This window comes from Homalodisca vitripennis, chromosome 3 (genome assembly GCF_021130785.1).
Source record: "Homalodisca vitripennis isolate AUS2020 chromosome 3, UT_GWSS_2.1, whole genome shotgun sequence".
In the NCBI taxonomy this organism is placed as follows: domain Eukaryota; kingdom Metazoa; phylum Arthropoda; class Insecta; order Hemiptera; family Cicadellidae; genus Homalodisca; species Homalodisca vitripennis.
In genome coordinates this window covers 115335767-115407855 of record NC_060209.1, presented here as the reverse complement: position 1 = coordinate 115407855, position 72089 = coordinate 115335767, and the positions used below count along the sequence as shown (strand labels likewise).

Sequence of the window (72089 nt, the reverse complement as noted above, 5' to 3'; positions counted from 1 at the left end):
TGAATTGAGTCAGTAATGCTTTAACACTGTGTTAACCAGAAAACTATAATGGTAATGGTATTCTGCCAGTACTTGGCTCTACTAAAGCAGGTGAATGACTTAGTATAAGTATGATAAATACTCCTGGCCATCAGTTGCACCTTTGGTAGGTTTGTTTAGCCAACTACACTCAGACATGAAGAGAATTCTTATATGATTTAAATCGCCAGACTTTTAAAGTTATGCTTTTACATAATACCAATATAATGACGCCAAAAGAAAATTGTCTTCCAACATTATCATCTATGAATAATTTTTCATTTTTTTTTCATTTGATCATATAATTTCATAAATGTAACTGACACACATTTCTGTCAGTTTCTTCAGTTCTGACATCATCATCATCATCATCTGACGTTTCCGTTATCACGGGTCGTCGTACACAGCCTCCTCCACTTTTGTCTATCATTCCAGGACATACACTTACAAAATTTTACATTAATTTGTTAATGCTAAATGAACCACACTTATCACAAATGAACCTATTTGCAACTGAATAAAAAATTACACTTATCATAGGAAAAATATGAAGATTAACATATAATGTAATGAATACTGGCCATCAATACGAAATATGTATCACAGTATTTGGCTGATGGAGACTTTCAAAAGTGGCCTACACTCATTATTCGATTGTTATTACCAAACGGTTCGTTATATTATCCTACTTCGATATTGTATAATAATCGTACGTTACAAGAATTATAATACAATAACAACAAGAACAATACATTATAGGTTTTAATTGATAACTTGAACAATAGCATCAAAACATAACAAAACCAACTTTGCCATAGACCTAAATGCCAGAAAAACTACAATAATTGCAGATTGCACGGAATGAAGTAGACAACTGCTTGTATGAAAATGAAGTTAAGGATGGGTTTTACTAGGTGCTAAATCCACATCTTGAAGCCACTTGAACAAATCTCATCACTTTTAAAAGATATCTCATATAACTTCCTCATATTTATCATCATTTTCAAGTTCTCCAAAAATTAGTTATTTAATGTCGTTTATTTAAAAAATTATTGTAATTAATAAGTTGAATCATATGTTGTGTTAAATAAATTGTAATATCAAATTATTCATTGGATAAAATCAATTGTTTTATTTAAAACAACCGAATTACAAGTGTAGGCTGCTGATTAAAATCTACCCTTTGGTTGCAATTTAGTAAACGGCCACCACCATAATCGAATCAGGGTAAAAAATTGTGTTTCAAATTAATTCAAACAAAGTAAAATCATTTGAATGGTATTTGAGTAATCGCCGCATGTACAATAGCAGCGATGTGCATGTTTTGTTTGTGTCACAAGCTGTCATGATACATTTATCCTTTAAAATAGTAAATAGTAACTAAATGTTATATACTGTTAATTGTATGTTATATTATAAATACACATATCAGGGTAGTTTTTACTCATCATTAAACTATTACTTGTTTAGATATAAAAACAGTTAAACTATACTGTTATTTTAAATTTAATTATAATGTAGCCTAATTCGGTTTCGATGGTTTAGATAATCATGAGTATTGATGATTCGATTGTGGTGGTGGCCACTTTTCGTACTAAATTCCACAAGATAATTATAATAAAAAATATTTTGTATAAACTACAGTAAAATAATTAAGTTAAAACTTAAAAACATATTTTCAGAAAATTTCAATAGCATGAAAGTAAATTTATTAATAATGTACAGTAAACGTAACTTATATTTTTACATATTATTTGATGTGACATTGAATCATCACAATGAATCCAGTAGCCTAGTATAAAATAGCCTTATGACTTACATTAAAAATTGTATCTAGTACTCTTGTTAAAAGCGAACTTCAAAACATAAACTATTAATTGTAGATCACAAAAAATTCATGAGTCATTCTTTATTAAGAGCTCACAAAGAGTTTGTCCTAGAGACGGAGTAAATAAATCAGATGACATTAACCCATGAAAAATATTTGGAAAAAATAAACCCAATGTTGAAGTAAGTGGGCTAGGTCTTATAATTAAAACCTGTGTAAAGGTTTAAAATATTGTTTTAAGTAAGGTAAATAACATTTATATTTGTTAACTAAGGGTCAGTTGCAAAAGGCTGTGTTTTTTTTGTAAAAATCGGTACTTTGGGATTATACCGACCACACCCAGACATGAATCGTTATTTCACATTTCGTTTCTACTGATTACTAGATTAGCGTAGAACAATATTTCGTCAATATAAAACAGGAATTGTCTTATCGCAAACCCCTCCCCATCCTCAGACAGAGGTCAAAGTCGAGCGTCTAGTAGATAACGTGATTGCAGAGTCTCGCCGCCCGTTCAGCTGGTGCATCGCTTTGTTGTACTTCCGTGTTTTACCTCTACATTTCTCCAAACACAAAAATTCAACAAAAACAAACATTTACCAAACTAAACTCTTTATTAAAAAAACACTCAAAACTTGTTTTTATTCTTGATCACATTCCGCCACCCAAAATGCGAGTGCCTCCGGCCATCAGCGCGGGCTTCGGCAGCACCTTCGGTGCTGCCCCGCGCTGATGTCGACAAAAGAAAAAACATCCCTCGAGATAGTACCTATCAGTAAAATATCAAATTCTAGAGGGGCTAATCAGAAATATAAATTGAATTGTAATGGAAAGGTAATTATGTACCGTGCAAATCACGTGATGCCGCGCGGCCTGCCGTAATCAGGATTCTCGAGAAAGATAAGATAACAGCGACAACAATACCGATCACAATACCTGGAAATGCTTGTAAGTTTGTAATTTTGTAATTGAAGAGTTGTTTTTTCGTTCTATCATGTTTGTTTCTATAAATTTCTATTTTTGTGTTCTTCATACTGGTGTGGTCGGTATAATCCCCAAAGTACAAATAGTGTTTTAAGTTAAGTAAATAACATTTACATTTGTTAACTAAGGGTCAGTTGCAAAAGGCTGTGTTTTTTTTTGTAAAAATCATCTATAACTCTTTTATATTTAGGGCCTATTTATTTATTTTTGTGTTAAAAACTAAACTGTTCACACATAGCAAAATGTACTTTGATTTTTGATAGGGTGTGTTGCCAGTAATTGATCAGTCTGCTATGTTTTAGGGTATAACATTTTGGGAATAATGAGCAGCCGCAAAGCATCACGTGAATATTCGGTGCCATTTTCTATTCTCCAGTACAAGGTAAAGGGAAAAACTCCTGAACATAGGAAAATGGGACCTTCAACTGTACTATCAACTGAAGAAGAAGACATTTTAGCTCGATATATTGTAGCAAATGCTAAAAAGGGGTTTCCTCTAAATAAACGAACCTTAATTGAGACAGTTCAAAATATTGTCACTGAAGACCATAGATCCAACCCATTTACCAACAACAAACCAGGATACTCATGGATAACTGGGTTCCTCAAAAGGCACCCTGGTCTGACTCAATGTCATGCTGAGGTAATAAATAGAGGCAGAGCACATGTTACTGAGGAAAAGTTAAGAGGCTGGGCAAATGATCTCAGAGTGTTTTTAGACGATGAGAAAGCCGATGATATTCTTAACGAGCCAAAGAGAATTTTTAATCTAGATGAATCAGGTTTCAGGACTAATCCTGAATCAGGGTTAGTCCTAGGACCCGTTAATTATAAGAATTTTTACATCGTGAAAGACGGCTCGGAAAAAGAGAGTATTACAACTCTAGTTACGGTCAATGCAGCAGGTGACATACTTCCTCCTATGGTAGTATTCCCATATGTTAGGATACCATTGGAGATTGCAAGGAATTGCAACCCTGAATGGGCACTTGGGAGATCTCCATCAGGATGGATGACTGGTCAGACTTTGTTTTGTTTCATTGGCAACACTTTTATCCCATGGATAAAATCAAACAATATTAAGTTGCCTGTATTACTCCTCATTGATAGCCACAAAAGTCATTTAACATTAAATGTTTGCAGGTTGTGCAAGGCCAATGGCATTATTTTATATGAGCTCTTACCAAATGCAACACACATTATCCAGCCTTTAGATGTTTCTGTTTTCAGACCTCTAAAGGCAGGATGGTCAACTGTTGTTGAAGACTGGAAGAGAAAATCAAACAACAAAGTTGTGACAAGAGCCAAATTTCTTTGGCTTTTTGAAGTTGTATTGGAAGAGAAAGCAACTCCTACAGTGATTCAAAACGGATTTAGGAAATGTGGATTGTATCCCTTTAACCCAGACAATATTGATTTTGCTAAATGTATATCTGACGAGTCTAGAATAAGTGAAGCAGGTCTAACTCCAAACTTTATTTCTGCTAAGCCATGTGATTTTGGCATCCCGCAATTATTGTATGTGGAGTAATGTATGGGTGAAAGAGCAGAAGAGTTCCGTGAAAAAGAAAGTACTGGCTGGGATGGTGACGAGAGTGCTCGGGAAATGTTTGAGCTTTGGAAAAAACTCAGAAAAAGATGTATTAAGTTAATACAAGAAGTGGACAAGAACAAGAAGTAGGAAATGAAGGAAGAGAACCTGAAGATTCTCAAAATGAAGATGAAATGAAAGGGGACAGAAAACAAAAATCAGGCCAAACACTGTGATGAACAGAAGAAAGAGAAAGGTAAGACAAATAAAGAACAAGATGAAAAACGCAATGATCCAGATGAAAACAAAGAACAAAATGTAGAAAAAAATGTCTACAATCTCGAGTGTCTCTGTTTGGCAAAACACTTAATGGTCATTATGTATAGAAAATCAGAAAACAGGTGGTTCTAAAAAGAATATAATACATTAAATATTTAACTAAGCTACTGAATTTCAATTTTTGTAAAGCTTTAAGTTTTTTTAAGGTTATGTAATGACATGATAGGTCAGAATTATGACAACAGTGGAAGAGGTTGTTCTATCAATTGACTGTTACATTAAAATACAAACAGGCCTATAAATTAAAGTAATAAATTGAAAACTTTAGAAGATTCTGTCAGGATGAACTAATACTAATATCTTCCAAATGAAGACTGACATAAGAGGACTTTCTTTTTCTCCATGGATCTATTCCATTACTTTCAATCCAAAACTAACCTAAAAACTCAATGAACATTAATTGTAGTACAAAGGACACACAGTTTCAGTATAAATTGATATAAAGAGTCAAATCATACATCCAAAAATGTTTAACCATCTACAAGACCAGTTTATTGACATTAGTCATATGTTTATTTGAAAGTAAACGAAAAGAACATAGGCTAGGCTAACTTTACTTAAACATATCAATTTAGCTTACATTTTAAAATATTTAAATTAACGCATACATACAGCAATACAGTCATTTTTAAATCACAACGGACAACAACAATTACGTTTTCTAGAACACTAAGTACAATTCAAATTAAATTAACCACTCGTTATCACAATTTATTCACAGAATGCTTTGACAGCCTTGAATACTGGCAGACACCAGACAGGGGACGGGACAATTCAACATTCTGAAAAATCTGAACCTGAAACCACAACTTTACCTACTAGTGAAGTGGTAAATAGCAAGTTTCTTACCATATGTGAAACAGCTGTCAGCTAAGAAATTCAATACAGAGCAAACGCAAATTTCCTATTTTATAAGGCGCTAGGGCCAGGGCCATCTGTTTCATCGCCATCACTGATTTAGCTACGCCTACGTGATATAAGTGATATGGTGTATATAACATTTACCATGTATGAAATTAAAACATTTAGCGTATATAAGTTATTATTTACGCATTTAAACGTATTGTGTGTAGATGCTACGTTAATATATTATATTAACAAAAAATATGAATACTAAGGCCATACATAAGCAAAATATGTGTAAATGCTATTATGTTATATGTATATGTTATGTACCTAATATATTAATATTTTATTTTAACAAGAAATAAAAAATATTTCAAGCCAAATACAAACAAAATAAGTCCATTTCTGTTGAAGAAGCGTGGTTTTCTTAGTGTAGGATTATCCAAAAGGCAGGATATTGACAGTTTCACTATCCAACTGAAGAATGTGAACACAGAAAGAGCGGTCATATAGACATACATATATTTTTTACTCTTCGAGAATCGATTTGTGGTAGTTTTTTTTTTCCAGAAAACTCACATTTGATGGCCATGTGAAGTGGAGGATCAGTAAAGGAATGCTAACAAGCTGCTTTCATTATAAGAACGACACAATATGATCTAAATGGTGTTCTTAAACCCCCTTAACTTTGTTCTTAGTATTGCTCTTTTATACAATAAAATCTTGGAATACTATATGACCCCTGTTTTATCTTCATATCAATAAGGACATAATTGACAGACTGAATCCATTCAAAGGAAGGTTTTAAGACTCGTTGGTTTGAGACGGGCAGGGCCGTATTAAGTTTTGGTGAGCCCCGTAAAAGATATTCGGCCGGGCAACGTCATGTCCCGCTACTGCGCTGTCCGTTGACACGGTCCCTTTTTGAATTGATATCTCAAGAATAAAATTAGCGATACATTTGAAATTTTGCATGTAACCTCAGAAAGCTGTTACGACAAGTGGAGTGGCATTCTTCTACTGTGTTTTTACTGGTTTGTTTTAATTTTAGCAGGTTTTATATTTGAATTAGTAGTACATCATATTTCATATCCTATAATTTTGAATTTAGATGAATATTTTCAATGTCTAGCAACCTAATCGACTAGAAAATACGCTATATTATCGGAGAACTTGTCAATTTTGTAATTTTATGTTAACCACTCATTCCATCAAGTTAACGATAGGGTTGATATCGGTTAGAATCCAAGTACTATTCAAATTTTCAGAACTCAGACATTCTTTATTGACGGACAAAATAAAACTTCAAAATAGCGTCTACAATAATATGTAATAGTTAATTGCATTAGGTGAGTCAAAATGACCTAATTAAGTTAAATATAAAAACAAAGTCAGATTAATAAAAAAACGCTAAAGTTTTTGTTAATGCTAAAATAAACTGAAGCTTATACAGGTAGCCTTTCATCTGAAATTAAACTAGTCTGCCCAGAGCACTCGACAGTCCCTGAACTGTAATAAGCCCGCTTCACCAAGTGCCGCTTGACCTCCCTCTCAAAAAGAACTTGTTTTGTTTTAATAGAGTCTGGGATAGTTTAATGCTGCTGACTAATAATTGTCTTTCGAAACCATCTGTGTTCAATTTCCTCTCGACATTGGACTTAATGCTACTTCCAAAATGAGTTATATGAATCTGTATCAAGCACGGCAAAACATACACTGATATCACTGTAATCAGCTGTTGCAATTATTCAAATCCCAATCTCTGCACTCTTTCATTTCGCTTCTTCTATATAGAGCATAATATTGTTGCCTCACGTTATATTTCGTGTTTCCTGGTGTACTGTCAAATGAAAACCTAAGATAAAGAGGAAAATACATACAGTATAATACCTGACTTACCTGAGTATACGCTCTACCATTCTGACAAAAGGATTTGAATCTGCCTCATAGTAGGATATTTTTGAGTTATTACAAATATATTGATTATTAATATTATTATTATTAATATATTGATATTAATTATTAGATCTTTGTATAAGCATATACTTTTTTTGAAATTTTAATTTCGAATCAACTTAAACCATAGGTCAGGTATGAAGTTTTTATATTACTTAAGCGCTTCTTAAAATAAAAACTTGAATGTTAATAAGCAAATTAAACTTATTCGAGTGTAGATTGGAGTGTCATAAACTTAAAACTTCAGATGGTTTGCTGAAAAGTTCCAAAGTTGAGGTACAATCAGGCAAACATGAGAAGCCTGCAAGCGCTATTCAACGCCCTATCATGTGGTGCGCAAGACGGCTACTGCAGGAAACTTTTTAGAGAGTTTAGTTTAGCTACTGGCTACCTGTTATGTTACATCATCTTTTGTTTTGTTTAAATACTTGAAAGTTGACATTAATTTATGGTATCAAGTCCCACAACGATACTGTAGACTTAAAAAAATACGATTTGTGTATATAGGCTATGAATTTATTAATAAATGTTTATTGTTTTTATAGAAGAAAAAAGTGTGAAAGAGAGGCGTGATTTAAATTGGATGGAAGTTGGTCATACTCAAGTCCATTGTATAATATGACCGCTTTAATTGAGTGATTATGCCTGGGTTATTTGTTGACTCTGGGCTTGTGCTTATTAACTTGTGGAGATTATAACGTAAACAGAATTATTTCTCCCCATAATGCCAAAGACTTTTATAACTTACTCAGGAGTTTCGAATATTTTACAGCGCTGTATGCGAACCAACACGAGGAGAATCTGCTTTAGATTCTTTTCTCACTAATATCGATAAGTGCAACTATACAGTAACTAATATGATGAGCTGACCATCATCATATAATTCTGAATGCTCTGTGTTGGTATGCAAGAAATCAGAAGGTGGATATGCCAATCCAAAACCATTTATGTAAGATCATTTAACGACAAAGCAATATTAAGTTACTGTGAAGCTCTGCAAAATCATGGCGTGGTTTGATTACATTATTTTTAAACACAAGCTTGTCAGATGGTATCTTTCCAGATGTGCTTAAAGTTGCCCGTATTGTACCTGTGAATGAAAAAGGCCCATCAAGCAATGTTTCTATATTTAGGCCTATTTCTATAAAACCTGTACTGTCTAAGATATTTGAGTCTCTTATGTTCAAACAAATTTACTTGTAATTTGAGATACACCAGCTTCTTGTGCCGACCTGGTTTGGTTTTAGAAAGAATCTTTCCACAGTTGCTGCAGTGGAAACTCTTGCCGTAAGCATATTGTTTTCTTTCGAAACGAGACAATTAACAACAGTCATGCTCTGCGACTTGTCTCATGCTTTTGACTGCATTCCCCATAAAACTTTTGTAGCCAAACTGCAACTGTATGGCCTTGAAGATGTTGCTCTCAAACCTATCTCTCTGGTAGGCAACAGGTGGTTAGCTGGAATTGTAAGGATTTTAACGCAATCGCTGTAAACACGGGGTTCCTCGAGGCCCTCTGTAGTTTCTGGTTGCAATTGATGATATCTGCTACGAGTGCTACGGAGTATCAGATAACATTCTTATTTTCGCAGATGATACCACTCTGTTTTCAACCCACAATGATATATTATCTAAAGTTAAATCGAGCCTGTTGGAGGTTTTTAATTTAGTGTAATAGTGGTTCGTTTTGAACAGACTGGCTCTTAATGTGACCAAGACAAACTAACCTTAGGCCTTGGGAAAGATGTCCTGAGGGGAGAGCCAGGCAAGTTTTTGGGGTTTACCTTTGATTCCAGGCTTGTGTGGGATGCTCATATAGGTGCCCTATGTTATATGTTAAACCGAGTCTTGTACTTATTAAGAAGGGCATCCATTCCTTATGCCAGGCATACTGTGCGTTCTTCCACTCCCTCCTATCCTATGGTATTAGATTATGGGATAATGCTCCTAACGTATATAATGTTCTGTTAATACATAAAAAAGGTGTTAAGGGTTATGTCTAAGGCACTCTACTTGGTCCACTGCTAGCCTTTGTTCGTATAGAATTCTACTTTGAATGTAGTAAATTAATATAATTATCAGTGCCTTGTGATTATGAAGGCCAGACAGGAGTCCTTCTCTCTGAACAATAATGCTCATGAGCACGACACTAGGTATAATGACAACCTAATCATTCTTATCAATCCTTAGTAGACTACAGAAGTCAAACAGTTGTTTTCCTGTTGCAGGCATCATGTTTTTTTAACCTAATTCCTATCTCTGTCCAGAATCTTCAACCTTAAACATTTTCAAGAATTGCCAAAAATTGGCTCTTAGCTAATTCCATTTACAAGTCAGTTTTATGAAGCTAATCACAATAACATTACAACTTGTGTAGCATTAATTGATTAACATCAATATCGTAGACCAGTGTATGCCTACACTGCCTGCTAACCCAGGTATGTAACTTCTCACTCGTTTGAGTTTGTTTTTGGCTGGTTTTTTGGTTTGTTTAAATGGACTCGAGCATGGACTCTTGTTTTACCTGATTTGCTTAAATGGACCTTTAATTTATTTGTACATGTTTATTTGTTTGTATATTATTTGGCCTGGCCTATTGTACATATTGTACGTATGATTTATGAGCGCAAGTGATTTGTGACCCGTAATGTACGTTTAACTGACATTCCTATATCCATTTTTAATTTCTATTCTACAGTATAATTTTACTAACTAAAATATTCCTTTCCTGTGTCGACGGAAAAAAAGTAAAGTAGTTATCATTTAAAAATATTAAACTGATGATGATAATGTATTATTTGTTTAAAAGGTTAATTCTGACAATATGTAACATGCTGACTCGTTAATGGGTGGCACTTTAACATAGTCTACTGTAAAACTTTCAAAATCTAAACTCATTTGTATAATTTTCAGACTTTACATGATTAAAAGAGTTACAGCATATTGGGTTTTGAATAGATTTAATAGAAATATGCCTATTCTAATCAAAATCATACCTGTATTTTCGGAAATGCTTTGCACTTTCTTCATAATATATCATCACTACAACATCTATTACAATATTCTAGATTTTTAAGGCATAACCCTCTACCTCTGTATTGTATTTAACAAATGTGTTGCATTAATATTTGTTCTTGTGGCTTCTTAAAATCCAGGCCCGTACTCAGACCGAGTTTTCGGACAATTTTACTGGGGTCTGGGCCCTTATGCATTCCCCTGTCTGCTTTGGGTGGAGATGATGGAACAGAACCGACATTCATTTCTTTCAAGGTGACTAAGATATAGTCTGTCCGTTATCCCTCACCAAACCCCAACCTTAATAATCCTGAATATCCTGTGACTCCGGAAACAGGCGCAAAGGTCTTTTTAGGACTTAGTGCAGTCATCTATGTTTATTGTTGCAATTTTTCTTAACCGTAATTATAGTAGTTATGCAGTCAGCCATTGATTCTATTAAAGTGAGCTAATTATCAAAAAAATGCACCTGATCACAGGAAGAATTTGGTAATAACTCGTAAAACTACGTGCTTAATTTATTGTTATGAAAATTGAAGCTGCAGATCAAGAAAAATAAAGTAACTTATTATAATTCTTCTTATTCTCATAGATTCCAAGCAGATATTTTTTTTAACATATAAGCAATGCTATTTAAAAATGAATACAATCTTCATAACGAATTGCAATTCCTCAACATAAATATCTTGTGAAGAGCCTTATAGATCTTTTTTTCAAAATCATCACGAATATGGCAATGTACAGTATATTGTCTAGAATAAACTTAGAAATTACATAGTGTTGCAATTGAGTTTATGCAAAGGAAATTACTTTTCGGAGCCGATTGAAGAATTATCTACAAGTAAAAGAATTGTGGGCTGTTTTCTTCTTTGAGAGTCCTATTTATTTCCCTCTTCGGAGCTATGGCCCAGCAATACAATTACAGAAACATGAATATAGCTTTTGAACTACCATTTGCTTGTTATAATAAATCCTAATCAGCTTGTTTTAGGGTCATGTCTTCAGTGGTGATTTGCTAAGGTAAAATACTAAATTACATAAATCAAGAAGTTATTCTTGTAATCAAACAAAATCAATCGTTTTAAGCCATTTCTACTTAATCCTACGCGTTAATATTCAGTTCATTAAAGATATTTGCTGCCGAAACTGTGAATTTAATAAGCAAGACTTCAGTTGTATGATCCAAGATTTGGAAAATAACTAACAAAATATTGCAAATTTTACTACTCATTTATATTCAAACACAATTTTTTAAATGAAATTTCAAATATCACTTCAGATTTCAGCGCTTCTCGCACATGTAGAAGTGCGAACGTAGAAGAATGTATAATTTTGGTGTTCGTCACTGCAGATTTTAGCACTTCTCTCAGATGTAGAAGTGCGGACGTAGAAATGTGGATGTTTTGGATGTTCGTTACTGTAGATTTCACCACTTTTCACATAGGTAGAAGTGTGGACGTAGAAGTGTGGATACTTTTGATGTTCTTCGCTAAATATTTTAGCACGTCTGACTTCTTAAAAGCACGGGTGGTTTATTCAAATTTCAGTTTCAACGAGGACAGAATATGTGTTATCTGACTCAATTTTGAATTTAGAATGAAATTTTAAATGCGTATTACTATAGTAACACCATTGTTCAATTATTGAAAATATTGATTTGGACATTAATTTTCTCTGGTCAATATTTTTGCACTGATCACCAAGAATGAAGTATCATTTCGTATATATCTTGCTAGGTATTAGATAAACAATCATAACAAAATATCTATATAGTAATTACAGTAATTAATATAAACTCTGACACAATATCATCTAACTTAAATGTGATGATTTAAATAGAGCTGTAAGATATTAATATTAATATAATATACATACTGTATATTAATATTAACATTACTATATTAATAATAATAATTATTATTAATATATTAATATTTTTATATAACAATTTATAAGAACAAATAACATAACTGTATTTGTGGCCAAAGTATATTTTCAAAATACGTTTTGTAGAATTCATAAGTGAAAATATAAAAAGATTTCCAAAATTATTTCAGGCAGCCACAGAATAGTGGCCATAGACATATTTCCCCTAATACATACAATCTTTCAGAAATTATTTTTAAGGAGTTTTAAATGCCACATAATTATACGTCATGTAACATTTCAGAGAAAACACAGGGTTTTTATTATTTTAATAATTTTGTACTAATCTTTTAATGTTTTACTGTGTAAGGGTCATTCAGTTGTGAGCTACATTCCGTTGCCTACTATTTAGTTCAACAATTTTCCTAAAACCGCATTAAAATTTCCCCCGATTTATATGTGTACGAGACGAACTTAGCCGAGACATTTATAAGACCATTTTTTGTACCAAGTTTTAAATGTTGTGTTCTTTTTGGGTGGGGACAGTTATTCTTCCACAAGTCGCGTTGTATATCATAATGGGGTTGGTTTTGGGATCTGGGGACCATGTCAGTGAACTTGTGTGGAAAAGAATTACAAGAGTATAATGCAATTTGGAGGAATCACAATAGTGCCTGCACTCTTTATTATATCGATACTCCAGTACACATATTCCACATGAAACCTAACGTAGGAGTAATTCCAAAACAAAAATGAATCTGTGACAATGAAAGTGTGTCCACAAAGTCATGGAGTATAGCTACTTTATTATTGGCCGCAGGTATATGAATCAGGTGTAACTTAAAACAGAAGTTTATAACATTTGTCAATTTTCATTAGTTTATTATTATTGTCATCTAGTAGTAATGTGTGGCTAACATTTCTTAAGTAAAGAGTCATGACAACTTTTCAAATAAAATTAAGTTCATATACGTAAAAAAGTAAATTAAATTAATAATATTTAGGAATTATATTTTCGGTGAAATCAAAATAAAGAAAGAAAATGAGAAAATAACGTGACAAAACAAAATGATGAAAAACAATTTATTCAAAAAGTGTAATATGAGTTACCTACTTTATGTTCTAGAGGGTAAAAAATTAAATATTAGAAGGCATTACATAATATGTCATTTATCTGAGATGAGTTTTAAACAGTGGACCTCATTAAATACTCGTAGTCGTGCATTTTATGAAGGACGGAGTAATCCAATGGAATGAAGTACTACTATATTCAATTGAAAATTTAGAAACATTTTATATTTATAGTTATGTAAACAGTCTACTCAGAAATACGGTTTGTAACTCATAATACATTAGGAAATGCTACTCTCACAATTTAAAAGGGATTAGTGAAATCCAGATATTTTCTTAACAACTTTATACTTATTCCACAAATTGTATACCTACTTATGACACATCTAATTATAGTAAATTTATAATGGCCCGGAATATGTGAAAGATTTAAAATAAGGTAGAATCGTCATCTACCCAATGTTAGCCTATCTCTCGAAGAGCGCTTCGGTGTCTCGTTATCACTAATGATTGTCGAAGTTATTTCATTCTGGGAAATCCGTTTGAAGTCATAACGCTGTTTGATTTAGTTTGTAATATTGCCACACGAGAAAAAAAACATTAGTTTTTACCAAGAAAAGGTTTATAAACTGTGAAAAGTTGAACTGGCTGACACTAATGGTTGCGGTAGCACCAGAGACCTACCAACCAAAATATATCAAAATTATAGAGTCTATATTTTCATTTTGAAAAACAAGTAATGTGAATGCGGTGGTAGTGAATTAACGAAGAAAAGGTTCAATATGTTTCTTATGAGTCAACGGTGGGTACTATAATGCTGGTTTCATCAATTTGTTGCAACATGATAGGGGTAAGCGTTATTTTTGTTTGTTTGAAGTTTGTTTATGAGGATGGAAGGATTGTGAAGAAAACACAATTTATATCCGGAATTTTCCATCGTACTGTGATACAAAAAGTCAGCAACACTACGTTTCAAGATCTACAATCTGATCTCTTCTTCAGGTAAATAACTAACCTAACACACAATTACAAACTAGGTTAAAATAAATAAATCATACCAGAGCGTTGTGACACGCCTAAGTCAGGAATCACAACCATTATGTTGTGTGTAAACTTCACCAACTCTAAACCATGCACTAAAAAAACACAACACTAATTTATAAGTCTGAACTATAAAATAAAGGGTCACAATATGTCTGCATTTGCCGACCAACCACATACGACTGACGAAAGGCCAATAGTAAATAGCAATCGTCAGAAACAATTTGGCAATAAAAAATGAGGGGAAAAGGAGTGAACCTTTATAATTATTGGTTAATGCCAGATGAACTTTTGAATGCCAGACAACTATACCGAGACTCCGCATTGGTTTATTGCAAATATCTAATCTGTTTGATACTTTGGTTTTCTTTTTAGTTCATTTTTCAGAATTGGCAACCAAAGCGGCGTAATCTCGACTGATGATTGACTGATTAGTTGGTCTGTCAGTTTAATGTATGTGTCCTCGATTAATTTCCTTTTAAAGAAATGGGGTTCCAGATGTATTATGTTGACTTTATCCCAATTCATATGATGGTCTTCGGACCAACAATGGTGTGCAATTTTTGACTTTTCTGTTATACCCTTTCTTGTATTTTCTTTTGTTCTTTATCCTTACGTTTAATAACATTTTTGTTTCCCCTATGTATTTCCTATTTCAACTACATCTTATAGTGTAAACACAGTTTTGGGGATCCTGTGTGCCATTTTTTAGTTTAGTTTTTACAAGACTTTGTCTAAGAGTATTGTGTGTTTTAAACGCGGATCTAATGTTGTACTTTCTACCTACTCTTCTAATTGCTTCGATAATCCCGGCACATAAGGGATTGACATAAAGGTAAATGTATCACTATTCTGTTTTTCTGACTCAGGAATGATTATTCTGGTTCGTTTGTACTTATGTATTACTAATTGGGGGGTATCCATTGCGTCTAAGATCCGATTCAACTTTCCGCATCATTAATAACTGGATGCATGTTTAGTCAAACAGAAATATACCTTGTAATGACAAAACAATTGGTAGACTGATAAAACGCCATTTATAATCTCAATCCTGTATAGTTAAATTTACATTGAACTACAATTTTAAGTCTAAATGCACGTAGAAACCTTCCTTGTGTTGAAAATGAATAAGCATTACAGTATTTAATATTCTTCTCGCAATTTTGTACATCTTAGTTAAGTTCCTGGACATGCCGGTTTTAGGGACAATGAACTCGCTGACGAACTGGCCACAAATGGCCTAAAGAAGCACTTTCATGGGGCTGAACCTGTTTGTGGTATAATCAAGGCAACTGATTACCAAGGCAAAGAAATGGTTCAGTACTGTCATCGGTTGCAGAGATTTTTTTTTGACAACCATTGGCAAGAAATTCATTAGAGCCACTAATGTCAAGTTCTCGAACTGCCTGGTAAAGCTAAACAAAGACCTTTTGACAGTAAATTCAGGAAATACTTCCACACCTAATGCCTCACTACTGAAAAGATCGTAGGTGTAGACTGTGTAACCAGTCGGAGGAGACTTCTAAAAACATTATTTACGATTGTGAGAGGCTTTAGGTTAAAAAGAACCCTGTTTGGAAAGTCATAGACAGGTGATGAATTCTCGACGCCATCACTGAGCTAAAACTCTTGGATCTTGTTGAATATTACAGATGTAGGCAAGCTTTACTAGCGGATCTTGAGGTGCACAGTAATCTTAGATAGAAGCTTTAAGAACTAAGATTCCTTTATTCTTCTTTTTAATCTAATGTAATATAATTTAATATTCTTAGTGATATTACACAAAGACCTTGAATTGAATGAGAACCACGAGAATAGTGATTGTACTCTCCATAATCTGCAACAGTCACAGACTACAGTTACATCGCATTATTCTGAAAGGTTTCTAAAAATAAAAAACTTTAAGTCTAAGAAGACAACATACATAGATATCCTTGTCTTTCACAAACCCAAAGCTAGTGAGTTAAACAATTTAATGTATTTTAAATTCGAGTTAAAAATAATCCCAAGTTAAATGTGATTTGGAATGTAAAAGCAGATAATATATAGAATATGGTATAATTTAGAAATTGTATAAAAATTATAATAATCGACCATACTTCAAATTATAGCTGTAAATATTGCGTCTGTTGTCTAATAAATATGCCAGTTAAAAAATCTACATTTTCAATAAGTTGAAGTTTTCTATGAAGTGGAAAATAAAATTTTGTTTTCAATATTCATAGTTTATTGCAGTTACAGCTGTGCGAATTCTGTTACAGAATCTTCAACACTTTTCTAATTATCCTGTAAAATCTGTATTAAGAGTCATTATTAAGTTAAATCTAGTTTGATGATAATTCCACGAGAAATTTAAGGATTTATCGCAGAGTTTAGATACATCTTGTAATGAGGCCCATAAAAACGGATGAAAGTAACTTACGACATTTTGACATTATGTATAAAAAGACCACTGAAGGAAACAACGCAGTCTCTTTAAGTAAGGTTTGATCTAATTTTTAAATTATATTTAATTAAAATATTTCATTTACTTAAGCCATAAAACCATTTAAGAACATGTCACTCAATGTATTGTGTAACATGCAATGTGCAATGTGTGTAGGTGTCCATGCAGTATTCATACAGTAAAAAATGATAATGTTTTTGGGCCCATTTTTTACAAAATTGGGAATTAGTCTTACTTAAATTCCTTAAAGAATTATCAATAATTTTTCCTAATTTCGTTGTCTTTGGAGAAGTTACCTTATATTCTGGCTAAAATGTAAAAATACTAATCAAAGAAAACCCCGATTGCGCCACCTATCACATTTAACCAAGATCAAATTTTACAACACTAACTCTATTTGCAATATGATATTTGATCTAATAAAAGACTTAAAAATAAAACTAAAGAGCTAAAGTAATTTTTGTACTTCATACATTGAAATAACCAAGTGTATATTTTGCTTACTATTTTATACAAATTTTGAATTATGTTTTAATTCTATAATTTATATTTAACATCAACATAGATACTATTGTAAGACAACTGTGAATTGAACATTGTTACAAATGGAATGTTCAGTTTTACTAAAAGTGGAGTTACAGTATAGTGTGCAATATGAATACACATTTAAAAACAATTAATTATTTCGTGAAAGCTGGTGAACATCGTTCACGTCATTTATCCAAAATAAATCTGCTCGGACCGAGATTTTATCTAAAACTTATTATTTGAAGTATAAAAGGTTTTTCAGTAACAAGAGTCTACTTACAGTTACTAACAAGGGGCGTTTAAAATCTATCATTCCCTTGAGCAAGAACCGGTTGCTGGAGGTTTCTATTGCCAGAAGTAGAAGCTCTACCTGAAAGTCAACAATGAAGAACTATTGTTGACATGTTAACAATATATGCAACATGTTAAATAAATGACAGTTATTCACATGAAATATATAATATTTAATCAGATTTGTGTGAGTATAGAAGTGCTGTAGAGAAGTGAGTTCCAACTTAGTGATACATTTTTGTGTAACAATATATGCAACATGTTAAATACATGACAGTTATTCACATGAAATATATAATATTTAATCACATTATTTGTGTGAGTATAGAAGTGCTGTAGAGAAGTGAGTTCCAACTTAGTAATATGTTTTTGTGTAAGACATGTATCTAGTTTTAATTAACCAAAACATGGAAAAGTTTGAAAAGATTCGATATTTAGTAGTTTTTACACTTGTGTGCTGTCATGATTATATGATAATATATTTATAGATCAAAAGAATTACTAACGTTATTTATCGCTATCAAACGACAGACAATAGATACCACATTAATCAGAAGCTAAGTTTCATATTCCATTATCTCAGAATGATAAGATTTAAAGTACGTATAAAACAATATTAACAGGCGTATTGGTTCTGTCCCGCATCGCGCGAAACTGTAGGGTGGCAACAAGGTTGGTCTCCAACAACTGACTTTACCAACAAACAATACATGCTCAGTGGACTGATTACGTCACTAGTGGAATCCTTTCATTATTTATAGAAAGCATGAATTAAAAAAAACGTCACTGGAGTGGACCATAAAGAGTGTTCCCAAGTGTATTACAAACTGTATTTCAATTGTAGTACTAAAATTATTATATTACCCCTAGTAAACACATTACCTCATTCAGTTGCTCATCCGAGAACTTCTGAAAGCGGCATGATAATATTCCTAGTGCGAATCCACGTCCAACCTGTAAATATAAATCGTATGAGTTAAAAATGTTGCTAGTTATAGCTGTTCATGTACAACAATAATTTATGTGTAACAGTAAATATGCTACCTGTTGTGTCTGGAACAAAGTAGTTGTGACAATAAAATCATTTCACTAAAGTTACGACAGTTAGGTGCTATGAGAGACACCCTGTATTTATACAGGGTGTTTGAAAAGTATGGGTATGGCTTAATATTTTAAAAACCATAGGAGATAACATCTATAAACTTTGCACAGTGTTATATGGCTATGTAAACTATTTTTCCTTGCTATTACCATGACATTGCCAACCATGGGGGGACGGCCCACAGAGGAAAACATGGAAATCTTAAATTGAAGCATGGGTCGAGTGATACCTCATTTGAAAGAGCTCACTTAGTAGAGTTGAATTCCGCAAACCGCATCTCAAAAGGTTTATCCAATCAGAAATGGGGGGTTGTTTTAGGTACACATTGTGAAGTACACTATGCGCTGCCATTTCTGACTGGATCGTCGTATTCTGATGCGGTTGGCGGCGTTTCACTCTACTAACCAATGTGTCTGCACTGAATTTTTTTAATTAGCAAATTATGTCGTAAATTTATAACACAATAAATAAAACACAATAAATACCGATGTTTTTAGTTTTATTTATTGTGTTATAAATTTATGACATAATTTGCTAATTAAAAAAAGTCAGTGCAAACACATTGGTTAGTAGAGTGAAACGCCGCCAACCGCATCAGAATACGACGATCCAGTCAGAAATGGCAGCGCATAATGTACTTCACAATGTGTACCTAAAACAACCCCCCATTTCTGATTGGATAAACCTTTTGAGATGCGGTTTGCGGAATTCAACTCTACTAAGTGAGCTCTTTCAAATGAGGTATCACTCGACCCATGCTTCAATTTAAGATTTCCATGTTTTCCTCTGTGGGCCGTTCCCCCATGGTTGGTATGTCATGGTAATACCAAGAAAAAATAGTTTACATAGCCATATGACACTGTGCAAAGTTTATAGATGTTATCTCCTATGGTTTTTAAAATATTAAGCCGTACCCATACTTTTCAAACACCCTGTATATATTTAAATATATATATATATATATATATATATATATATATATATATATATATATATATATTACAGCTTAATCAACCCTCAACTTCTAACTTGGGAAAGATAAACTTTATAATAAGTCTAAATCAGACGTGTTCAGGTATAGAGAGTCGGATTTCCGGAAAATAAATTTCTCCCATTCGCCTCGTGGATGAAGCCTATCAAAAGTCATTCAAACATGTGATAAGCGTCGTCCATTGTTTGGAGTGTTGAGCGTGTGTAGATGATAAGTTGAGTAGTGTGTGCGGGGAGAAAGTTTCACTATCTCTCTACCGCGTCGTATGCAACCGTTTACTGTGATACAATGATACAAATATTGTAACTTCAAACACTTTGGTAATGGTTGTTATGTATATTGTAATAGAATTATTTTCTGTGTAAATAAAAAGTACAATGACGTTCGTGACCTGCGATAATATACCATTCGTTCAGTCTTTGTACTAATTATGTGCTGTCTATACAGTGGAAGGTGCTAAAATGGAAAATTTGTATAACAATTTGGTAGGTCAATTCAATTAGATTGAATTAGTTTCGATTAGAATTTCATAATTCCGGTCGGGTTTTGGAACTCGAAAAGAGAAGTTCAGTCGTTCTTGTGACCAACAGTGATATTTGTGGGCTTGTGCCACTTTCACCGACCGGAATTTTGTTAAGTTAAATATTGAGGTTTCGTTGTACGTTACAGAAGCAAAAGCATAAGTAGCAAAAAATTAAAGCACTTTTTATTAATACGTTGTTTATTAAGAAAATAATACAATTAAATGTCTATAATTGAAAGAAGAAAACAAACGATAGAATCTTAAAGAGTACATAAGGCATTTGGATTTAAAAATAAAATTGGTGAAGAGAAAAAAGGTTTATTGCCATATTAGTGATAGATTTCAATAGAAACCACCTGTCCGATTAATTAATTTCACCATTTATTCCAGAGGCTAGTTGTGCAAAGAGGAAATAAATTGTGAAGCGACTCACTATTCTGTCAAAACATAGAAACTGAGGATACATTGATACACTTCAATATTTAACTTGTAATATTGTATAAATAATTTGTGTAAATGGTTTATGATTTGTTAAAAAACTTTATTGAGATAAGTTTGCACAAGAAATACACCATACGATATATATACATATATATGTATATATATCATAGCAGTTACGGGTTATATACTAGCAGTTACCCGCGGCTTCTAAACAGGATACTATATTCACGTATGATTTTTCTATGACATTTAAAACGCTCCCGAGATAACTGACAGTCACTCAAAGCTATTCCAATCTCCTGATCCATTTTAGATTTAAGTTTTAGAAAAATATTGTTTTTGGACCCTAAGTCGTAGAGTGAATCAGTTTTTATTCGAATTTCCATCCAAAATTCCATGATAATTTATTAAATTGCTCCGACGATTTGACTAACAATTGGACTATTTTAGGCCAGTGTAGAGGAATCCTTAAACCGAAGACAATTGCAATTAATGATAAAATGCATAGTAATGGTGATATAGTGCATTATGATATACAGCATTCTGTGCAGTTTAGGAATGGAAATTAAGCTTATTAAGCTTTTATATATATATATATATATATATATATATATATATATATATATATATCTATATATATAAAAATGAATGTTTGTATGTTTGTCCTTTATGGAATCGTGAACTATTGGACCGATCATGATGAAAATTTGTACGTATATGTATTTTTCCACGGAGAAGGTTTATAAGCTATGCCCATCCCCTTTCCCGATTCAGGATTCCGCCCCACTGGTTACAGAAATACCCATAAGAAATGCATTGCAGCAAACATATGTTAACGTCTTTTCAAATTTTTAATCAGCTGTCCTTTGTAAACATATATTACACTTATAGTTTTAAAGCCATAGAGTAAGCTTAAGAGAAACGACAAATTTTGTTTAAACTGTTTCTGCAATCACTGTTAAACATAGACTTTACTATCCAGATAATACAATTCAAATTTGACGTAAAAATTCACCTTTAACTGCAATATTTATTTAATATAAACCATGCTCATTTGCTTGATCAAAGAAGAGCAATGCAGATATCATAATTATTACTATCTTACGTTGGCTACAAATATAAAGAATGTTATAAAATCAACCTTAGTTGTTTTTTTTTGGACAGAAGTATGGTTCTCAAAACTCCGTGTGTACATGAACCGCTAACTGCAGAACGGCATCAAGTCCAAATTAACCAACTTTTCAGGAGCGACAAAAAACCTTATAAATCCATATGTACATACATATATTTAAATATTTATTTTTTATTCTATATGACTGACCTTTTAAAGATCATATTTTGAAATTGAGTCAATCAAATATTTTTAAAGAGCTGATTATTAATTTTTTTTTACATAGGACATGGTTTCCTTTCTGCGGTAAAACTATTTTACAATTTTTACAAATCATGGGGAAAAATCATTATACAAATCATTTTGTTAGATACATTTATTTTAATGATAAAAAATATCTTATATCTAGGAACACGTTGTATAACAAAGAAAATATTTTTACACTACAATATTTAAGTCATCGTCAGCGGTTGATGTGGTAGGCCATGACAGGATTTGGTCCCAAAAGTCAAATTTTTCTTCTGGAATGTATTTTTTTGTTTTTTTCCAGATCTTCCATTTTTTAATGTTGATCGAAGTACCGTAGCATAGGCTTTTTTTGTTGGAGCCCTGATCGGCATCTCTGCATTCCTCAATCTGAAGGAATCCGTTGCCAAGCCGGTAATGTTCATGTCACACTGCACCCGTGTGAGGCGTCTCAGATGAAAAAGACATTACCCTGTATTTTGATATTGAAAATGTTATTTTTTGTCTTTTCGGTACATCTCTACCATAGGAATCGTCACTTAAGCTGGTCTTTTTGTAAAACTCTGGCCACCATGGCAGTGAAGTCAATAAAATCGTCAAAGTTCATTTTGATGACAGAGAATTTACCAGCGATTTTCGATGAACCAAGAATAAGAGCTTCGACTTCAGCTAAATCATAGTATCTTTCTTCTCTTCCCAATTTTCTTCTTACTATCCCAAAATCTCTATCATTCGGCATAAACGAGTGGCCTCCGGACTGGAAACACTAGTTTTACTTCATCAAACCGTTTTATTTCACATAAATACATCATCATTCTTACCAGGGTGTGGTTTTTGTTCTGTCCTGAACAGTTTGGTCCCCAAACAAATAAAGTTTTTTTACATCATTATCAATTTTGTGTTTGATGTACCAGTCCAATATTGTACAAAACTTCGTTAGCTCCCTTACCTCCATTACCCTCGTGATAGATAACAGTTGTACATTCACCTGTTGAAAGATTATGCACACCAAAGACGTTAACAGTGAGCTGCCGGAAGTAATAGGTGTCTTGTACAGGAATGCAAGGTAGAGATACGTTAGCCATAAAATCAATACAGATCCCAACACTAGTCAACTCATTTTTGCACTTTTCCGTTGTTTCTTGCAACGAGGCATAAAATTTTTTAGCTCTACGTTTGTGTACCATTAACTCGGCGACAGCTACTCGCTTGGCATTCTCGTTTAAAAAAGGACTTTTTATTTCAAGGTTAGTTCCTCGCAAGTTACACAAGCATCTTTAACTGGTCGGTCAAAACCAATGTCAGGGTAGTTTTTCATTAAAATAAGTCCAAAAGAACTTGTATGAGAGCCTTTTTTTCACTTCCCAAAGTTGTTGTAAGAAAGTTTTGGTTTTTTTTTATGAACATATCATACATAATTTTCAAATTCAAGTTTGCTGAGAAGTACTGTTTATCTTTGCCTGTATAGTGATGGGTTTTTGTTGGGAATGATTCAACATGGGCCCTTAATCGAGTCAGGACAGACCCGGGTATTGCATTTCCTGAAACGTTCTTTCCTCTGTTGTCAGTTGGGATTTCATTTACTTTGCAACAAATGAGATAAACGGTAACACTGTTTAGGAGTGTATCCATAAGTTGTCATAAATCCATTTTTACATACCTTGGTGCGTTTGCCATTGTGTAGAATGGAATAGCTTACACTAAAAGCTTTCGGCTTTTCAGATGATGACCCAGGCCTGGATCTTTCTCTTTCAACAGGACTAACTTCCATTAGAGATTGGATGAAAATGTCCTGTTCTACTTTGGTTGTCATATTATGTAGTTTTGAAAATATTTCTATCATATCTCCCTCCGAAAAGCTTTTGAAGGCAGTTGGACTTGCAGCTGAAAACAATAACAGGCTTAATAACAAGAGTATAATATTATGATGAATGTGTCAAAAATATAATAGGCCTAGGCCTACCATATTTTGAGGTTATGTTACCGTCGGGCCAATTTGATGTAATGATTAGGTTTATCGTTCAAGACCACTAGGCTAATTTTAAAATAAAACTAGAAGTGAAGAGATGTATCAACCAAACACTTGTATGCAAAAAATAAACTATTGAACAAAACTATATTTACCTGCAAACATTGGAGCCTGGATTTTTTTGCAGGTACAGTTTTATGCCTTTCCAGTTTACATGCTCTTTGCCCTCTACCTTAGACTTTTTAATCACATTTCTTCTGTACTTTTCTTCATTCTTTACAACCCTTCCTTCTTTTATTCGACTGTCCTTCTTCTTCTGAACTACTCATTTTATTTCAATGATGAGGCATTAAGTAATCATGTGAGACCGCACTAAATAATGTTATGAATAAACAAAGCACTATGATCGTTGTTTGACGCGACTCAGCTGACTGAACGTTTAGTTATCGCGTCTGCCACGCGAGCGCTGACAGCCAGCTGGTTACTGCAGAAGGGGAACAAGTCCAGGACTAGTTTTCCCTTTCTGCAGTAAATAGGTTATTCGAGACGTCGCCATTGCAATAGCAATGCGCGGACATGTTTCCTTTCTGCTGTAAACGACGAGTCTTAAACCTAACAACAACTTTGAAGGAAAAAACGGAAAACCCGTTAATTTGGACTTGATGCCTTTTCTGCAGTTAGCGGTTCACATATTCTCTCGATCGAGACAACAAAGCAAGCTCAATCGTGGCATCGGAGATATAACTAATTTAATCTAAAATTTATTATAGTAAAAAAAAAATTTACTAAGTAATATAAGGACTTCGGTTCTTAAGATTGCGTGCGAAGCCGTGGGGTAACAGCTAGATAGAGGCAGGAATATGGTACATACCTTCATAATACGCCCAAGAGGCTCACGATGGAACGACTATCAATTATCTCAGCAATGTTTAGAATGTGATAGAAAAAGAATAAGTGAATATAGTGTACTGTTTTCAACGGGAAATTGCGTGCGAAGCCGCGGGCAACTTTTGCAAAAAATTATTGAAATGCGCAGCAAAGCGCGCCGGGCCCGCTAGTATATATAAATATATTATGTTGGTATCCATGTTACTTTTATGCTTACTCTATGCTTTCAAGACTATAAATAGCAATATTTTTCAAATTGTACTTAAATTAATTTAACATATGATTGTGTTGTAATATTATAATGTTTACATAGAACAGTTGATTACTTTATGACAGGCACTTTAATAAATAAAATGTATTTGCTGCAATGCATTTCTTATGGAAATTTTCACAACTTGATCACTAGCCCTGATGTCGTAGAGAAAAGTCATTCCTTCTTCGTTGATACATAATTCAGGACACTTCCTTTACATAGATAAGTCTCGATAAACTAATTTGGTTATAAAAAATCAAGTTCCGTCTCCTTAATTAAATTCACTTTCTTATTTCCAATACCATTGCAGAGTTTGCCTTCTGCTCCGATCAAGAAAATATATAACAACGGAAAGTAACTTCGGTCATAAAGCCTCTTCTTTCGGCTCTGTTTAATTTAATTTCGATCAAAAATTGTTTAAGTGACAGTTATAGTTTGCCTCTTTGTCCTGATGAAGAAAATATATAACTTGGTACTACGTAAACGTTCTGCGGTCAAAAAGAGTCAGGTCAGTCTGAATAAATTTACTTCCGGTCTAATTTATTTACTTGATCTATAAAATGTATACATATCATATGTTGGTTTTCAAGATCTCATTGGGTCAAAAAGCGTTTACTATCAGCACTTGTAATCTACCTCCGGTCTAAAACATTTCAAGTGTTATTTATAGTTACATTTTTTTACCAAAGACGAAAGTATATCGTACAACCAAAAAATTTCTGCGGTCAATACGAGCCTGTTCCGGTCGTTAAAATTCACTCCCGGTCTAATTTATTTACGGTTCCACAATTGAACTATGCAGTTCCACTTACAAATAAAATGATTACATATGTTGGTTTTGGAATCCAACTTAGAAATATCTAGTGCTGAAGTGATTTTGATGTTTTCACTGATCAAGAAATATGTATAAGGGCCTATGCTTCTGGTATAAGGGGAAGAATATGTTAACATTTGCTTTTCTTTAACTACAGTAAAAAAATGCCATACACAATGTCAAGGGAGCTAACCAGATTCTATTAACTCATGTGCTTTTCATGTGCGATTATATCCGTTGAATTAGATGCTTTATTAATCATTGGTGCAATTTGAATTGAGAAGTAGAAAATAATAGTCTTAAAATTAGATAGTATTTTTGCTATCTGCATTACACTACTGATCAAGCACTTTACAATAATTTCATATTTTTTCAAATTTAAATATAAACAGATGTCTCTGCCTATTTGATGACCTTGAGCTGAAAGTGTCAAGAGCTGTTAAGTATCAGTTCATATTTGTTTGTCACTGCGAATCGGTCCAGTCGTTTAGGAGGAGTTCAGTGACATACAAATGCACACAAGAAATATATATATATATATATATATATATATATATATATATATATATATTAGGAAAGATAGTTAAACAATTTGTAACCTATATTCTGTAGTTCAGTTTTAATAATTAGTGATGTGTTTAGTTTTGTATTAAAAGCATGTTTTAGAGTTAGTGAGCTTGACACACAACATGGTGGTTGTATTTCCTGTCTTAAGCGTGTCACAACGTTCTGGCATGATTTGTTTATTTTAACCTAATTTGTATATATGTGTTAGGTTAGTTGTGTACCCAAAGAAGAGATCAGATTGGAGATCTCAAAACGTAGCGTTAAGGATTATTTGTATTATTGAACTATGGCAAATTTCCTTCACAACCCTTCCATCGTCAAAAACAAACTTCAAACAAAGAGTCTTAAGATAATCGCTGATTTCTGACCAATTGTTCGGTAGTGTAACAACAGACAATACCGTGACTGAACCTTGTAGTCAGCAACGTGGGTTGTGTTGTGGAGCAGGAGTGTGTGTAACCCAGAGTGAACAGCCGTCATAAACGCACTAGAAGACTGGAGGATGGGCTGGTTACTGTGGATACAGATGGCCCAATTGTAGAGGCTCAGCACGAACGAGAAGACCATGATGGTCTCCCAGGCTCGCATGGTGTCTCCCATGCCCTCTGACAGCGCCGTGCTGAACGAGTGCAGCTCCAACCATAATGCACGATGACTCCTCAGCTTCTGTGTGCTGGCAATATTCTCCATCGCCTCAACATCGCCAGTTAGAGCGAATTAAAAAACATATATATAGCATTAAAAAAATGAAATATATTAAGCTATTTCAATAAATTATGGGCACATTCTGAAACGAAACAATATTGATCGATAACCAAATATACCTCCATCCCTTACTTAACCTCTTTTCAAAATATTCAATGTGCATTGTTACCGTTCTTAAATCACACATATCTTTCTCAATCATACGAGTATATAATAATTATATAGGGTCAAGGCTGGCGATGGACCAATCTCTTCCGCAATCGGCTGGTCCCTCGTTTATAACATACTTCCGGCGGATATCACCTTGATTTAGGAGGAAGTTGAGTTTAAGACTACTACTTCAGAGGTGTAAGAGTCTAAGGGAGTGTTAATTGCTGACACAATTAATATTAAATTAAAAAAGCTTTAATATTAAATTTAAGACTTCACACATTATCATACTTCAACAGTATTAATAATATAATTTTTATATAATGAATGAAGACCTTAAATAATACAAATAAATTTACGACAATACATATTGTAGCCTAGTTTGTTTTTATCCTTTACGGGGAAATGGGACGTTTGCTTTGTACTGTATGTAACATTCCGAAAAGGACGTTTTTATTAGTAAAGTAATAAATTGCACAAGGATGGAAGTCAAAAGGATGTACAAAATAATAGCGTTGTTACACTGTTGTTGTATTGTAAAATATGTAAAGAGATGATTGTAACCATCAAATTAAATAAGCCTATTTATAAAAATTTAGTACCTACATGAATTTGTTTTGTTACTTATTTCAAAAAATAGTTCAATAAGAATAATAAAAACATAATGACTCACCATTAATACACTATCTTTCAGGTGATTTGCAGCTATGGATACATATTGCGTAGACACGACCCAGAACCAAGACACCATATTTAGGTATCCGATAACCAACATGAATGTTATAACAACAATCGTATCAACATGTCCTGATAAGACAGACGGTAACAGACAGAGTATTACTGCAGATGTCATGGAGATGAGAATACATCCTGACACCGGGTAGTCCAAAATGACAGACGTTACTGGTTCGCGCGTCACATACAGCAAAGCCACCTGGAAATATACAAGTATTAACCTCTAAATGATTACTATTCGCTGTAAACGAGGACACCGGGTAGTCCAGAATCACAGACGTTACTGGTTCGCGCGTCACATACAGCAAAGCCACCTGGAAATATACAAGTATTAACCTCTAAATGATTACTATTCGCTGTAAACGAGGACACCGGGTAGTCCAGAATCACAGACGTTACTGGTTCGCGCGTCACATACAGCAAAGCCACCTGGAAATATACAAGTATTAACCTCTAAATGATTACTATTCGCTGTAAACGAGGACACCGGGTAGTCCAGAATCACAGACGTTACTGGTTCGCGCGCCACATACAGCAAAGCCACCTGGAAATATACAAGTATTAACATCTAAATAATTACTATTCGCTGTAAACTAGGACACCGGGTAGTCCAGAATCACAGACGTTACTGGTTCGCGCGCCACATACAGTAAAGCCACCTGAAAATATACAAGTATTAATCTCCAAATAATTACTATTCGCTGTAAACGAGGACACCGAATAGTTTAGGACTATAAACGTTAGTGGTTTGTGCACCACACATACCGCAGCCACCTGGAAATATACTAGTATTATACTTTAATTAACTACTATTATCTGTATACATAGATTAGATAACGGTTGGGTATTTCCATATTATTGATGTTACTTGTTTGTGCACCATATACAGCAATGCTACCTGGAATTATACTAGTATCAATATGTAATGAATTATTTAGGCCTACAGTATTTGTAAACCTGTACAACGTGTAGTGGCAATGTATCTCCAGTGTGCCCGGAATTTATACCAGTAGAGGGTGCCGTTACTCAACCTACTGGTAAAATATATACTTTACCTGAGGTATCAATACTAACATTAAATTCATACGTAAAAATAATAAGTACAGAATTAAAATTATATACTAGGTATTACGATATGGTCTCGGTACCCAACTAAAAGGAACATGGGAAATCGTTTTACCAGCCCACACTGCTACAGTACTTTAAAAATCTAACCTTTCTTTGTGCATCTTCGACCTACGAAAAGTATTTATACGATGAAAAATAGCCAAACTTCAAAATTGGTGGGCTGGATGAAATATAAGTAAGACCATTGATTGGACTTTTGTATGTCATTAGTAGCCATTACAGCCTAATATATCTATTACAGTCTTGTGTTTATCAGAGGAAATCGTCATTAATCTGGGATTATAATGTTGGAGATTGGAACTTAAAGATAGGGAGGGATATTTGATAAGGCTTCTTTATTAAATGTTAGTATACATGATTACGCTTTTTGCAAATCATTGAACATATGGGTTGCAGCTATCACCAATCACCAATCATGAATGTCTTCTGTAGGAAAATATTCCAGAAAACTTATTCAATTCCAAATAATTAATTCATAGGACGCATACATGAATATTGCGACCAGGTACCATCTGAGATTTTGATATTAACAACGTTCTGGATGATAGGTTCAATGGACACTTCTATCGTCTTGCAGCTTCTGAAGAAATTTCAGTGCGTTGTTTGTCTAACAATATGTTTTTGGGATCAACTTTATTTATTGGTGTATTACTAGAATAATTTAGAAGAAAGTTTCTTAAAAATTGTAATAAATTACATTACCTCATCTACATACTTCAAATAAACTTACGGTTCAATCATTTAGTTAACCCCATATGTTACTATAACCCGGTATTAAACTACTACTATACCTCCTATTACTATAAATCCACATTTTGTATGAAACTTCTTAGGTGGATTAATACATCCTAACTTATTTATTAATTTCTACTCTGATGAATATTTTACACGTAACATAGTAATTATTTGTACCTTCCACTGCCATCAAACCAGTTGCCAAGAATAAATCAGAGCTACCAATGAGCATGGTATTGTTACGTCACTTCTAAAGTGCTTTATTAAGGATATAGCAGGGCCTTCCTCTGGATCCAAAGAAGAACCCCATCGATTTTGTGGCCAAAAGGTCAAAGGGACAGTCCACCCGTCTGTCTGTCTGTCTGTCCGTCTGTGCGCTACTGTTCATTGCGTTCTCTCGGGTCCTGGCTCCTTCGATACGTTATATAGGTTTACTTTATCTAGCTTTGGCAATATCTGTTAACGCCTTGTCCATAATATGCTAATGCAATCTTTAGGAGATCTATGAACTTATAGAGATTATGGAATGTCTCAAAGAAACTATTGTGTTTTTGAAACGTCCATTAGATGCCGTTAATGCTTGACCAAAAAAGCCTGAAAGATAAAAATGTTTAATTTAACATATTCGAGACATAGACATTGGGTCGTTTAAATCAAACCCGAATTTCTTATAGTTCAGGTGAGAAGAAGGGGTAGAATAGTACGTCAGCCACAGCTGAGGTATGAGTAAAATAAGACTAAGGCTTATCTGTGAACTCTCTGCTCTTTCTCTTCTATACGGACTAGGTATTCTAAAAACCTTTTGGAATTAATATCCAATTTTAATTTTATGTTTTATTTTTAAATCCAAACCAAGTCATTATAATTGATTTTTCAATGGTAAAACTAAAACAATAGTTAAGTCAAGTTAATTTAACGTTTCTCTAACAAAACAAATAATGCGCATTTTTTAGTTCAACAAAGATTCTTTCTTCTTCTCATAAGAGATTGTATGACCATCTAACGAAATTTAAGAACAGAATTAACATTATTTGTATCAATGAAATTCTATACGTATTATTAAGCTCTTCTTAGACGCTAATGTTTTATTCGGAGCAGCTTATAGCTCTATAACCTCAAGATTGAAGAACTTATTTATTAATAGATCTCTTGGCATTGTTAAGATAACATTTAGATTATTGATTTCCTCATGAACAAATCTTATCAGTGGTACTGATAAACTCCCACTTATGTACACTTTTAAAGATAGTGCAGAGCAGTAAACTATTATTATGGTTTATACAATGTTCACAAGCTCTCCAAAATGGATAAACAGCAGGGAGCAAGCTTCACTGACAAGTAAGTCGCAATAAGATAATACATAACAATTTACTCGAATCAGGTGTATCTAATAACGTGTCATTTACTCGTACATTTAAGTAAAATAAATTTGCATCCATCTAAGAGAATACTTATACAAGCATTACTTGTAAACGGCCTTTTAAATTCTACATATTTTGTCTTACCTATGCCTCCAACGTACTTATCAATTTTATTTCCCCGTTCTTGCTTGAGGTATTATGTTGTGAAATTTTCGATATACGAGTAGGTACTCACATGATTCAAAATTAAATTTTAAGTTTCAGAAACTCAATTTGATTTCAACAGTACTAGGCTTATTTCAAACAATTCCAAATTTTAACTCTTTCCTCCTTGTACATTTTTGAAATTCTTACACAGTATAAATGAAATATAGACTATTTTAAAACATACTTTTTAATATTAGCATAAAATAAATCATGCAATAATTAATGATTACTTATCATTGATAAAATATTTATTAAGTATCCGTAATTAATGTGGTTTGGTGAACGGTGTACTCGTCCACATTGACACAATCATAACAACTGATGGAATTGTTTTGCACATAAGTATATCTCTCAGAACTACCTGCTCCCACCTCTCTCTCAGTCCACTCCTCCTGAACTCTAGATCTGACAATTTCTGTCGTACCAGGGCACTATTCAAGTTTTGCAAGCGTTCATTCATAAATTCATAACAATTTTTATACTCAATCTATCAAGAATTTGGTATTCCTGTCTTCATAACATTTCAGAATGTTATGAAGACAGCAACGTGACGTCTTCATAACGTCTTGTGATATATTAATTTTATGGCGTTAAACGTTAACATTTGTAAACAAAACTTGCAACTTTGGCAAAACAATTTGAGATAGCAAAGTGTTGATAAAATTGGTTTTTAAAACTTTACAAAAAAACATAATTTCTGTTTGATTGTGACTAAATTAATTTTGTTTTTACAAACAAATGTTTGTGCCTAAGATATTTGTTTCTAAGGTTTCAAGACGATTGCTTAAATAAAGTGCTGCGAATATCATGACAGGTCATCGATTAAACCGGCAGGAATATTTATTCCTTAACCGTATATATTTCAAGTCAGATATAGATCTATGCTACTAGTGAATCGGGTTTGTTATATTCGTATTGTGTGGCTCTTTTTATGTAGTAAGAATAAAATCCAAATAATTATAGAACGGAAGGACCTAGTTTCGATCACACATTATAACAGTAGTAGACAGGAATATAATATGATTTATAGATATTATAAGTATTCTATTAAAGATAAGTAGACAGATTATTCTATTTCAATAGACAGGATAACGACAATCCACATTACTTTGTTATTTTCCTCCCGTTTTAATTATTTATTTTAGGTTTAGGGTTTTTTGGTTCACTATCTCGTGGATACTTATACAAACGGTAGTTACAGAATAACCATCATATTTGAGGTGCCAGATTTGTTTTTGTCTTCACTGAACAAACTGTTATATAAAGCTGAAAATGTACGAGAATACACGATATTAAATAGTTATTATGCGTTATTTTTAACATTTTTTATCGGGGACCAAGAGGTCTAATAATTTATAACTGTCCGATTTCGTTAAAGTCATCAATACCTTGGTTTCCCCACCGGCATGAGGGTCACCAAACGCCAGTGGACATAATCGCAATAGTCAATTATTTTTTGCGGATACAAAATACATTTGTATAGCAATCGTTAAAATATGTTAAACTTTGGATATACATATTACATATGACTCGAACACTCATTCATACATACATTTGACCACATTCATTCATTCCACATTCATCCATCACCAATACATTGTTCGAGAGTCAGTTTTGTTATTGTGTGGTCTCCCAGTCATACTCCAGAAACTATTTTACATCACAAAATACATTTGACGCTAAACAGCGTTTCAGACGAGGCCTTGACCGTAGAGACTTTTCTTAATTCATTACGCAATCTGTTAATAAAAGGAACCTTTGCCTGTGAAAGCAAGCGTTCATAAACCACCGTCCTGTCTCCCAGTTCGGTAGTTGTCTCTGCCTCTAGTCTCGTACGAATGAATGACTCGGCCCGTAGTCAACGCCTATAGACATACAATACAATGTTGTTTCCAAAATGTAGAGGCTAGGCAAAGTTAACAGTTGCAACCTCTTGAAAGTTGACCTGCACGACTCTCTAGACTTAAATTTTGCAATGTTGTGGATCGCTTGCTTCTATACACTCAAGAAAATTGATTACTTTCACAGGCACTCCACACTACCAATCCGTAAATGAGGTGGGGCCAAATCAAGCTATAATACGCCGTTATCAGAACTTGACTTGGGCGGTATTTGGCTAGAGACCTTAGAACATAAATGCCAGAGGCTAATTTTGAGCAAACGTGATCGATGTGTACATTCCATGTCAAACCTTGATCAAGGTAAATTTCAAGGGATTTCGAGGAATAGACTTCTTCTAGTATTGTATCCGCTAACATAACGTTTAATTGAGTTTAAAGCGAAATAAAAAACATCAGATATAGATACATTTATCTTTAGATTGAGGCTATGGAAGTGTTGGACACAACTGTTCATTCTCATCGACCGGTGCCAGGCCCATAGAGGCTGATGGAAATTGTCTTCCCGTGGAGGTTGTTTAAGGAGCTGATGGGCGAGGGCCTTGGCCACAAGCCACAGTTGTAAAAAAACTGTTAAATTAGTTAGCCACCTCAGATTCATCATCCACAAGCCGATCCCCAATTTTGATCTGGACTATTTTTGAAGGATTTGATTTATTGTTAATGATGCCCTAAAAATACTTTTAGAAATTTTCTTGGAAGGTATAATTACTTTTTAGACATCATATGCTTTTGCTGCTTGTATCACCTATCTATAAACCGTTTTATATTTCTGGAAAAATTTGGTTAATTGCCATCTTGAGTATTTTTATACATTTCGGAGTAAAACTTAAGTTTTTCTCTCGAGATCAGAATTCCTTTAGTGATCCACTTATTATTTGTCATTTTTTGACAAATGTTGATAGTTCTTTTTGGACAACATAGATATAAATAAAAGTTTAAATAACTGTTAAAGGTTTAAAACTATTGCTCAGCTGGTTTGGATGAATTTAGAAAGTCCCACTTTTCTTTCGAAAGAAAAAAGTTGTGGAAAGCGAGATTTTCTGACCTTGTGTCTCTTACGGTTTTGGAAATTGTGGGTTCCCGTATGAATTTTATTCCACTAATTATAGCGTCTTGGCCACTAGGTCAGAAATCGCTGTATTTACCAAAGACACTGCGACATTATGGAGGTTGGAGATATCATTGAAAATAGCCGATTTTGAAGTTTCTCTGTCACTCTTGTTGAGGTCCTCGCAAACTCGATGTCAAATGACCTTACTAAATCAGCTAATCATTTTGTGGTTTGCTGTTTATTGGCTAAGACGTTTATATTGAAATCACCCATCAGGACGTAGTCAAGGTGATCGTTCGTTAGGTCTGTTAGTAAGAATTCTAATTTTGAACAAAAAACGGGTTTTCGTTCCCGCTGGAAGACCTGTAGATGCCAATGACAATTAATTTTGAATTTTTGGTTTTAAGTTTGATTCCGACTGTTTTACAGTGTTTCTCGTCTGTTTCTTGAATAGGAAAAGTTTTTAAAATGAAATTTTGTTTAAAAAAGTTGCGATCCGCCTCCTTTGTTTTTTTGTTTTGTTTTTGCTGTTAAACCCGTTTTCGGTTACAACAAGGACATCTGTGTTCAGAGCATCACACATGAGCTGAAGTGTTGGTTGCGAATTGAGCGTTTTGGTAAAGCAGTCTCAATGAAATTTGGAATGGAAATTTTGCAATAGTTTTTTTGTTTTCTTTTTGATAAATTCAATTCTGCCCGTCGATCCGAAGTGGGGGCCTAAAACCTAAAAAATTATGGTTTTCTGTCGATCGAGAGTCAGTCTGTCGTTGACTTGCTCTCGTTTGAAGACTGGAGGTCTCTGGTTGGTCAGAGGATCCGACGGCGGCGGCATACGTCTCACGACGTAAGGTTTCTGGTCCGGAGAGGTCCATACAGGTAGGCGGCGTCTGCAGATCGGCGATAGGGGTCGGACGTCGCGTCGGATGGAAGCTAGGCGTAGTCTTCTCGCAGGTACAGCGAGCTGAGCACTCGCTTTCCTAACTGATTGAGATGTTGGCCGTGATGAGTAAACAATCGCCTCCCCAACATCGTCACGTCCACCACTGAAACTCTCAAATTCTCGAAACTCTCATGTAACTTAATATTAATTCGCCTCACTTCTCTGTTGATGTACGAGTCCCAATGGTCTTGATGGCGATGAAACATGGAAACCACAATGACATTTGGGAGTCTGCTTGCACCCTGGCAGAAGGTCCACACTCTACGCGCATTCTTTGTCTCACAGCTCGTATTTAACCTTAACACGGCGAGGATCGAGAAGACATACTTGACTTGGCTGGACAATAGCATTAAGTCGGGTGGCAGTCGGACGCTAAACCTCGCTAATGAAGCCCGTGCGGAGTTGATAGTGCTCACGCCCTCCTGGGGTGGAGGTAGCCTCTTACCCCTGGCCGACCTCTCCGACCTTGCTGCTGTGGCCTACGTCTTCCGCCTGCTGACGTTTTTTTTTTTTTTTTTTTTTTTTTTTTTTTTTTTAACAGAGGGCCAGGTTTCCTAGGCCTGGTAGTTGCCTCTCAGCCATCCGGCTTATTGTGCACCCTCTCCCAGGTTTAAGCTGTATCAAATCCCAGGCCTTTACAAAACCATGAGATCTTCTGAACAATGCCTTCCTGTTCCAACCCCTCTTCCGTATGCATAAGAACACCTAGGGATCTTGAGCGTTTGCTCTGTAATGCCGGACATTCAAATATGACGTGCTTGGCTGTTTCGTCAGCCTCGCCACATTTCCTGCACAGTGTTTCCTGAACTGGAATACCTATTCTGTTCAGGTGACTTCGGAATATCCAATGACCTGTAATAAAACCAGTCACCTTTCTGATCTCCGTTCTACTCATTCTAAGGGCATCTGCTGCAATGTTCCTTGATGGTCCCTTGAGCATCCGCTTTGCCTGTACATTCCCCTCAGTGTTTCTCCAATGTTGTAGGTGTTTGTTAGCCATCCACTTGGTAACTGATCTACGTGCTAAGTTATATGAGACCCCACACGTTGGTTCAGGACCGGTAAGAAGACGGTTGGCTCCCAAGTTAGCGCAACCGTCTGCCCCTTCATTTCCTGTGATTCCTCTATGTCCAGGCACCCAAGTTAGAATAACTTTATTGGTTTTCGCCAGCAATTTCAAGACCTTATGGCATTCCCAGACTGCCTTCGAATTACAGTCATGGTTGGCCAAGGCCTGCAGAGCAGCCCTGCTGTCCGAGTTAATGTAGATGTTTTTGCCTTTGTAGCCCCTTTCCACATTAACTCTTGCACATTCTGCAAGGGCTGTAACTTCAGCCTGAAAGACAGTTGCCAGTTTACCTAGGCTAAAGCTTAAGTTAACCCTCGGTCTGGCTCCCCAGACCCCTGCCCCAGTACCCTTCAGAGTCTTTGACCCGTCCGTGTACCAGGTTAGAGCCTTCTTCATGTAGTCAGGCTCACCTTTTGACCATTCCTTCCTCTCAACAATGTTGACTTGAAATGGTTTTTTCCCAGTCCGTAACCTTTGCCATTCTGTCAGACATCATTTCTAGAATATCCAGTTTGAGAATGTCAACGATCTTGGAGTGCTTACTAGCATGGTGATAATGCCAGTTCCCATTGCACTTCAGTCTGTAGGCAGCCATCCTAGCCTCTCCTATGACGAATATGTCTAGGGGTGGGAGGTTTAGCACTACTTCCATAGCAGCGGTTGGTGTTCCTCTCATGGCACCCGTTGTCCCCAAGCATGCCAACCGCTGTACCTTTGACAGGTTTTTTGCGGCAGTCACCTGTTGGACTTTTGGCCACCATACCACTGAGCCATACACCATCATTGGCCTAATGACTCTGGTGTACAGCCAGTGTGACATGTCGGGTCTAAGCCCCCATGTGCATCCTACTGCACGTCTCACCATCATCAATGTAGTCTGAGATCGTCTGATTATGTATTCCATATGACAATTCCAGGTGAGTTTATCATCCAGTTTGACACCTAGATATTTGAACTCCCTGCTTAACTGTATCTGGCCCCCACATAGGACTGGCTGTGTGATTTCCAGTTTCCTTCTTCTTGTAAATGGTATCATGACGGTCTTCGAAGGATTTACTACAAGTCCTTCTTCGTCACACCATCGCTCCACAATGGCCAGTGCTCTCTGCATCATTTCCAGACACGTTACCATGTCCCTGGTAACCCTGGTAACGAACGCACAACAGACATTGCAGGGCCTTGTTGTGTCCACCGGTCCCCAAATGTAAGGCCCCAAAATATCTATATAGGGATTTACGATAAAATATAGAACAACACGACAGCCTTCCATTTAAAACTATTCCAGTAGACAGTAACAACTGTTCTTGTTACGTACCATGCAAGACACATTTTACTACCGATTTTCTTCATTGAGAAAGGTGATATAATTTGACCAAATTGTAGGTGTTTTCTGTGAAGTTTGAATTAAATTAATGATTTCACCATTCTCTCAAAATACATAAAATTTAACTTTAAGTATGAAGTAAAGTTAAAATGACACTCATAATTTCTGTTTTATCCAAGCTGCTATGTTTGCATGACCTTGGGTTATTTTGGTTTCGAGAACCACATAATGAAACCGTCATTGAACTGTATATGTCTGTATACAACGTGGAGTACGGCGCGCCACGTTTCACGTAATGCGCTTTGTCGAGGCTGCAGTCAAAATTTCAAGTCTATAGATCATTTCATTCTTGATATGCCTTGCGGACAAAACAATTTTCATTGATACTCAGCCAAATTGAATTTTTTTAAGAGGGATCCAAAGAAATGAGATTTTTAAGAGGGATAGAGAAGACTACAAGAAGAGATAGAATAAGGAACGAAATAACCAGAGAAAGATTGAAGGTAGTTTCACTGCAAGAGACAATGGAAGGAAGAAGAATACAGTGGATGGGGCATGTGAAGAGGATGGGAGATAATAGAATGCCTAGAATAGCACTGGAGAAGGAGGAAGAAGACCAAGAGGAAGACCGAGAGGAAGATGGGAGGACCAAGTGTGGAAAGACATAGAGAGAAGGGGACTACAGAAAATACAGGTGGATGAAGAGGAGACCTGGAAGGATAGACTAAAGTGGAGGAGGCTGTGTACGACGACCCGTGAGAACGGAAACGTCTGACGATGATGATGATGATGATGACTCAGCCAAATTCCATGCACCATCGTAGGAATTAAGAGTATTGCAAAATTTAAAGTCTCCAAATGAAACGTATCTCGAGATATCTTGCTGCATGATACGTTCATTTATTCCATTCATTAAGTTGGGTGTCATAACAGTGTTGAAATAATCAAAGTCTATAAAACAAGTCACCAAAATATGATGGATGTGTAAGCATAGTTAGGCTACATGTGTTAATGTGCCACGTGTTAAAATCGCATATGATATATGATTGAACTATGATGGTTTCCTATTTTGTTATTCTTCTTTTTTCTCATTGCCATCATAGTTGCCCATACGACCGATTTAAATTATCTCTCTAGTTAAATCTCATGGAGTGTCATGAACCATCATCGAAAGCAATGTTACCTATATAAAAATACGTATTCACATGTACTGATAGAAAATAAAATTCTCTACCCTCTCGATTGATTGACTTCGCTAATGCTTCTACAGACTTTTTGGCTACAACGGAGTATAGAAGGGCCTGTTGGAATGTAACGAAAGCCTTACTAGCATATTTTTAAAATATGCCCTATGAGTAATCGGTACTTTGCTGTATACCGACCACACCCAGACATGAATCGTTATTTGACATTTTGCTTCTACTGATTACTAGATTAGCGTAGAACAATATTTCGTCAATATAAAACAGGAATTGTCTTATCGCAAACCCCTCCCCATCCTCAGATAGAGGTCAAGGTCGATCGCTCTAGTAGATAACGTGATTGCAGAGTCTCGCCGCCCGTTCAGCTGGTGCGTCGCTTTGTTGTACTTCCGTGTTTTACCCCTACATTTCTCCAAACACAAAGATTCAACAAAAACAAACATTACCAAACAAAAACTAAACTATTTATTGAAAGAAAACATTCAAAACTTGTTTTTATTCTTGACCACACTCCGCCACCCAAAATGCGTGTGCCTCCGGTCCCGCGCTGATGTCAACGAAAGAAAAACATCCCTCGAGATAGTACCTATCAGTAAAATATCAAATTCTAGAGGGGCTGACCAGAAATATAAATTGAATTGTAATGGAAAGGCAATTATGTACCGTGCAAAAAACTTAACTAATGTGATGCCGCGCGGCCTACCCTAATCGGGATTCTCGAGAAAGATAAAGATAACAGTGACAACAATACCGATCACAATACCTGGAAATGCTTGTAAGTTTGTAATTAAAGAGTTGTTTTTTCGTTCTATCATGTTTGTTTCTATACATTTATATTTTATGTATAATCCCAAAGTACCGAATAATCTTAGTTTGTTTACAAATTTGTTTACTCTATGATTTTCTCGTTGTTATCATGGTTACCCACTCGACCATTGCATAAACATTCGCTAAAGCTCACCCATATCCCATGGAGACATCGACAATAATCGAACTCGATGTTCCTTGTATAAAAATATGTTTATGCAAAATGTAATGCCTAATATTTATAGCCAGTTCGTTTTTGTATTAAGATTCAGACAGACAGACAGACAAAAATTATAGACATCAGACCTCGAGAATAGCCTGTCAACTGCAGGTTAGCTTTTCAATGAGTAACTTATTGAGAAAGTGATATATAGTAAAACACGTTTTTCGATCATTTTACAAGTATTATAGACATTTAAATTAGGAAATTTAGGCAGTTGTGTAACCAGGCTCAAACATAAACGGCTGAAGATTAAAATGTTATTGTTTTGCTGTGTATGTGAGTTAAACCTGTGATTGTATTAGTTGTGTAACTAATACAATCAACCATTATACCTTCAGGAAAAGACACTTTTTTAACAATTTATGACTCAGCAAATTATATTTTTTATAATCATAATTCTAGAAACTGGCATATTCATAATAATGTTCATCTTCAAGAAATTGATTATTTTAAAATAAAACACATATTCAGCTAATTCGTTTGAATGTATCTTTCGAATACATTAATAGAAATAGAATAGTTTAGCATAAACTATTCTTAATGCTAAACTATTCAACCGTTTTAGAGTCTAATTATAAGATGATCCGAAATTCTGCGCCAAATGCATATCCTCGTCGATTGACTATTTAAAATATGTATCGTTCTTTTTACGGTCTTGATCAAAACTTCACTTAGAACCTTCTTGAAACCTTCTCATAGCGATTTGAATAAAATCGTTAATTTATTTATTATAATAATTATTGTTTCACGGATTTAGTTCAATCATTTTAACCGCATCAACCGCTTCCTATAACCTAGTGTATTAAAAAGAGATACAGGAAATAGAAAATTAATGTTTCGTAATTATTATTAAATACCCAGCAGCCCATAGTAAGTTCGTACTTTTTAAACAGAATCAAACATTTTGATACCGTACCTACACTACGGCTTTGTTAGATAGCAAAGATCTGATCAATTTATTTTTAATTATTTTTTAATCCCGTCAGGACGAAACTAGTAGTGAACTGGAATAGGAATACATATTAACCATGCTGAAATTCATTTTAGAATCCTCTATGCTTTAAATACTGATATTAAATGATGCAGTAAGTTAATCAACTTTACCTTGGATTCATTAATAATAAATTAGTCGTTCATAAATTTATTCAAAAGAGTATTTACCATATTTTAGTCTATTTGCAACGATTGTTTGGCGTTGGAATTTTTCTAGTGTGTTAAGGGAGCCCGAACGCCATTTAAACATAATGTTAACTGTGGGACACATTACTCAAAGACTAAAAGAGATATCTAGATGAAACTTTTACAGTACTTAGAGGACACCTTTTGCTAGGTTGTGGTGAGAGGATTTTTGAATACAACTAATAATAATATTATTTTTTTTTTTTTTAATTATACTTTATTTTTACAAATTTTATTTAATAACAAAATCAATATCTCAAAAGTTAGTGACTCAATTCAAATATGCTCTCTCAGGAAACTAGTTTAAGCCCATATAAAGATGCCCTGAAAGTTTCATTGGTCTACCTTTAATACTTTTTAACTTATGTGTCTTCAAAATATTAAAAATGCAACTTTCGGAAAATCAATAAAAACTAAAATAAAATAATATTTTTGCTATTTACTCACACTTAGTGCCCTCCAGCAGCATATGCTGGGTTGTCTGGGTCTTCTGCATCTTGGTACTGGTCCTCAAGTCTCCTTTTAAGCAAGGTCCTGCTCTGTCTGATCTTTTTTTCCAATTCTTCTGCGGCCTTTTCACTTTTATGTATTCGGTATTTGTCTAGGCGATGCATAGCCTCAATGAAGTGCTTACCTAATTGTAGCCCTAGGTGCTCAATTACTTTACATTTGCTTGAATAGCCATCATTGAAAGACAATACAGCATCTTGGGCACCAAATTTTAATGTTGGTAGGCCTACGAAGGTCCTTTTAGGCACACGGGTCCAAATAAGATTATTGAAGGCCTCGTTTGGGTTTTGTGTTTTACCAGCTAAGCATTTTTTTTAACAATTCAGGGTTAGAGAGATATCTAAATATTGGCTTTACTTCTGACATTATGATTTCAGGAAGGTGAAAGTGCTTGTCGTTGTCATATTCTTTGCACTCGATAACTGCAATGTTGTACTTACACCACATATCAGGTTCTTTAGGACAGAGTTCATGACGTGGCTCATTGTTACTTGACATGACATGAAAGTAAGTGGCCCAGACTGCTTTTTTCATATCATTCAGGCTGTGACAAATTCCTTCTTATAGCTAGGCCATAAAAAATCTGAAGCTTTTGAACAGCTAAATCTGTTAGTCGATTTTTTTCCCGAAAGCGGCTTACCATCAGCAAGCTTTGTGTTCTTTGATTTCTGTTTCAGTGTACGCAATCAAGTTCCCATTCTTTTTTGAATATGCCCTATACACTCCAATTTACTTATTTTTATATCCTCACCATAGGGCATATACTGAAAAAAATAACTAGTAGCACTATAAAAAGTAAAATGATGCTAAACACAAATGTTGTTGCAAATATCTGCTAAAAATTACGTTGCAAGCATACATTCAAATAATTTTCTATCTAATTTAGAGCTTTATATATATATATATATGAAGTGTTATATATCACTGGAAAGAGGAATTTCTAGAGAATAATAATCAATAATAATCAGAAAATGTATTAAACAAATTATTTGGCGTTTGGGGTGCCCTTAAAGTCAGCATAGCTACTAATGAACATACCAGAGTATGAATTGATTTTGTACATTTTGACAGTTTTTAAATTGGAGCTTAAATGACCTAACCTGAAAAATTCCATAACCAAGGAAAGTCTGCAGAAGCAGGTATAGATCTCTACGATGCCTATTTCGGACAACATTTACGCCAATAATAATATGTGTAAACTGATCGAACAGTTAGAAAACATAACATTGTAAAACGCTACTAGATTAGAAAAGCATTTCGTTTTTCCTTATCATATATAATGTTGTATGTTGTTGTGGTTTACATTTCCCTTTTAATCTTCCCAAACAGATTTTTCATTAACGCCAACAAATTGTTACTTCAGATCACATTAACAACTATTTGTTTACCGGTAGTAAATCTGTCATTCTAGTTTGAAAACATGTATAAAACAAAAAACCTGCGTCACTGTATTCTCCGACAAATTAATAGCATTAAATAACTAAAGTTTATCATAAGATACGGTATGGTTTTAAATATAATCTTTTATTACTTGCCCATAAGGCTTGTTTGTTTAGCAAAATTTAACTTCTATAAAACTAGTCCTTATAGGAGATTCTTTTTGTTAAAATTTATTAGTTAACATTGATATCTATCTGTGATAGTAACAATTATTTAAAATGAAATTTTACTTCCGAATCATCTATTCTTTCTATTCGGCATTACTCGTTGTTGAAACAAAACAAACAAAAACTGATTTTCCCAATACAGCTCGCACTCATACAACACTCTTACAATAAGTTATTATTTGAGTGACAACGGTCCCGCGATTTGATAGTCCGACATAAACTCTCTATACACTATTGTATTTCGCTATGGCACTGTAATTCTAGAAGAAAAAAAGAAGCGAATATGACGTAACAAAAACTTGGGTTCCGTTGTAATTCTATAGTTTACAGGCAATTTTCACGCAGTGCCCTTTACCTAAATATAGGGGTATGCACTAATAAAATATAATCTTATTCAATCCTATAATAATATTTTTTTAATATTAAGCGTTCGATATGACTAGTTTATCGTATTATTACATATTATAATGTATTACAGTTGCTATACACTGTTGTATATTTACGCTCATTCAAGCCTCTGTGTACAGCATGAACCATAATTATTAGGTCGATAACTAGACTTCAAACGACGCCCAACTTGCTGCTTTCAGTTACACTTGGTGTACTGAATAAAGCGCACTCTGAGTGTCTGATAGTCCTTATATCGTATTATTACATATTATAATGTATTACAGTTGCTATACACTGTTGTATATTTACGCTCATTCAATCCTCTGTGTACAGCATGAACCATAATTATTAGGTCGATAACTAGACTTCAAACGACGCCCAACTTGCTGCTTTCAGTTACACTTGGTGTACTGAATAAAGCGCACTCTGAGTGTCTGATAGTCCTTATATCGTATTATTACATATTATAATGTATTACAGTTGCTATACAATGTTGTATATTTACGCTCATTTCAATCCTCTGTGTACAGCATGAAACCATTAATTATTAGGTCGATAAACTAGACTTCAAACGACGCCCAACTGCTGCTTTCAGTTACATTGGTGTACTGAATAAAGCGCACTCTGAGTGTCTGATAGTCCTTATATCGTGTATTATTACATTTTATAATGTATTACAGTTGCTATACATGTTGTATATTTTAACGCTCATTCAATCCTCTGTGTACAGCATGAACCATAATTATTAGGTCGATAAATAGGACTTCAAACGACGCCCAACTTGCTGCTTTCAGTTACACTTGGTGTACTGAATAAAGCACACTCTGAGTGTCTGATAGCCCTTATATCGTATTATTAACATATTATAATGTATTACAGTTGCTATACACTGTTGTATATTTATTACGCTCATTCAAGCCTCTGTGTACAGCATGAACCATAATTATTAGGTCGATAACTAGACTTCAAACGACGCCCAACATTGCTGCTTTCAGTTACACTTGGTGTACTGAATAAAGCACACTCTGAGTGTCTGATAGCCCTTATATCGTATTATTACATATTATAATGTATTACAGTTTGCTATACACTGTTGTATATTTACGCTCATTTCAATCCTCTGTGTACCAGCATGAACCATTAATTATTAGGTCGATAAACTAGACTTCAAACGACGCCCAACTTGCTGCTTTCAGTTACACTTGGTGTACTGAATAAAGCACACTCTGAGTGTCTGATAGCCCTTATATCGTATTATTACATATTATAATGTATTACAGTTGTATATACACTGTTTGTATATTTACGCTCATTCAATCCTCTGTGTACAGCATGAACCATAATTATTAGGTCGATAACTAGACTTCAAACGACGCCCAATCTTGCTGCTTTCAGTTACACTGGTGTACTGAATTAAAGCGCACTCTGAGTGTCTGATAGTCCTTATATCGTATTATTACATATTATAATGTATTACAGTTGCTATACACTGTTGTATATTACGCTCATTCAATCCTCTGTGTACAGCATGAACCATAATTATTAGGTCGATAACTAGACTTCAAAACGACGCCCAACTTGACTGCTTTCAGTTACACTTGGTGTACTGAATAAAGCTCACTCTGAGTGTCTGATAGTCCTTATATCGTATTATTACATATTATAATGTATTACAGTTGCTATACACTGTTGTATATTTACGCTCATTCCAAGCCTCTGTTACAGCATGGAACCATAATTTTTAGGTCGATAACTAGACTTCAAACGACGCCCAACTTGCTGCTTTTCAGTTACAAATTGGGTGTACTGAATAAAGCGCACTCTGAGTGTCTGATAGTCCTTATATCGTATTATTACATATTATAATGTATTTACAGTTGCTATAACAATGTTGTATATTTACGCTCATTCAATCCTCTGGGTACAGCATGAAACCATAATTATTAGGTCGATAACTAGACTTCAAACGACGCCCAACTTGGTGCTTTCAGTTACACTTGGTGTACTGAATAAAGCGCACTCTGAGTGTCTGATAGCCTTATATGTATTATTACATATTATTAATGTATTACAGTTGCTATACACTGTTGTATATTTACGCTCATTCAATCCTCTGTGTACAGCATGATCCATAATTATTAGGTCGATTAACTAGACTTCAAACGATCGCCCAACTTGCTGCTTTCAGTTACACTTGGTGTACTGAATAAAGCGCACTCTGAGTGTCTGATAGTCCTTATATCGTTTTTATTACATATTATAATGTATTACAGTTGCTATTTCACTGTTGTATATTTACGCTCATTCAAGCCTCTGTGTACAGCATGAACCATAATTATTAGGTCGATAAAACTAGACTTCAATCGACGCCCAACTTGCTGCTTTCAGTTACACTTGGTTTGTACTGAATATAAAGCGCACTCTGAGTGTCTGATAGTCTTATATCGTATATTACATATTATAATCGTATTACAGTTGCTATACACTGTTGTATATTTACGCTCATTCAAGCCTCTGTGTACAGCATGAACATAATTATTAGGTCGATAAACTAGACTTCAAACGACGCCCAACTTGCTGCTTTCAGTTACACTTGGTGTACTGAATAAAGCGCACTCTGAGTGTCTGATAGTCCTTATATCGTATTATTACATATTATAATGTATTACAGTTGCTATACACTGTTGTATATTTACGCTCATTCAAGCCTCTGTGTACAGCATGAACCATAATTATTAGGTCGATAACTAGACTTCAAACGACGCCCAACTTGCTGCTTTCAGTTACACTTGGTGTACTGAATAAAGCGCACTCTGAGTGTCTGATAGTCCTTATATCGTATTATTACATATTATAATGTATTTACAGTTGCTATACACTGTTGTATATTTACGCTCATTCAATCCTCTGTGTACAGCATGAACCATAATTATTAGGTCGATATAAACTAGACTTCAAACGACGCCCAACTTGCTGCTTTCAGTTACACTTGGTGTACTGAATAAAGCGCACTCTGAGTGTCTGATAGTCCTTATATCGTATTATTACATATTATAATGTATTACAGTTGCTATACACTTGTTGTATATTTACGCTCATTCAATCCTCTGTGTACAGCATGAACCATAATTATTAGGTCGATAACTAGACTTCAAACGACGCCCAACTTGATGCTTTCAGTTACACTTGGTGTGCTGAATAAAGCACACTCTGAGTGTCTGATAGCCCTTATATCGTATTATTACATATTATAATGTATTACAGTTGCTATACACTGTTGTATATTTACGCTCATTCAATCCTCTGTGTACAGCATGAACCATAATTATTAGGTCGATACTAGACTTCAAACGACGCCCAACTTGCTGCTTTCAGTTACACTTGGTGTACTGAATAAAGCGCACTCTGAGTGTCTGATAGTCCTTATATCGTATTATTACATATTATAATGTATTACAGTTGCTATACACTGTTGTATATTTACGCTCATTCAAGCCTCTGTGTACAGCATGAACCATAATTATTAGGTCGATAACTAGACTTCAAACGACGCCCAACTTGCTGCTTTCAGTTACACTTGGTGTACTGAATAAAGCGCACTCTGAGTGTCTGATAGTCCTTATATCGTATTATTACATATTATAATGTATTACAGTTGCTATACACTGTTGTATATTTACGCTCATTCAAGCCTCTGTGTACAGCATGAACCATAATTATTAGGTCGATAACTAGACTTCAAACGACGCCCAACTTGCTGCTTTCAGTTACACTTGGTGTACTGAATAAAGCGCACTCTGAGTGTCTGATAGTCCTTATATCGTATTATTACATATTATAATGTATTACAGTTGCTATACACTGTTGTATATTTACGCTCATTCAAGCCTCTGTGTACAGCATGAACCATAATTATTAGGTCGATAACTAGACTTCAAACGACGCCCAACTTGCTGCTTTCAGTTACACTTGGTGTACTGAATAAAGCGCACTCTGAGTGTCTGATAGTCCTTATATCGTATTATTACATATTATAATGTATTACAGTTGCTATACACTGTTGTATATTTACGCTCATTCAAGCCTCTGTGTACAGCATGAACCATAATTATTAGGTCGATAACTAGACTTCAAACGACGCCCAACTTGCTGCTTTCAGTTACACTTGGTGTACTGAATAAAGCGCACTCTGAGTGTCTGATAGTCCTTATATCGTATTATTACATATTATAATGTATTACAGTTGCTATACACTGTTGTATATTTACGCTCATTCAAGCCTCTGTGTACAGCATGAACCATAATTATTAGGTCGATAACTAGACTTCAAACGACGCCCAACTTGCTGCTTTCAGTTACACTTGGTGTACTGAATAAAGCGCACTCTGAGTGTCTGATAGTCCTTATATCGTATTATTACATATTATAATGTATTACAGTTGCTATACACTGTTGTATATTTACGCTCATTCAAGCCTCTGTGTACAGCATGAACCATAATTATTAGGTCGATAACTAGACTTCAAACGACGCCCAACTTGCTGCTTTCAGTTACACTTGGTGTACTGAATAAAGCGCACTCTGAGTGTCTGATAGTCCTTATATCGTATTATTACATATTATAATGTATTACAGTTGCTATACACTGTTGTATATTTACGCTCATTCAAGCCTCTGTGTACAGCATGAACCATAATTATTAGGTCGATAACTAGACTTCAAACGACGCCCAACTTGCTGCTTTCAGTTACACTTGGTGTACTGAATAAAGCGCACTCTGAGTGTCTGATAGTCCTTATATCGTATTATTACATATTATAATGTATTACAGTTGCTATACACTGTTGTATATTTACGCTCATTCAAGCCTCTGTGTACAGCATGAACCATAATTATTAGGTCGATAACTAGACTTCAAACGACGCCCAACTTGCTGCTTTCAGTTACACTTGGTGTACTGAATAAAGCGCACTCTGAGTGTCTGATAGTCCTTATATCGTATTATTACATATTATAATGTATTACAGTTGCTATACACTGTTGTATATTTACGCTCATTCAATCCTCTGTGTACAGCATGAACCATAATTATTAGGTCGATAACTAGACTTCAAACGACGCCCAACTTGCTGCTTTCAGTTACACTTGGTGTACTGAATAAAGCGCACTCTGAGTGTCTGATAGTCCTTATATCGTATTATTACATATTATAATGTATTACAGTTGCTATACACTGTTGTATATTTACGCTCATTCAAGCCTCTGTGTACAGCATGAACCATAATTATTAGGTCGATAACTAGACTTCAAACGACGCCCAACTTGCTGCTTTCAGTTACACTTGGTGTACTGAATAAAGCGCACTCTGAGTGTCTGATAGTCCTTATATCGTATTATTACATATTATAATGTATTACAGTTGCTATACACTGTTGTATATTTACGCTCATTCAAGCCTCTGTGTACAGCATGAACCATAATTATTAGGTCGATAACTAGACTTCAAACGACGCCCAACTTGCTGCTTTCAGTTACACTTGGTGTACTGAATAAAGCGCACTCTGAGTGTCTGATAGCCCTTACTTTCCGGCTTTTAGTCTTAGTTACCACTGAAAAACTGCCCTGGAATCTGAGAACCCTTTGAGGTTGGAAGTTTGGTCATTAATAGATTTTTATTTGTCTTTCGACTTTTTGCATAATTTTAGGTAGTTTTCAATTTTTAATAATATGCAGATAATGTTTATCAAAATATGGATATTTTATATGCAAATAGGTACTTATTTAAAATCAAATACTCTTTTTGATTTTCATTATCCTAGATTTGATTTGATAGAAAGAAAAATATATAACTTTGACTTTTTACACAACGATTTGGTAATCGGAGTATGGTGCATAAATGTGCAATGCTTTTTATAAGGGCTCTTTCTTTTTTAAGAGTTTCTTTACTCTTAAGAGAATTTGCAAGATTGTATTTTTAAATTTGAGCTGTTTAAAAATAAATTAGATAATAAAATTACTCTAGTTTTCTATGTATTTTTTATAGACTACTTCAGTTACTAAAACCTTTTTGGTATTTTTGCAGGATAAAGAATCAGGGAGAGCTAATTACTGCATTTCTTGAAGACAACAGTGAAAAAATAATCGAATTAACAAAAGATCTTCCTGGAAATCCATTAAATATAATCTCGGTATTGCAGATTTATAGAGAGTACAGAGACATAGGTATAACTCCAATAATTGCTGGAATATTGCATAAAAACTATCCGTTGTGTTACCGACTGATTGATGAGGGCTTACACATGGACCAACACTTTAAAAGAGATTGCATCAAAAGTTCCGATAAGATTTCTTACAAGCTAAAAGAAAAAGACGTACCAGTTTTCCTGAGTTATGATTTTTCAATTCAACTTGAAGGAACCTCCGATGAAAATTTATTGAAATCTCCTGTTTTGGATAAGCTACCGCATTGGAAAATCAAATATGGAGCAGTTGAATATAAAATAGTAGATTTTAACAAAACTACTCCGATGTTTTGGGCAATAGTTCACACTTCCTCAGCTAGCTTAGTCCAGAAATTAATTTTAAGTGGGTATAACATAAATTTGTTCGTTGAACAGGTAAATGGAATGCCAGCTTTGATGTTAGCTGTACTAGAAAATAACATGGATATTATTGAAATATTACTTCAAAGATCTGCTGACACACACGCCAGGGACTTCAATTACGGTACTGCCCTCGATGTTGCTATAGACAAATCACTTCTATCTGTTGTGAAAATATTGCTAACACATGGTGAAGACATAAACTGCAAACATCATATAATGTCACCGCTTTTGCGAATGATTAAGATGTGTGACATTACGATGGTGGAATACGTTATAGACTTAGGCGGAAATATAAAGGATGGATGGATTATGGGGAATTTTGTTCCACCACTGAATATGGCGGTTGATAACTGTTTCTTTGACATTGCAATGCTAGGTTTTTTTGGAGAAAGGGGCTGATGTTAAAGCGGAGGATTATGTTGGAGATACTGCTTTACATAGATTGGCAAGGAAATTAGAAGTAGGTAATCAACATATTACTTACATAAAATTAGAACTTGCTCGGGTTCTTATAAATAAAGGAGCAGATGTAAATGCGAAGAATAGCAGACTAGAGACCCCACTGTTCGGAGCTGTCAATTCAAGTAATCCCGAACTCGTACAGTTATTACTGAATGCAGGTGCCGATTTTTACTTTTCAACAGCCCAGTTTCAATATTCTATTTTGATACAAGCAATTGACCCAACGTATTTGTGTTTAGATGATTTGAATAGTACTCCAACAAAAAAGCATATGGTTGATTTGGGCAAAACTGTATCAACTTTTGACAAAGAAGAGTTTTTCCAAAGACAGTGTGAGGTAGTAGAATTACTGATAAAGCGTGGTATAGACGTTAATATATATTTTAACGGCAAACCATCCCCAATACAGGTAGCTGTTATGGGTCCCAATTTTAAAATTGTCAAGCTTCTTGTTGAGGAAGGTGCAGACATAAATGGCCAGTTGAAAAACGCGTATGGAGTAACACCTTTGCACCTTTGTGTTGAAACGAACAATCTAAAAACGGCTAAATACCTTGTTGAAAATGGTGCTAATGTGAACATAAAACCTATTTCCCCCTTAGTTATAGCAGTACATAAAGGTTATTACGAAATGACAAAGTTTTTAATAGATCAAGGAGCAGATGTAAATGCAACTGACAAAAATGGGGCAACGCCGCTGCACTATGCTACTAAACAATCTCTTTTTCACATAGCGAAGCTATTAATTGGTAGAGGAGCAAATGTAAATTCAAAGAATATAAAAGGTTTCACACCATTCGATGTAGGTATTGTCGAAGAAGTTTTCAATTGTGACTTTGTCTTGTTATTTCTTCAGCACGGTCTTCGTGTAAAGGGTTCTGATGAATTTGGAATTCCTAAGGATTTATATGTATTGAGAAAAATAAATCCTGAGATGATAAAAGCATTTTGGTATTATGGATACCCTTACGATCAGACTGATTTCAAAAATGAAGAGAGTGATTTGCAATCTGAAATGCGAAAGTTCTATTCTTTCAATAGTTCTGCAGCTTCTACAGGTGGTGATGAGGCTGCACAGAAAAAAATTATCAATGTTATATCGGCACAAAATGAGTTTCTGGTAGGACTGGAAACTAACGATGCAAATCTCGTAATTACTTCTATAAATAACGGTGCCGAACCCAGAGGTTGTAGTACTAAAGTAAAGTTTCCCATTCACTACTTGGTCGAGAAACGGTATCATGAAGTGCTCGAAATTCTCTTGAACAAAAATGTTCCAGTGAATATTGTTGACAATAACCAACTAACTCCTCTCAAAGTGGCGGCAAGAAATAGTGACGTCACGGGCTGCAGATGTCTACTACAACACGGTGCATGCTATGTCACCACATTCTCTGAACAGAATCAAGAAATCAGTGAACTGTTCTCGACTATTGACAAAGCGTTCAAGTCTGTGCGGCGGAGAGACGGTAAAGCACTGAAGATGTTGCAGAAATATGTAGACGATCAAGATTGGGATCTGTACCGCACTGTGGTGAACTGTGTTAATAAAAAGGGCCACACCTTGATGGCTTCAGCAGTGTTTTCAGGAGAGAGGGACACGGCCGAGAGACTGATGCGCCTCAGGATAGTTGCGCCTGATTGGTAACACTTACTTACAGTTTCATGAATTACTTTTATAGTAAAAATGTATTTTTTTAAACTGTAGAGTGTATAAAACCTAACTTTATTATTTCTTTAATAAAACGAACGTTGAAGTGTCAATTGAATATAAAACTACAATTGTATAAAGAGAATACAAGTTATTGAACATATTATGATAAAAATTCTTATTACTTTAATATTTTTAGTTTATTAGACTTAAAAAAATCCCATGTTATTGTAAACAGGATAATTAATTAAAATAGAACAGTGCCTATTAATGGACCTATAGTAACTTGTATTCCAAACATTGTAATTTTAATTTCATAAATGGGCAGTAAAAATACTACAACATCCTTATGATCAGTATGATTTACAAAATGAAGAGAGTGATTTGCAAATTTGCCATCAAGGATGGGCTATTCAACAACAAACCGCATACGTAACTGAAACACAATAACTTCAAACTTAAGACTACAATACCACTTTCAGACTAAATTTATGGTTAACTTTGTTCATTTTGAACTACTAATGTAAATATTAAAAATTGTATCCACCGATCAGTTTTATAAATTATTATACAAAAATTATAAAATCATAAATTTAATTTAAACATTTTCTTCAATAACTATTTAGTTATATAAAATAATAATGTTTCTTATAATTGACTTTAATACATACTGTATATTATTTACTACGAAGTTAGTCAACAAGAAATAGTTCTTACTTGTAAATGATTCCATTGGTTTACGAATCTAGCGATGAGAGGGGTGTCTGCCCAAGTGAAAAAGACGGGGTGTAGTGCAGAGAGAAGGATGACAAAGCAGCTGACAGAACTCATGGTGTTGTCAAAGTTGGCCCAAAACTCTTCTTGGAGTATGAACCATCGGACAGAATATCCAACCATCGTAAGCTGGACGGCTGTGGCGGCCATGCAATAAACCATAGCCCCCGAACACGCACTAAACGATACATTACCTGCAATCCGATGAAGCAAATAATTCGATTGTATTAGAAGTTTTAAAGGCATGATTGGGATTTTCAAACTAAAGAATTTTAAGTGTGAAAAATGAATTTACAGTACAGGAAATTATATTATTTCCTGATCTTAGGGAACATATTATTCCTTGTATTCAGAGATGACATGTTTATTTTACTTATTAAAAGTATGTCATGATGATCTGTAAGCGGGAATATTAACATAGCTACGTAACAGAATTAATCAATAGCCAAGTCGATTTAGACATGGCTTACAAACACAATACATATAAATTTCACTTGTACAAAGGTCGAATACCGAAAATAAGTAATTTATCATTTTCATGTGTATTGATTCCATTGATTAGTAACTTAGCAGATAGTTTGAATTAGTAGTTATTATTTTAGAATAACAATTAACGAAACTAATTATTTGCATTAGTTTCTACTGGAGTGAAAGGCATTCTTGTAATTCTTGAACATATTTAGAACCTGTTCGAAGATTAGTCGAATTAATACATAAAACAAGTTATTTATTATTAATATTAGACCGTATGTTTGTGTTGTTGAAACCCTCAGAGGTAACATACCTGACTGATGGGTCGTGACTGGCACGTGACCATATAGCCGTAGAACGAGCAGGAGCGCTAACAAGGGGTTGGCCTCAGAGGTCTTGCTGGTCATATCTTCCAATTGCGTCTTTCTTCTTCGGACCATTTCACTAACAAATCATATTAAGATTCCAAAATTCTGGAAATAAGAAAGAAAAAGTAGCTTATTTTATTCATCATGGTTTAGTGTACAATGAAATAAATATAACAATAATATTCCAGAACTAATACGATGATATCTTCTTTTTGGTTATTTTTTGTGAAGTTACTATTGTTGTTTGTATTAGTATTATTTAGTTTCCCAAAGTCTATTATATGTTATTGGAACGTGTAGGATCGATAAGCTTGTCATCAGAGTGGCCATTTTATTATTTACATTAAAAATAAAATGGTTGGAATCGCTTGGTTGCACCAGTTACAGTTAACTGACATGTGGAGTATAATATTTAAGCCAAATTGGAGATTCTGGGCAATCAAAAAGGCCCATCTCACGCCATTTACACGTATACGAGTAAGCCAGACACGTTCTCCAGCAAGCTTTAAACATCATGTAATTCGCATTCTTGAAAATATAAATACATGTATAATGGACCTTACATGTTTTTGATGGTAAAAAGTTTGTGAAGAATATATAATCTTCAGATAATTTGCCATTGTTTATTGATATAAAACAATCACTAACACTAAGTTTCGAGATTTCATGTGATCTCTTCCTTAAGTGAATAGCTAATAAAACATATAACTACAACCTAGGTTAACCGATTACAAGCCCAGTGTAGCCATGTGTCAATGTGTGCACAGTATTTACACCAAACAAACATTTCAGGAACATGCTGCAGACTCGTTCGGATGTTAGAGAACGTTGCAACACGACAGGACAAGATCCTAGAGACCAAGGTCCAAGGTTAGACTCGAGGTGGGAAGAAATGCTTTTTCTTATACTTCTCCCCAGATTTACAATGCAATTCTATAGCATTTCAAAGCACTCGACCATGCCTCTTTAAATAAATACACTTAGGCTACATTTGGAACATTATTATTTTAAAGTAAGTTGTACAGAAATATATATTTTTTGACATTAGCCTTAGTAATTGGAATATTGGTATATGTACATTTTGTATGACGGGTTAACAAATGTGTATGTTGAAAAACGCTTCAAAATAAAGGCGAAATTACGTAATTAATTTATGTTTATCATGCGCTAAACAAAACTAACACTAATCATTTTGCATTGAGTGAATGTTTTAGATACAGTATGTATGAAATTTGCACACAACAAGTTGTAAATACATTTATTGCAACGCGTGTCAAAACACTTTGGTATGAATTATTTATTTAAATATAAAATGTAATTATGTGTTTACTTCGCTATCCACCTGAGGAAGAGATCAGATTGAAGATCTCGACACAAAGTGTTAATTTGCTATTTGTTTGAGTGGACGACGACAAATTTAAAATGTAATTATGTGTTTACTTCGCTATCCACCAGAGGAAGAGATCAGATTGAAGATCTTGACACGTAGTGTTAATTTGCTATTTGTTTGAGTGGACGACGACAAATATCCGGGAAATGATTTAATTTTACAATGTACTCCTTGGGAAAGTTGCAATGTACAAGGAATGAGATCGGGAACATAAGTTAATGTAGCCAGATAGTAAAAAATACGTATTGCACCCTACTGTTGTTCCGTTATAGCGTAATGTAAACTAAAGCGCCTTTAAGTAGTTTAAATACTCACATTCAAACAAGACAAGACATTACTTCATTGCAAGACAAGGCGAATAATTTTACATAATCTGCACAAGCTTTACTTATTCCTCACTCAGATGGTGAAAAGCAGAAATACTGGGCATACCAAAGAAACAATACCCATCACATGGTAATGAAACTTTACCGGTTCGCATTTGGTTTCCGTGACTGCTACCATTATATTGTTTATCTGTGTGACTTTATCAACACACGCAATGAGTTGGTTTAAATTTGATTAATGGCCAGATGAAGAGATTAGGTCAGAGGTCAACACATTTTGTGTTACATTGTTCTGCTGGAGAGTAACGCGTCAAAGTTGCTCAAGTATATACAATTTACTGTCTACGATATCAACAAATAATTTGTACAAATCTTTTAATTGCATAAATGTATTTAATTGTACGAAATTAATCAACGTGTGATATCCTTCGAAAGAGATTTTTTTAACAACTTCCAACAAATTTGATTTTGTTCTCTAAAGCTCTTTTGTGTACAATCGATCTCAAATATATTTCTAAATGTATACATTTTTAAAAATATACTAATAAATCTACACACTTTAAAAAAGCAATATGAATGAATTTGAAATCATTGCCTTCACTAACGTTTTACCAATTAATGCTATAATATCACGAAGCGCCTTGTACAGAAGTATGTTTGTTGATCATTGTTACTGCAATTCAGTACATTACGTTTTGATTCGTAGCTTTCTTTCCTATCAGCTTCGTCAAAAGTGGATTACAAGAGACGAACGTGCCATCACTGTACCTGGAATGATATAAATGTGTCCTGTAATATCCTAAAGTCTATGTGACGACAATGACACAGATGGTGTTGTGGTGTAGTGATGTGCGAAGACGGAAAGAGAAATTGTTGACGTGTGAGTGCGTGTCTTAGTGTCGGTCGGTTAGTGTCGCACGCGTGGGGACACGCATGGCCGCAGAGGAAAGTTATCAGTCGCACAGAACCGCTCTATTTAGGGCCAAAATGTACCACTGGGTCACTACTACCGGCTATCCTTAGTGTCATTCATTTTAAGTACGGAAAACAACGTAAAAACGGTATAAAATAGTGGAAGTCATAAGAGTTCATTCAGTACACCACACGTCGCGTAACAGGCTTCGCTTAGGTTCCATGCATAATTTCAAGTCTATAGCACATTTAATTCTTAAGATTTCCTGCGGACAGATAAAAAGATGTAATACAGGATAGAAATGTTTTGATTCAGCCGGTAAACAAAAGAGAAATTGTGCCACCCTAATGAGTGATAAGCTTCAACGACGCTCAGCCCAGCCAAACCCCATTAATAGACATCTACTGTCATAGAACTCATTCTTTTCTATGTAGAAATTATCTTTCATGCAACATTTATAGTACAGATAATATGTTTTTAGAGATATCTTGCGGATAGTTAAGCTGCATTTGTTAGTTTGTCACATGTTAAAATGTAATGTGATTTTATTCAGTTTTATTTGTAAATTAATTTATTCTGAAATTTTCTCGTTGCTATCATGGTTACGTATAAGACAAATGTAAAAATGTTCGCCAATGCTCAGCTGAATGTCACGTAGCGATGTGCACCATCATCGAATTCTATCTTTGAATGTGCTACAAGTGAAGTATCCAATAAAAGTTAGTCACATGAAAGGCTCATAATGTTTACAAATTTATAACTATGGCTACTGAATAAGTGTATAAATTACCTCGAAGAATTTATTGGAATTAACGTTTAAAACGAGCTTCAAGATTTTGACAACATTCCTTTTTTTATCGTAGTTTGCTTGAATTATACCAAAATACATGATTCGGAGTACCCAGCGAAACTATTATTTAATAATATATAATGTATTAATAATATGAGTGCATATGTATATAGTCTCAAAGAGCAGTTTCAAAAGAAAACAACAATTTTTTCGTACAATATTTCGTTGTAATTAACAAATTTTTCAAGTACACTTTTAAAAACATACACAGAATAAAATAAACAAACAAAAGAAGAAACACCTGATAATAAACATTCTAAATGTAAATACAATTTTGACATATATAAACAAGTTTTGATGAGTTGTTAATTTAACAATAATATAACATAATATAATATAATTTTGAATTTAGGTAAATTTGTATATCACAATCTAATTATTCAAGTGGAAAACAATAATTTTGCGAATGTTAAGTCCAAATAATATATATATATATATATATATATATATATATATATATATATATATAATAACCCTGTCACAAGTTGAAGTATCAAATCATTAGATATAGAATATTTTACTTTAACTCTATCCTAGGTGTTACTTTAAAACACCCACTGGTGTTTTATAGCAGTGTAGAATGTAATTTTATTATTATTACTATATCGGCTGGAAATAAAGTACCGTTAGAGTAGCCCGTTTTGTAATAAACATGTTTGATAACATAAAAAGAACACAAGACCATTATACAACTTGAAAGTATTTGATTATAAACATTTTTTATGTCATTTCCCTTTCTGGCAGGGACTTACGTCACTACTTACTACACGAATCCTCGATTCCCGCAATAACTCATATAACAACTCCCATTTAATCCGTTTTGTTGTGTGTATTGGTGACTTTATTTATGTATTACATTAGTACAAATTATAACATCTAAACCACTGTTTACAACAAAGTTGTTCGTCTTGCCCTACATAAAAAGGTTTAGGTTTCAAATATTATGTTTTTGTTGCGAAAAAAGTCTTCTATCAACACTGTAAAACTGTAATTTTAATTAGTATTAATTTCTACTGCAAATCTACAATACACAAATATAATAGGTGATGTATGCCTATGCTTAAAAACTAAACTATTAACGATTCCATTATCATTGTTGTACACTACGGAGTTTCAGTTAAAACTTACTTTTTTCTAACCTATGTTGGTTAAGTTATTTGGTGCTATAGAACGATAAGTACTGTAATGTGTTAAAAACATCAAGTACTTATATACAACTGCTATACTTATGAAAATTGAATTGCACTGTGCATTGTAAAGCAGTCACCGTAGAACATACTTTCAGAGAATCCCGTAAATTTGAAACGATCGTAACATTAATAAAAATATAAAATGTGGGGATTATATTTCTTTATGTAGGTTTTAAATTTTTCTGAGCTTGTGTTTAAGAATGTCCTAAGTTTTTATTACTGTTCTTGACATGTTTTGAGATGAACAAAGTTAAACAAATAAAGTGTGTACTTTGAAGACTAAAAGTTCTAAACACTATATATGGGGCTGATTTGTGACCGAAATGAATATATTTGGAATTATTTCATTCCTTTAAATGTTAAAAACTATATTACTATTTTTTGTTTTGTTTAGCAAGATATTGTATACAGTGTATTTGGAATTTAAATTGTGGATAAGAATTTTCACATACACGTTTGTATTTGTAATTAATAGTTAGTTGTAGTATGTGTTTGTGTTTTTTTTCTTAGATTATCCTCTCAAATACCTTCGGCTAGAGGGGATAAAAAAAAAGTTACTGCATTGTAAACAAATAGTTATTCTTGAATAAAAAGTTTGAAAACTATGAGATACATTAATAAAGTGATCTAAATGTTTGAAACTACAACATATTTTGTGTGCATGTATATTTTTACATATAATATTGATATTAAGTTCATTAAATAATTATTACTTTATACTTTTATTCGTTCAGCAGTTCTCATATCCAGGCCCGTTAAGACCAGCGGAAATGTTAACAGAACCGGAAAGGGAGATTTGAGAGAGCAGCAGTCATTCAAAAATGTGTATTCCTTTAAATATTAGCAAACAAATGTGGAAACTATACTTTTGAGTTATATCTTGGAAAGCATCTAATCACAGTGTACACAACAATAAATCTAATTACAAAATAATTACCAGTTATATTAACTAGGGGTGCAGGACGCATAATCATAGGAGTGAATATAAAGTTTAAATAGGACAATGCCATTCATCCTTCCCCATCCCTATAAATATGAATGACAAAATTTGCCACACCATGACCGAAATACATAAACACCTAGTTCCCGTTTTTTATCAGATTTCAGTTTTAAAACGTTCCTTTCTTATGTTATGTTTGTTTTGTTTTTTTTTTTTGTTCTTTGTCAACTACCCTCTGGCAGATACTTTATGAATTCACAAGCCATTAAAATCGGAATTTGGAACTGAGTTAGAGATAGCGGAATTTCAGATCCTGTATGAGATCAATCCAATTTTTATGAGTACCATCGACCCTGTACTCTGTCGATTCTTCCCCTTATTCTAATTGTTAAGGTCCTCACAGACAGTAGGACTGACAGGAAGGACCGAATAAAGCTTAGAAGGGGAAACGGCTTCTCCTTCACTTTAAAAATAAATAAACTAAAAAAGGATTAAAATAAACTTAAAAAGGATTAAGAAAATCTTGGTGACGGTTCCAGTTGAATGCTCACAAAAGTTTACATGTACCTTATTTTAAGATTTTGCAGGTAAGTATGGCCACCATTCTCGGGGGGATATATAAAAATAGATTACAAGTGGTGATATGGACATGCTTGCTTTGGAACCATACCTTGGGATAAAAATAATCTTTAAAAAGTATTGTCAACGTTTAAAAAATGATATAGATCAAGCAAGACCAAGTATAATACCATTTATATGTTAATAAATACTGAAATGAAGATATATATTGCCCCAAAGCTACATAATAATAATATATACGAGTACGTAATACACCCAGATCAATATACTGAAATATAAATACTAAATTGATTGAAGGGGATCTATTCAATTTGTCGATGAGTCAATTTGTAATGACTGAGTCATATTCCGTACATTACTAACCACTCTTAGGCATGCATATTTTAAAACTCTAAAATTATAAACATTATTATTATTTTTCTAACCTATATAGTTTGCTCTATGATCAAAAGCATATCGCAAAGAAATATTGTAACATCTAGACATCTATACACAGGTTTGAAGCGACGTGATTTTCAGACAAGTTATTAAAATTTGTCTAGTGATAACATAGGAATTGTCTGAAAATATTATCTTAGCGCATTAAATATGAAAATTAATCTTGTATGGTATTTTTCCATGATAAGAAATATTGTCCGATTTTAAATGCACAGGAACATAATTATCTGAAAATATTATTGAAATCTTCGTTTTATTGATAAAAAACTTTAATTTTATCTTTTTACACACAGTGCCAAATTAATTTACAATCAGTTTGAATTTTATTCGTATTTATTTTATCTACTGTAACTTTGTACGCTATACTTGATTTGGAAATTGAATAATTATTAGTGGTTTTTTATTTCAGTTTTATATAAACAAGCTGTTGAATTTATTTTAAGTGAAATCTTACTAACCAACAACGATTTGGTGACAGAAACTGTTCAAGGGGCTGTGCGTAGATATTCGCTACGGTGCGCTGCGTAGTTGTACGTTACGCGCTACTTTCATGTGAGCTGAACAAAAAGACTTATTAGAAGCAGAGATGAGCAGATAAGGGCTTTGTATCTGTAATGGGATCTCTGGGGACAAGAGAGTGGAAACGAGCGGTTACTGTGAAAGTGTCGCCGATACGATTATACTCAGAAGTGTGTTACCGCCACAGACTGTATTCTTCATTAAACAGAAAAAAGATTAAACAAGTTATATAAAACAGTTAAAATATTTTCAACTGAGTGTTTGAAAACCTTAATGAAAATAAAGGTATGAAGTCTCACAATAAACCATTTTAAAATTGCAAATTGAATTGCCATGTAAATACAGATTAAATAATTTTGTAAAAGACACAACATACCAGATTAAGATTATTAAAAAGATTAATAATAATATTCTATTTACTCATTCATCTTTAATATGAAGTGAGATATATTGATGATTTATTTAAATTTATTCATTTTTACTTATCTAATGCATTGCGTAAATATCGAAATTCTTTGGTCCTTGTCAATGTTTGACTATATGGGAATTCTTAGTGAATCCAATGAAAGTTGGCAATCACGATTGTTAGACACCATTATTCGACTTTGTTGAGTTCCCGGTCCCCAATAAAACTAGAATCGGTTATTAATTAATTAACAAGGATCATTTTACCTGATTAAGTTATATTAAAACATTAAAAATACCAATATCTGCGATTTGGATTTTGAGATGGATCCTGAGATTGTGTTATTGTGTGATATGGCACACCAGAACACACAATGGTTGTAGTTAGAGTCTATAAGTCCTCTAAATATTGTTGAAATATATTTTTGGAGAGATTGAATGAATCACTTTTGCCCTTTATTAGAGCAAAATAAAGTTATTTATCATAATTTTAACTTTAATAATAAATATTATGATTTTAATATAAAAGTATTAGATAACACAGACCCTCTGACTGTGTTTCTCTGTATTAGAAACCTCCATTTCTAACAATTTTGTGCAGGGGTTTATTGTTGGTGGAGTAAAACCTAGACCCGAACGTCAAACAAGAACATTAAGTAGAGTATACTTCCAGAAATGTTGATCTTCACTGACAGTCCCTTTAGAGAGAGATCTTGAATTTCTTAGACAACATAGAAACAAACTGTGATGCGTTTAATGCATTATGTATTGTGTTATGCTTTTCAATACATCCCGATGCTACTTTTCCCTCAAAATATTCATGGAGAAGATTTATTTATAAAAGGAAATGTGTGACTAAGAGCTAAGTCAAGAGAAAATTACTTTTATTATTATATTTTTAGGAATTCACATAAAATCCACAAAAGCTTATGACATCGAAAGGAGACTGAAAAGAGCTAACAACTTAAAAAACTGCATGAACTGTAAAAACTGTATTTAACTGTAAAACTCTTCCCTCGATTTCTTCTAAATTAACGAAAATTAAATTGGGAGAGAAAATGGTAGAGAATCTTGAAATATGGCCACATAGTTATTTGGCCAAATATGGCCAATGATATTTCTTCTGTGTTATTAAAAAAGTGGAAATAATGCAGAGACTTTACATAAATAAAAACATATCATATTTAATGGGTTATCAGTAGGGCTACTCAAACGTTCTTACAGTTACTATGTGAAACAAATGACATTGGTTAACATTTCGTTTTGTAAATTAGGGTGTTTCAATCTCAGTTGAACCAACCAATGTTATTCCAGGTTTCATGAAGGGTGTTTCATTTTTATTAAGTAATTATCACCCGATTTTAACTTTACCAATTTTGAGCAAAATATTTGATTAATCATTCTCTGAAATACTTGTCCATTCCTCGTAACATCGTGTATATGAACACAGTTTGGTTTTAAGTCATCTATTACAAACCTTCTGAATACAAACGTGGAGTGTTTGGATGGAAGCATTTGTAGTTTGGGTGTATTAAACGATATCTCAAAGGCCTTTCATTCTGTTCATCATGAAAAGGTTCTGTACAAGCTGGGTCCACGGATTGCCACTTGAGTGGTTGAACTATACAGAAACCAGTGTGTTAAGCTTGCTAACGTACTGTCATAAACAGTTTCACTTATCAAAGATATTCATAGCCCAGTGTTCTTTTTTATTTATGTAAACTATCTTTGAACATCGATAAAAAATGGAGCAATACTCCAAAATGCGGATGGCATGACTCTGTGTTCCAAAACCGATCAATAACAAAATTGAAAATAATAAAATATTGATTCATTTAAATTCGCGTATATCATATTTATTCAATGCTAATATTTATAAAAATAATAAAATTCGAAATATTTATACAATTTAAAATTCTATGGACAACAGGACAGTGAGGTTCAACCCGCTGTAATGTTAGATGATACATCTTTAGGAAGTGGAATCTACCTTTTCTTGGGAGTGTACCTTGAAAAAAGACTAGACTGGAAGGAACATGTGGAGCATGTACATGGAAAGGTTAACTAAAGTATTTATGCACTGAGGAATCTGACACAGTTTTGCTCTTCAGATATTTTAAGGGTGGCTTATTTTGGACCTATATATTTAACTTTTGCCATACATTTTTGGGATGGTTTAGGTATAGTTAGAGGAGAAAGTCGTCAGAATCTTGTGTAAATTAAAACGAAGAGAGTCGTTCCGATTTTTGTTTCAGGGACCTTATTTAGACTACTTTACCCTGCCACTATATTTTATGTAAAGTTCTAATGCAGATTCCGATGTGGCTTGATGCAACATCGGAGGTTGGAATATGTACTAGCGGAAGGAATATTTATAGAGTACAACAACGTGGCACAAAGGGTCAACCTCCCTCACAAACCGGTGTCAGACTAATCAATGCACAAACCCTGAGCATTACAAATTTAGACAGGAAAAAGTAGTTCAAAACTCGATTAAAGCGTTTGGTGCCTGATGTGTTTCAATCTGTGATACAGTTTTTGTTACGCCGCTGAGACCTCACTATCGTTCTACTGAAACTGAAACTGAAATCATGAATGAATGGAAGATAAGAATATAATTTGTTGTATGTATGAACGGATTTTAATGGTAGGAAACGAGAAGAGTATTATTAGTCTCATATTAGTCTTCAAAACAAATTTCAGTGTACAATAATGTAATGTATATTGTTTAAACGTAATATACATATCTTCCAACAAGAATTGAAGGTAAGGTAGTACTAAAATACACGGATCTCATTTACAACATTTTCCTATTAAGATTGAGAAATACTGGTTTCTTATTCCAAATTTAAAATACAGCAAGTTTACTGAAAACCTTCCAGGGATCCAATGCTGAATCAAGACTATATCCAGCTACGCTGGGAAATATGCCTCTTGCCAGTTTTTTATGTCAGCATGAGGAATACAAGAAATTCGCCGGGAACTCAATTCAAATTCAATCTATTATGAATTGAGATGTAATGACGAGATTCGTCGGAAACTGATCTTCGATGCCAAGACTGTTTTGAGAGTACACAGTACTGTACTGTACTGTTCAAATCTGTACCTTTCCCCCGTAAACTTGTATCAACTCCAAGCGATATTTGGATTACATATACATCGGAAACAAAATCGTTTCGTGAATTTATTTCGGGATCTATGGAATATTGTCTTTACCTACCCCGATTATCTCTGGCTACTTGAATCTTAACTATATGAAACAATACTGGTTTTTGAGATTATTTAGATTTCCCAGTGTATACACGAACAGTATAAATACACCGCAAATTTTATCTAACTCGGACCAACTGAGTTTTCTATAGCAATTATACGACACATACTTAAAGCGCGCGGATTCGAGGCCCACAGTATCTATTTAATTAAAGTAACCTCAAAACATAGATAGGCCTACCTCCACAGTATTGAATTGTATACAAGAGGAAGTAAAATGTCTTTATTATGAGCGTACTTCAATTATTATAGAAACTATTGTATATACAAACTCTTGATATTAACAATAACACATCAAAATAACATCAAATGTATAATGGACCATGAGGATCTTCTTCAACGTATGATAAGCTTAATTTTATAATGACCACATGAAGTTACACGCAGTAGGGAAAAATCATTAAAATTTCCTAAATTACGAAAATCCCCAAATTTTGGTTTGAATGTTTAGTTTGTGGTGTATCTTGAATCTTTGTGTTTTGGGATGTTTGGAAAGCTTCTCCGACCCTGATTGATACCATGGCACTTGGGCCACTAGTTTATATACACTACTGTATTCTATTAAGTGCAGGTTAAGATTCTAGGCCGTAGTCTGGCTGAAATCAGGGAGGAAGATTAAACGCAGTTGATTGAATTCAATTTGCTGAAGCACCGGATAAAATAGGTATTGGAGTTAGATAATATACATAGTGTTCAGTAAAAATGTCCCAATACTTTGAGATTTTGTTTTACACATAAAAACGAGCAAGAAAGTTCAAACGAAGATATGTCCTAAAACCTTAAGTTTTGCGTATATCTGTCTGTATTTGTTTTTTATAGAACAAATTATATCTTTTGAACCAGCTAATAAGATAAAGTATGAAACTTGAGAACTGCATTGACCTTTGGTAGAACGTTTTGAAAATAAAATATATTAACTAAATCATTTAACCCGTTTCAAAATGGCGTCTGTTCAAAATTTTTAAAGTCAAATAACAAAAAAACCGTTATGGTTATAAAAAAATACGTAGGATACAATTTATTTATTTTTATATCAATCCCAACGGCACCTTTATCAAAGAAACCCGTCAACGCATAAGCGAGCACGGCTACTTTAAAGATACGCTTGCACAATGCACAAGCCGGGAGCAGCAAACATGTTCCAGTTTAGAGATTGTTAGTTGTTTGTTGCCTGACTTGTGCAGGCGTATCTTATAAGTAGTCGTGGTCCATAAGCGTTGACTGATTCGGTTTTGGAAAAAGTACCGTTGAATTTGTCATAAAAATTTCAAAATAGTTGGTATCTTTAAATTGTTATAACCTATGAGAAACAGCAGACGCCTATCAAAAGAGAAAATCTAAGTTGCTCACGCCTTATGTAAGCATACCTATAAAGTTTAATATCGCGCTGCCAAGTTTTAGTAACCCTACGTTTATTTAGTTCAGCAATATAATTTCTTTCTTCTTATATCCATCAAAATAAACTAGGTGGACAAAAGATTTAGATATTCAACGATTTAGGACACTCTATCGCGTGAAAGGAAAGCTAACTTCCTACATCTTTTGCTTCAAAGTCACTAAACAAATTGGTGAGCGACCACCTGGGCTCTATGGGTAATTTAGCGGTTGATTTGTTGTGGCGGCTAAAGCTGTTATTTGTTGTGAATAAGCTGGCAGTAGAAGAGAGAAAATGTTCTCTATTGTTTAGTGGCCTTCAATTTCGCAGGATGACTCACTTTACCAACGTAACTGTAGAAAGTGTTCCACTAAAGTGCTCCAGCATCCTTTGTCCATTTCTTAGTCTATCTCAGTCACTTTGACAAGTATAAGTGGACATAGAGGAAGTCAATCTAGGGTACGTTGGTTGGTAATGATCAATCACGATTTATTCTGAAAGTTTAGTCACTAACTATCTATCCGGATTGAGGGGAGTCTGATGTCAATTTTTCGCGGCGATTTTTTTATTGTTCTATTTTATGAATAGTTTAATATATAATACATATACATCTCAATTTACTAAGCCAGTAAAATAAGTTTTACAACGTCATATGGCACATTGTTGATTTTTCTATTTTTGATTCTTATACTAGTATAACTTTTGAAATATTTATTTTTGCTCCATATTTCTGTTGAGATTTTTCAAACAAGACTACTTCAGAAAGGCCTTCATGGAAATATTAACGCCCTAATGATTCTTTCAATAAAGTTCTGTGATTATAGACACCAAAACGAGTTTTTGTTGCACTTGAAATAATCAAAACAGGAGTTTTTCTATTAGTAACCCAAAACTCTGGTTATTTGGGTAGGGTAAAAGGTGTTATAAGAACTCTTTGGTGAGGCTAGTACAAACTGTGTGATTAAACTAAATGCGCTTGACCAAATGCGGCAATAAAAAAGCCGAGAAGGTGACCAAAAAGGCCAGAGTAGCAGCAAGGACTAAAGAAAAGGAAGCTGAAAGACATGGAAGAATAAGAATAGTTTTATGGTCATGGAATTGATGCTGTGGTCTGAATAAAGACAATATCGTCTCTTTTCGCATGATTTCCCAACAATTTCAAAATTTACACTAAACGTAGACTTTTTTCAAAAAGTGCTTAATGTATATCCTTGATGTTTTCTCCACAAATTCCATTCAGCATATATTGCGTGCTGTACCTGAATTTACTAATTAGTAATCATTAACAAATACAATTTCAACACTTTTCAGGTTTTTGGTGTAATTATTAATCATAACGTCATGATGGCAACATTGCAAATAAAAGTTCAGTGTAGTTTGTGGCTAGCAAAGTTTAATACAACGTGAGTATTATCGAGTGAGTGTTTCATGAAAATCCCTCTGACTTGCGCAGCATTTATCGATGGGATGAAAATTAGGGAACAGACAGTTTATTGGATACAACGTAGATAGGTAGATTAAAAGGCGCCAAGAGCTTTTAAAATAATTTAGTAATAAGCCCAAAAAGTCTGTGGTTGAATGTGGGTTGTGAGTTGAATGTACCCAAGTCTACAGTTCACAAAGTTTTGAAGAAAAGACATATTTAATGGTTATAAACCTCAGTTATACCATGCTTTGAAGCCTGAAGACAAATAAAGAGTCTTCAGGACAACAGGAAAGACTTTGCTGTTGATAATTCTGTACGAAAATCGACTGGATCAAAATTTTATAAATTATATATTACATAAATGTATTTTTTTAGTGATGAGACTACCTTATTATAACTTACTAACAATGAAAACAACGAATCAGAGCCGCGATTGGATATAGTTAGAAATAATAAGTTAGCCATAAAAAAACTACAATATAATTTTTATATTTTTATGAATAAAATTAAATATACATTAGTGCTTGTAATATTGAAACAACAAATTAGTTTATCAAAGTGCTTAGGTTAAGCAAATAATACAAGTAATATTTCAAAAACAACAATTGGCAGCAATAGGACTTGTTTCTCGAGGATTGACGTTCTGTTTAAGGCAGTCAAATTTTAAATAAGCTGAACAGGTTGTGCAGTCTCCCTCACCTCCGTCGCTACAAAGATCAATACAGTAAAAGTTCAATATAGTGAAAATTCAATGTAGTAAAACGTATATTTTTCTGGTATCTGGTTACAATACCGTACCCACCTGCCATATTAATTATATTAGATTGGCTGTTAATGAGACTACATACATGATACAACATTTGCTTTTAAAAAGGACAGTTGTATGGCAACCCAATTCCAGAACTTCATTCCAGAATGCAACGGTAGATCCGGTCTCTCATCAACTCTGTTACCGGTTCTTGAGCAGGACAGTCAGATATTCAGAATACTGAGTTATACTTACCTGGACGGCGAGATGTCTCTACGTATTCCAAGGATTATTAACTTTGGGAGAAATCACAACTTTTACACAAATTCCGTGTCGCCGCTCAAGACTTCAACCGCTGTTTATAGATGTCAGACTTCAACACACACGTGATCGGTCCCCTTCAACTGGATGGCTGGATGATTCAAAGCACCTGTTTAGGCTGTAGATTTTATTGGTGGGAATTTCCATTAACTTCTTCTCTTAGCAGGTAAAAACTCATTATTTGGAACAGCGGTGCCACCTGGAAACTTTGCCTAAATGACGAGAAAGTATGCCTAAGATTGGTAACGGTCCATTGACATCTCACTACACCACGCCCGGAAAATCGTTGCTTCCTACATTACTGGTGTCGGATACACTTACCTGGAAAGCAGAACCTCGTTCAATCTGAGACTCGGTATTTTTGTAGGTCCCACAAGCAAATTTTTTGAATAAATATAAACAATCGTCGCAATAAAACTTTAAAAACTAGATGGGGATCGTCCGTTCAGATCCGATAAGGGCTTCGTGGAATAGTTTAAGTATAATCATCGAATATGGTTTGATTGAAATCATTTAAGATCTACGGATATTATATGATGGACTCATACTAGTGCTATTACAAAATTATTGGATATATTTTTAAAAGTTATTAACAACTTCCACATATTGTACCTTACGAGATATGAAACACCTTATAAAACTGAAAAGTAGTAAATAATTAATTTCTAAATTAAGCTTTAATTTTGCTCTAAGACACTATTGATCTTAACTATCTAATGCAATGAAAATACTATTGAACGCTGTTATAAAAACCACCTCATAGTACAAAGCCGTGAATGTTTGCACATAAGGTAATCGAATTTGGTTAGATCGAAGGTAAATGAAAAGAGCCGAAAGAAGACGCTTTATGATTGAAATTGGTTTTCGTTAATACATTTCCTTGATCAGAACACAAGGCAAACTCCACAATAATACTGGAAATATATTAGACAGAAAATTAATTTTAACGGACAGAATTTGATACTTTATAACCTAACTAGTTTATCGAGATTCATCCATATAAATTAATTGTACTGAATAACTTATCAACAACCCAGGAAAACCCATGAAAGATAGAGGCAGGAAATAAGGTACACACGTTCATAATGCGCCCAAGAGGCTCACGAAGGAATGACTATCAATTGTCTTAGGATTGTTTAGAATGTCATATAAAAAGAATACGTACTAAATATAGTGTGCGGTTTTTCCACAGGTAAATGTGTGCGAAGCCGCAGGTAGCTGCTAGAATATAATTTATTTCAACAACATGTCACATTGCAGATCTCAAAATATAGCGTTACTAATTTCTTATATAGGTATCACAGAACGACGGTAAATGTTCGAAAACATCATGTTACCTTATCGGTTTTACTCTACACCTTACAACTGATATGTGTTCGGGAATACGAGTTAATGTCATATTGAAACCCTGAAAATAAGTATTTTGAATTTCATAGCGTTTACAGAATACTGAAAATTTTATTTGATTTTTTTTATAATAGAGTTACATCTTTAAAGTCACAAATGTAATCGAAGATATTTTACAAGTCTATAAGGAAAGGCCTGGCTCATCTACTTATTCATCCGACATAACTCTAAGATTAACGTGTCCTGGGTTTCGTCTAAATCGATACACTTTGTCAGGATTTGATGTTAAGCATATACCTATAGGTAAATTTATAGTAATTTCCAAAACTCTTTGGCAGTCAACAATGTTAATCCCAGTTTGTTAAAAGTATAATACAGTAAAGACTACATAGTTGAAGTATATAAACATGGGCTTTGCGGTACTTGTAGAGTATTGAATGTACCCCAGTCGGGGACACAGGCCTTGGTCCAATCTTCAGAAGCTCTATTGTTAAGAAGAGGGTCACCAAAGACAATTAACTGAATTGCAACGCCACCTTGTTGTGGCATTGAGTCAACAGAAAGCAATTGTGAATGTTAAGTTCAGCTCCATTTCACCTTCCGCTTAGTGAAGCGTCCGAAATCTGAGTGAAATGGAGCTGAACTTAACATTCGCATTGAATGAACCGTTCCCACCATAGTTACGTCATGCGCCATGCTTTGGGATCGTGTCCAAAACACGTAGTGCACTCATCAGTTGTGTAATGATACAATGAAAACGCCTATTCAGCTAGATTAAACTTGAGTTTATTGTTTAAGTACCCCTGATGCCGAAGCTAGGCTAATAGTTCGTATTGAACTTCTTCGTAGCCAACCTGTTTTGGGTCTCTTTAGACGAACATGGACTCCAGATTCAGAAGTGAAGTCTGTGGCAGTGTCATATTTAAACGCTGCAGTAAGCGGAGGATACGAGTACAATGAAGCTGAACTCAACATTCGATTTGAATCAACCCTCCCCGCCATAGGCACGTTATGATTAATAAATAATTTATTTATTGTCAAAGAAAAGGTATTGTCAATTAAATTGGTCCAAACGAATACAAAGTAAAAGCATTACACGTGTTGAATTTTGATGTTAGTCTATATACCAAATAATATATCCTTTAAACGTGTAATATCATAATCTAAACTAACTTTTTACATTATTTATTTATTTTATTCTATACATCACATTATGTCATACAGAGTACAATTATACTCAAGGCAGATGAACGGTTAATAATCATTTACAAATTGCACGATAAGAATTTTAAAAAACCTTACTAGACTAACCTAATTAAAATAGTATAGGTTTAATGTTTAATGTTTAAATATTCTTTTACATTAACTGGATGTTCGTATAATTTGGAGATATCTAGAATGGGGACTGTTTAAGTAGTTACCTGAATACATACCATGAATTCCAAGATACTGAACAAGCTAATGTTGTTGAACATATATCTTTTAACAAGAACTTCACACACACTAAATATAATAGAGGATTAAATTCGAATAGTAGCATTTACTTACATATAGTGTACGAGGAACGATTTTTAGAAAATAAATGTTTCAGAGATATTGTATCAGGTGAATTGAATGAAGTTTGCCTATATCATTTGTTTGGGATTGAAAAAGTACAGAAAGTTTTGGATGGAGAATGATGGTCGTGGGATTGGTTTTTGCGGTTATCCCGTCTAACTGATTACACTCCATTTGTGATACCGCGTCTATTATAGATCGCTTTTAACACCATTACTGGTACTTTCCCTGTAAATATACTGTTATATTAGAAATGTTGGAACCTAAATAACAAA

General features: G+C 34.1%; 2 protein-coding genes across 3 annotated transcripts; one reads left to right on the top strand and one right to left on the bottom strand.

Annotated features, from left to right (window-relative positions):
• Nucleotides 1-16205: 16205 nt before the first annotated feature.
• On the bottom strand, nucleotides 16206-54469 carry LOC124357356. 2 transcript variants are annotated; one of them, XM_046809075.1, is made up of 7 exons: nucleotides 54166-54469; nucleotides 53325-53575; nucleotides 28194-28454; nucleotides 27077-27358; nucleotides 18643-18714; nucleotides 17750-17839; nucleotides 16206-16332 (listed from the first exon to the last, which is right to left on the bottom strand). In XM_046809075.1, exons 1-7 carry the CDS (start codon nucleotides 54290-54292, stop codon nucleotides 16273-16275), a joined length of 1143 nt encoding a protein of 380 aa, XP_046665031.1. In that variant the 5' UTR covers nucleotides 54293-54469; the 3' UTR covers nucleotides 16206-16272. The 2 variants fall into 2 exon arrangements, 1 of the variants encoding a protein (XP_046665031.1); XR_006921937.1 differs by lacking the exon at nucleotides 16206-16332 and having other exon boundaries at nucleotides 27066-27358.
• On the top strand, nucleotides 31356-51021 carry LOC124357357. Its single transcript, XM_046809078.1, has 2 exons — nucleotides 31356-31456; nucleotides 49972-51021. Exons 1-2 carry the CDS (start codon nucleotides 31422-31424, stop codon nucleotides 50891-50893), a joined length of 957 nt encoding a protein of 318 aa, XP_046665034.1. The 5' UTR covers nucleotides 31356-31421; the 3' UTR covers nucleotides 50894-51021.
• Nucleotides 54470-72089: the final 17620 nt, after the last annotated feature.

Excerpts from the sequence above, each read along its gene's own strand:
- LOC124357357 (XM_046809078.1), top strand. The coding sequence starts at position 31,422 with ATGGATAAACAGCAGGGAGCAAGCTTCACTGACAA. Across the intron at positions 31,457-49,971 it reads GGAGCAAGCTTCACTGACAA|GATAAAGAATCAGGGAGAGC; the intron begins GTAAGTCGCAAT and ends GTATTTTTGCAG.
- LOC124357356 (XM_046809075.1), bottom strand. The coding sequence starts at position 54,292 with ATGGTCCGAAGAAGAAAGACGCAATTGGAAGATATGACCAGCAAGACC. Across the intron at positions 27,359-28,193 it reads TGAAAGATAGTGTATTAATG|GCGATGGAGAATATTGCCAG; the intron begins GTGAGTCATTAT and ends GGCGATGTTGAG. Across the intron at positions 16,333-17,749 it reads AACGCCCCTTGTTAGTAACT|ATTATGGAGAGTACAATCAC; the intron begins GTAAGTAGACTC and ends TGACTGTTGCAG.